Source organism: Psammomys obesus, unplaced genomic scaffold (assembly GCF_907164565.1).
Source record: "Psammomys obesus unplaced genomic scaffold, mPsaObe1.curated_primary_1811, whole genome shotgun sequence".
Lineage (NCBI taxonomy): Eukaryota > Metazoa > Chordata > Mammalia > Rodentia > Muridae > Psammomys > Psammomys obesus.
In genome coordinates this window covers 708,153-780,241 of record NW_026596091.1, presented here as the reverse complement: position 1 = coordinate 780,241, position 72,089 = coordinate 708,153, and the positions used below count along the sequence as shown (strand labels likewise).

Below are 72,089 nucleotides of genomic sequence, written 5' to 3'. Positions count from 1 at the left end.
TGCCTTTCTGCCCTGTCTGTGAGGTGTGCAAACATGTGTCTAAGAGTCAGGAGTAGGACCCTCATTGGACAGTATCTGCAACCTTGATCTAGAATTTCTTGGGTTCTAGAACCATGAGAACAAATGTTTGTTTGAGCCACCCCGTCTATCCGTCTATGGCATGTTCGGGTGTGTGTGTGTGTGTGTGTGTGTGTGTGTATGAATACCCATGGAGGCAAGAAGAGGGTAATGGTTCCCCTAGACCAGGAGTTACATGTGACTGTGAGCAGCCCAACATGGGTGCTGGGACCTGAACTTAGGTCACATGGGAAGGCAGCTAGTGACCCTAATTGTTGAGCCATTTCTCCTTCCCATACTAAGGCATCTTAAAGGAGAATTTTCAAAGGTACATTTAGAAAAGAAAATCTCAATCTGAAATTTCTTCCCCAGGAATGTCCTTTGAAAGCGTAAAATAACAAGAAATTATTTTTTATAGAATTCCTAAATTGCCAATATTTCAGCTATTTAGTTCTGCCCTACTGTCCTTATCAAGAACTGCTAGACAGTATTCAAACAGTTCGCAGTATAGAAAAAAATCCCATCACAAAGAAGCCATTTTCCTGCTTACAATGCAGCAATGTCAGTTTTCCAGAAAATTCTGGGTCATACCCCCCTATCACCGCTATACATAACCATTACCATGTGTGGCCTTTTCCAGAAAGACTTACCTCCCCAGTGGTAAGTCTTGCTATTTGTGCTGAATCAACAAGATGCCTGCCTACCTTGCAGCTTCCTGCATTTTCTCCGGAACACTGGTTCTCTAGAAAGGGCTTCTCTGACCCTAGGAGCATCTGGCACATGCACCACACAGGGCAAAGTCTCACAGCAGAGGATTAACTGATCCCAGTAGTCAGCAGCATTCTCAAAGTTCCAGTCTGCAAGGTGGGAGTAAACTCCAATCACTACAAAGAAGAGAAGAGATGGGTGCAGCCCTTTCTCCCCTGCAGGAATCTCATGGTGAATAAGCTAGGTTGTGCAACATTTCACACCTGTCTTAGGCTTGCTTTTGTTTTGTGTTGTTGTTTTCTGTTTTTTTTTATATCTAACAAGGTCTCACCGCATACCTCTGGCTATCCTGGAACTCATTATGAAAACCAGGCTGTCCTCCTCGGAGATCCACCTGCCTCTACCCCCTGAGCCATCCTGCCTGGCTCTTAGTTACACTTCTATTGATAAAACACCAGGACCAGAGTGTGATGGTGCACTTCTTTAATCATAGCAATATGGAGGTAGAGTTTGTGGCCAGCCTTCCAGGACAGCTAAAGCTACAGAAAGACCCTGGAGAGAGAGAGAGAGAGAGAGAGAGAGAGAGAGAGAGAGAGAAGGAAAGGGTTTATTTCACCATACAGCTTGCCTTCCTTTGTGAACTCAGGCAGAAACCTGAAGGCACTGCTCCCCACAGCTTGTCTTAGTTTGCTTTTTCACACCACACAGTAACACCTGCCCAGGGTGGCACCACCCACATGGCCTGCCCTTCCACAACAATCACCAATCAAAACAAATGCCCCTCAGGCTTGCCTACGGGTCAGTCTGATGGGGGCACTTTTCTCTCAGATTTTTTTTTTAAATTTTTCTCTCAGATGACTCTAACATGTCAAGTTTAAAAAAAAAAAAAAAAAAAAAAAAAAAAAAAAAAAAAAAAAAAAAAAACAAAAAAAAAAAAAAAAAAAAAAAAAAAAAAAAAAAAAAAAAAAAAAAACAATAAAACCCTGATCAACATGCTTCGCAAGGGAGTTATGAGATTTGGTCCTTGGAAGTAGATCAGGTATCCCAGGAGGTTAAGAGAAAGCCACATTTGTGTATGTATACAATCTGGGACATCTAGACATTCTAAGTGGTGGGATATGGGTGTATAGAAAAATGTTATACCAGCAATTTGCTGTCCTGATTTGCAGACAGGAAAACCAAAAACTTTAAGAGATTAAGTAATTTGCACAAAATCACATATTTCCAGTGAGTCCTTGGGTAGAACTGTGATCCACTCAGAGAGAGCACAGCTCCAGGGCACACCTTTAATCACAGCATTCTGGAGGCAGAAGCAGGTGGCTCTCTGTGAGTTCGAGGCCAGCCAGGTCTACAGAGCAAGCTAGGGCAGCCAGTCTAATACACAGAGAAAACTTGTCTTGAAAAACAAGAACAAAAACCAAAGGATATAAAATGTGTCACAGTGTAATACCAATGGCATAGTCTATCAAAGTCAGAAGGATCAGAGTTCAGACCTTGGATCCAACCCTTATTTTCACTAAAGCCTTGGGTTCCTTATTTGATCTAAAACCAGTGTCCTCTACTGTGGAATAAATATGGTGGGCCCCACAGAATTTGGGAAGTGCCCCTAGACACATGATTTGGACCATCATCATCTATGTCTCTGATCTCAGACTCAGCTTTCCCAAATAATGCAGGAGATGGGTTGCTCAAGGACACACAGTAGGCCTGCATTTCAGGACAGTAGCGGCAGTGTCTTTTGCTGCTGGTGAGCAGCTCTAAGGCAATCCATCCTGGCTATTCTACTCTGTCCTCTAAGAGCATCTTTTCTCAAATTGCCCATTTTGGCTCTCCAATTCACCTGGAAGGCTGTGCTGCCATCCTCAGTGTGTGTGAAGCACGAAGCTGAAGAAGCCACAGGAATAAAACAAGCGATGGAGGCAGAGTAATGTTCAAAGTTCAGGCATAACTATGAAGTCCACTAGGTGGCGACATACCCCTACATTCAGTGTGAACAGCCTAACTGTCTCACAAAACAGAGCTTGAGAAGTTTCTTTTACTCATTCATCTACTCAGTTACTAAATCTTTGCTAAGTGTGAATAGGAATTCTGGGAGAACCTGGAGCTGTTTGTCCTGGGCCTTAGCACATTATTTCAGCCTTTTGTTGATAATAAGTAGATAAAGGGCAAAGAAATGAATCATCTTTAGCTACTTCCTGCTGACAATGGGGCAGCAATAGGGAGGCCAAAATGTTGAAATGTTGGCCAAGTCCAGGAAGAGTAGACTGTTGTATTTGCTATACAGGATCTAAGAACATCTGTGGCTAGGAGGGAAAGTGCAAGTCTGCCTTGACTCGATCTGTGAGGTTAGACTGAGACTGGAGCGGTTATGGGTAATGAGCGGTTTTGGCAATGTCTTGGATGTAGGAAACGCGTGGCAGAATACTGGAACATAGATATGGGCAGACAAAGTTAAGTAGGTTAGGGAGAATTTTTCTTTAGGTGTACATTTGAGAGAGTAAGCAAAGACAGGTTTGGAGCATAAGAAGAGACTTGAACAAGGGAAACTCCATTTACCCGATCACTGACAGTAATTAAAAAGGGTTCATTTGGAACTGTCATCTAAGAGAAATTGAGCCTAAGTTTGGTTGCAGAAGTATGTAAGCTTAGGGGCCTTAAAGTGGGCACTAGGTGTAGACATCTGAAATTCTTCAGAAAACATCCCAGAGGAGAAACAAAGGGATGAGTGAATGGACTATTCCCATGAGGAGAATGGAAGCAGTGACCCACAAAGGCATACCAAGAGCAAGGTTTGACTCAAGGAAATTGGTGCAATCTGTTCCAGCAACTCATTAGCGCTGGTCAAGAGTACAGTTGCCCAAACAGACACAGTTTACCTAGCTAGGATTCTATAGATGTGTGAGAAGGGGAGGGAGCAAAACCGTGCTGGTAGAGAGAAAAATATCACCCACATGGAGAAGACAGTCCTAGATGAAGGTTTTGGATGAAGGTTGGTGAGGAGCGGTAAGAAGCATTTGTGCCAAACAGGAGGGAAAACTCACCAATCATCCAGTGTTGGGTACAGAAATGTAGCAATCAGGTGGCCAGAAAAAAAGGAGTCTCAATACTAGGGAAGGGCGGGGGGGGGGGGGGGGGGACCCCCCCCCGGGGGGGGGGGGGAGGGGGGGGGGGGGGGGGGGGGGGGGGGAATCCCACTCTCTGAGATAGGCAATAGGTGGGAACTTAGGCTGTTGATTGGCAGTACTCATCTGGATTCCATTTGACCTGAGAGTTGGATTCAGGTGAATTTTCTGTAGCTTATAAGAATCCTTTTTAAGTTTAGAAAGGAGATTAACTTTAGATATGTTAGCATCACCATTGTAATCTACAGTGAAATATACATTATGGAAAAAGGCAGTAGGCATATACCTTTGTGTTAACAGCATAAACACTCTTTAAGGTAAGTTCCGGAAAGGCAGAAGTCTACTTCTGTGAAGTAGAAGGGGCAAGAGCTCCCTTGACCCTTAACTTTCAGTATGAGTCCACATCATGGAAGAGAGGCTGCTTCTCTCTCTTCAGAAGACTAGATGGATATAAATGTAGCACAGTGAAAAACAACTTTTAAATTCATACTTAAAAGACAAACTAAAGGAGATTTAAAATCTTGAGCTTGGAACCGTGACAGTAGGCCATATAGTAGAATGTCTTTATCAGAGCTCTAGTTATAAGTGTCAAAGCTCTGAACAGTTAATACAACAGTAGAATAGCAACAGGAGGAAATATGAAGCAGTTTTCTCTATTTAGGATACCTTAAATCACCTTAGACAATTAATCTTAAAACACCTTCTTAGACTCTCAAATCTTTCTTAGAAGCTTTATAACTTAAACTTTTGTATGCTTAGACCTTTTATCCAATTATTTACCATAAGACATGGGTGAAATTGCTGGGAGTAAGGACTTTAAAGTAAGTTCTTTTAGCTAAAAGAATAGAAAAAAATGACATCTGAGACCTGCTTTTTAAGTCTAGTAACAAGGTAGTTGTGTCTAGGCCTCTGACAGTAGCAGCTTTAGAAGTGAGGGTAAAGGCCTGGTCTCCTGCAGATAAGAAGACTGAAAAGGCATCTGAAGCCTCTTAAGAAAGGGCAATATGATCCGGGGTCTCGAGTGTCAGGTTAAAACAGCCCTGCAGCGTTACCCTGGGCTTGGCAAGGTTGCTGAATCTAGAACCCACCTGTCTTCTGCCAGCTCAAGGAGCCTGAAGTCTGGAAGTGTCTGTGGCACTTGTGCTAGTTGAGTCTCCATGGCTGGGTACAGAGGACAAGCCTGCAGAGGAGCATTTTGACTTCTAGAGGCCAAACTTCTGGCAGGTAAGGGTATGGCTTGTTGAAGCAGCTGGGGACTGGTGTCCTTCCTGGCTGCATTTGAAATAGTCATCTGGTGGAGTTGACTTAGGCTGGACCCCTGCTGGATGGGGCATTGCAGACCTCTTGTTTCCTCTATGAGAATGCCAACAGCCTCAGGGCAGCAGCCAAGGATTGGAGCAGTTTTCTGCTGTAGCTGAGTCTGTCTGGAAGGCTCCTCTCAGGCTTTAAAAGTCATTTTTACCAACCTCTGCATAGAGGTTCAGGGACCATCCTCAGCTGTTTAATTAAGATGGTAGTGAGACCGTGTCTGCATTTGTAGGACTATAAATATATTTTTGGATATGGTAAAGGACTTGATCATCTACAAGATGACTGACTCTTTAGGTTCAGTCCCTGTTAAGTTGGAGCCTTTAAAAAACATACATAAAGAGAGAACATAACAGTTTCCCATATGATTTAGTTTATAAAAAGTCCACAGCTTATAAAAGCCTAAGGCTATACTATAGATTAATAATATTACCATATTTAGAAAACAAAACCTAATATATTTTAACTTTTTGAGAGTGAAACTATAGCATAATGACCAAGCTTTATTGTAAACAAATGAATGTCTCTAAAAGTAATAGATCTCAATTTAGAGTATCTTCGGAATCATAACATGTAGTTTAAGGTTATCTAGGCAAAAACTTTTACATAGTAATCCTGAGTTACAAGTTTTAGAAGCAGCAACACAGTAGAATAGTATAAAATAGTTTTAAAATCACATTCAAACCTATTAGCCAGACAGCCTAGTGGTGAATCTGGATCACAGGCAGCTGATGGCAAGAGAAACAGCATTCATTTATTCATTTAGGAACTGGTAAAGAAATAGGCAGTTAGATATACATTTTAAATTAGCTCGTTAATCTGCATAGACCTTTATTACCTTGAAATTTCAGTATCATATAAAAATTATTTTGAACCAATATTAAATCATATATATAGCATGTTGTAAAAATATAACTTTGAATTTATATAAAAATCCATACCAATTCAAAATGATACTTGAAGTTGAAATTTCTGGACTCAGTTTAGTCATGTGATATGTTGCTGCAAGCTGGACACATGATGATCTGTTGTGACCCCTTACATGCAAGGGGCATGACTTTGGCCAGCTAAGAGCATCCATGGGTGGATTTTGAGGAGAGGACATATATAGAGGCCCAAGCACAGTGAGACATTGCTTTTTGAATTGACATCACTGCCCTGATCTCCGTGCTTCTACACTTGGCTTCAGAGAGAGAAACATTCCAGAGAGCTTCTCTGGGCAATCCAACTGAGTCATTCGGCTTTCACTGCTTTGTATTGGCCTTTGGACTGGACTGCTGGTATCCTGATGACTGAGTCTGGTAATCCCCTAATGACCCACTGACCGTGATCAGCAGGAAATAGATAAAAGAGGACTACAGCCCTCTTCCCTACTAATCTACCTACGGTTGCAGGAGGTTTGTAGGGAGGTAAAGGTACTTAAGAACCCTAAATAAAGTAGGCTTGGTAAAAAATCTAATCCTACAGAGACTTGTTTTCTTATTCTAAAAGGAGACAAAATAAATAGTTAATTATGATTGAAAAGTTTTAAAATTGTTTCATACCATGTGGTCACCTTAAGTTTTTTAAAGTTTAATCTTAAGATTATTTTTTTTTTTGAGAGCATAAACAGAAATCAGAGAGTATTTTTATTTAGTTGGGTAGCAAGCAGAAACAGACAGGACTTTGAGAAAAGATAAATAGGGAATCACTTTTCATTTCACTGATTGCCTGTGGGGGCCATTTTCATTCAAACCACTACACCAGCATTCAAGGCCAGCTATTAATAAGTCTGATTTTGCAGTGCACTGAGCTGGAGGGTGCAACAGGGGCCTGGCATGGGCCTGGGTTCAATCCATAGGGACCCTTAACTCTAAGAATAGCCAATGTGCTACCAATATGCCTCTGGCAAAGACAGTTTTCTCAGCTACATAAGCTCATCAGTTTGCAAGAACAAAACTTAGAAATGGAGCTGCCTATGCTCAGGTGTCAGTTCTTGTTACAAAAAAAAAAAAAAAGAGTCAGCCATACTTGGGTTTTCATTTTTTCAGGCAAACTCACAACTTGGGCTGAATTGGCACACTGTTAGAAAAAAGTTCAGAAAAAGACGATAGTTTGTATAGGCCCAAAATAACCATAGAGCTAGCTCACCTTCTACTCTTTAATTTGCTCATTCATTTGACAAATATATATATATATATATATATATATACTTACTATATATACATATACTTACTAATATATGTATATATACGTATATATACGTATATATGTACATATATACGTATATATACATATATATGTGTGTGTGTATATACATATACATATACACACACACACAAATATATATGTTGGGTACAAAGAAGACAGGAGCAGCAGCTAGCTCATAATAGGGCAACTGTCACAGGAATCCAAAATCAAATCCTCAAACATGAGGAGGCAGTTTCCTGGGTCCACTCATCTCAGGAAACAAGCTCCATCTTGCTGGCAGGATCAAAACTGAGTTCATATTCCCAAGCCCCAGAACCAAACTCCTTCCCTGCTTCTTCAGGTGTTTTCCTGTTTTTCTGTTAATCAGTAAAGGCTCTAAAGAGGGAAGATGCCATTTCTGTTAACTAAGCTAAGGTACAAAAGTCATAATTATGTTGCCTGTCTTGACTTAATTAAACAAAATGCAACTGGCCCACTCCTTTGTTCTCTGAGCTATGGACCAAAGGTCTAGGACAATGAGTTAAGCACCTTGAGGCCAGGTGTCTAGGGGATGATTAAGTAAGAATTCAGTCACTCTTTTAAATGGCAGGTCTGTCCTTGAAAGAAGGACATTTTGATTTTCCTGCAATTAGAGAGCATCTAAAGACAAAGGGTGGCAGGAATATAGGGCAAAGGGCACTTGACAGATATCCCATTCTATCCCAGAGCCCCTGAGGCTCTTCAATGTCAAAATGTGATTGGCCAATGCAACACCCAGCCTGCCTCTGTTCCCATTCTTTAAAAATATTGTTGTACAATCTCCCTTTGGGGACACGGTTAGATCCTAAGTGGCCACCTGCCTGTGCACACAGAAAATAAAGCTTACATTCTAAGCTTCTGTCTCTGAAGGGAGTTTTCTTACCTGAACCCAACAGACCCGTATAACAAGCTTAGCCAGGTATTTAGAGTTAGCCTCTACTAAGTAGCCAGTTCATTACAGAAGGTGTATTTCTTGGCAATGTGTTTGCACAAGTCTCTGGGTTCAACCCCAGCGCAGGAGCACAGGAAAAAAAAAAAAAGAAGTCAATTAATGTGTGCTGTTCCAAACACAGCAAGTTCTCACCTGTTCATAATTGCTGCATTTTAAAAGACCTCAAAATGTAGTATGTTGCAATTACAAACATAAATTGCACACTCAAAATTGGTTTAAGATGGTAAATTTTTGTTATGTGTATTTTGTTATAATAAAAATTATAACAAATGGAATTAATTGTGTGGGTCTATGTTAGAGCCCTTGCCTAGTATATGCAAATGTACATGGTTAAATGGCCATTGTAATGTGGTACACTTAAAATTGTGCCTCAACTTAATAAGCACAATGTGTTTGTTACAATTAGTAACTGTGGTAACTCAGAGGTGCCAACTGTTGTGGGGAGAGTAGGGTGTGGTGGCAAGTTGATATAAGCTAGAGTCATCTCAGGCACCCCAACTGAGAAAATGTCGCAGTAAGACCAGGCTGTAAGCAAGCCTAGAGAGCATTTTTCTTAATTAGTAATTGATGTGGGAGGTCCCAGCCATTGTGGGTGGTTGCCATCCCTGGGCAGGTGATCCTGGGTTCTTCTCATAAAGCCAACTGAGCAAGCCCTCAGGTGCAAGCCAGTAAATAGCACTCCTCCATGGCCTCTGATTCAGCTCCTGCCACTAGGTTCCTGCCCTGAGTTCTTGCCTTGATGCTTTTTATGATGAACAGTGTAATGTAAGTAAGTATCCCTCCCCAGGTTACTTTTGTTCATGGTGTTTCATCACAGCAATAAAACCCCTAAGACAGAGGGCATGGGCATTTTTAGCTAAGTCTTGCTATTAAGTCCTGGGTAGCCTCTAACTGGTGGCTGTTAGGTCTCAAACCTGGTTCAAACAGCTAAGGTGCTTATTAACATATCAAAGTGGACTCTAGCATTCAGTCCCTAGCAGTTACAGAGTCCTCTAGTCTAGCATACCCTTAGTTTTCCAAACCAGGGGCTGGCCTGCCCTTCCCCCAGGGGCTCTTCCCTATATAATCCAGCAATTTTGGCTGCGTGGCCTTTCACTTCTTGACCAGTGTCTTGGCTCAGGCAGCACCTCTCAGTGGCTCTCCTCTTGCCTTCCCTTCTCTGCTTACAGGGCCTGGTTCAGTCTGGCTCAGTCCAGAGTCACTCTGAACTCTCCCAGATATCTCTGTCGGTCTCTGCCTGTATTTCCCCTTATGTTTATAATTAATAACCTCAACCCTTCAATAAAAGGAGTCATGTCCTCCTTTTATTTTTTTAATCTTTCAATGGCAAGCCTGCCTCAGCCTGTCCAGTTTTGGAATTAAAAGCATACCTGAACATGCTGATTCAGGTGCTAAATGTTTTATTGTGATAAAGTAACGTTCAGTAATGAAACTGCTGACCAAGTTGACTCAGGCCTGTTATTCTACCATTTCAGAGATAAGGCAGGAGGATCCAGAATTCCAGGTCGGCCGGGGGTACACGATGAGATACTGTGTCCAAAAATCGCAGGCGGTGGGGAGAGGGCGGTAGAGCGTTTATGTAGCATGCGGGGGTCCCTGGGTTTGATCCCATACAGTAGGGGCTTAAAAAGTAAAGAAACAAAACGGCGGAACCTCCTCGAAAAATAACTCATTTTATCGAATGCTTAAAGTAAGCATCCTACAGACGTCTCCACTTGTCATTTTTACAAGCATGGAACTACAAGCAAAACCGAGAAGTGGGATGGTGGGGGTGAGGGGATGCTCTGGCCCTCAAAGTTCCAAACATCGCCTCTGTCTCCAGGAATACACCATCACCAGAGCATGCACCGCCTAGAAAACCGTCTTCCTCTACCAGCATAGGGCTCGCCCACTTTACGCAAATTCCCCGCCCCTTCCCCTGCGGCGCCTGCGGATGACGTCACCAGGCACTCGCGTTTACGCTTTGCTCTCCCTCTCGGAGCTCAAGAGGAGTCTCTTAGAGAGACTGAGACCGCGTCTCCTGCCTGAGGCTTGTCCAAACTGGGGGTCATGAACCGCAGCCGCCAAGTGACCTGCGTGGCCTGGGTTCGCCGCGGCGTGGCCAAAGAGACGCCAGACAAGGTGAGGGCTGTTCGTAGGGGAGCCCGTAGCGACGGCCCCGCCTGGAGGACGCACGCGCCGGGCCCGAGCCTCGCCTTGAGACCGGCCTGGTTCCGGAGGACTGAAGCCACTGGAGGTGTGGCTCTATTGCCGCGGGCAAGCAGAGACTGCGCCCCTTCCCTTCCCGGAGCCGGAAGCTCGGTCCCACCCCCAGATTCTTGAGCACGTGGACTTTGTGCACCGGAAGGGGGCGGGGTGCTTGCGTGTTAGGAATTTTTTATGGTGATAGAGGTAAAAATGTTATGGGACAGAGATGACAAGGTGTCTGTGTGACACATTATGAAAGAAATCTTACAAAGCTGGAGGAGACCGTGGCAAAGGGGGTGGTTACCCAGGTGGTTTGTTCACCATACTAAGTGCTTTCTGCAAGGTGTCGGGTTCAGAGTCCCGTGCTATGTTTGATCAAGATAGGGCAAGCCCTATCTTTTTTGCACTTGATTTCAGGATGTCAGAGGGTGTAAGTGTCCTAAGAGAAGTGAAGAGGTTGCTGTGGGTGTAGTTCTCTGGGTTAGTAACAACATGTGGTAGGTATGGTAGTGGCCTGGACATGAATTTATAGCGGTGAGAATTGGAAATACTCCCCATAGGTGTAAATTCCACCAGAGTACAGGTAGTGTTTAGTCACTATTTCCTTTGGTGTTTTGCCTACAGCAGGTAACCAATATATATTTATAGAATAGGGACAACAAATTACCTCATTGAAATTTGTCCAAAGTTATTTTCATTTTTAAAAGGATATATACAGCCTTTGAAAGAGAGTCTTAAAAATCCCTAGTTCTTGCCCCACCCCCAAGCAATACAAATACCTTTGTGTGTGTGTGTATGGCTGTGTTTGTGTATTTGTTTATGTGTGTACTGTCTAACTAAACCCAGAGCTAGCCAGTTGAGACATCCTGGCTGGCCAGTGAGCACCAGAAACCCTCCTGTCTCTGTAATACCCAGTGCTGAGATTACAGGTGTGCTTGTCACTGTGCCTAACTTTGAAGTGGGCTCTGGGATGGAACATGGGTCCTTATGCTTGCTAAGCAAACACTTTATGGTCTGAGCTCCTCCTTTCCCCAGTGTGTTCTAGCCTTTAACTTCTGGATCTTTCTCAGCCAGAATAGGATAGAATGTCATTTTTCAGGAGGATGCTTGTGTTACAAGATTTTTGGTTTTGTTTTGGAGACCAGGTCTCAAATCTGTAGCCCACTGTGGCCTCAGACTTATGGCAATCCTTCTGCCTCAGCCTCCTAAATAATAGGGTTACAGGTATGAGCCACTGAATTGCTGGAAGCTCATTAGTAGAAACTGAGCAACTGATTTGCCTTCAACCTTGGAGCATTACCATTGTGGCCGGCACCACAGTGTGGGTTTATGTCTACAATACCAAACCAGTGTTGGCCTTTACAAGCTTAATGTAGTACCATTTGGTGGGTTTGTTGCTTTTGGTTTTTGGAGACAGGGTTTCTCTGTGTAGCCCTGGCTGTTCTGGAACTTACTCGGTAGACCAGGCTGACCTTGAACTCACAGAGCTCCGCCTGCCTCTGCTTCTTCTGGGATCAAAGAAGTGCACCACCACCATCCCCTGGCTGTTAGATGTCTTAAAGGTACTAAATCATTGTTTAGCTGAGGGAATGCCAGTATTTAAGAGAGTGGCCTCAGTTTTGAACTCAGAATAAAAGATAGCCAGATAGGAAATCTTACTGGAAGTTGGGAAAGTAGAGATAGAATTCAAGATGAGCCAGGAGGGATGTTGGGGGATAATTGGCTCCCAGAAAGAATCAGTTTGCATTTGGCAGGAATGATAGGGAAAGAAGCAGAGGACCACTGTATGTGGTTTGTTAGTGGATGACCACTGACAAGAGCGGGAGGTACTCCTGGAGTCTGAAATGGCTACCATAGATCCACTTTACAAAATCCAGCCTATTTGAATATTGAGGAAGGTAGAGCAGAGTGAACATGACTTCTGAACAATATTAGGTGGGAGGGGTCTTAATCATAAGGGCCTATACAAGCTTCACCTTGTTATACTTAGAGCCTTGATCAATATACAAGATATTTTTTGATGGCTCTTGATACCGTAGTTTACATTTGCTTGAAGGCTTTGTTCAAAGGCTTCTAATGATTTCTGTAAATATGCTCTAATGAAATGTTTGCTCCCTTGTAGGTGGAGCTAAGTAGAGAGGAAGTAAAGCGTCTCATTGCTGAAGCGAAAGGGAGATTACAGTAAGTCTCCAAGTTTCTCTGGTTGTGGTCAAGTCTACATGAGGTCTGTCACATGCCTGTTTCTGGGAGGTGACATCCTTTCCCTTTCTGTTTTCACTCAGAGAAGAAGGTGACAGTGAGGAAGAGGAGGCAGGCAGTCCTTCAGAAGATGGCATGCGGCATGACCGTACCCAGGCACAGCCTAGGGAGCCCCTGGATGATGGTGACCCACAGGATGACCGTATACTAGATGATGATGAGCTGGCTGAGTATGACTTGGACAATTATGACGAAGAGGACAACCCAGGTGAGAAGTGGCTCGCCTTCATGTGTCTGCCCACAGTGCTCTCAACTCTGCTGTTATCCCAATGCTTTAGTCTGTTATACTGTCCCTGGGGTCAGGTCAGGTAATTTGGACTGGTTCCTAAACCAATATGGAAGGAAGCTCTAATCCACTGGCCTACGGTGTAAATTTGAGCTCTAAAGACACCATGTATTTTATTGAATATGTCAGGAGTAACCCTCTGTAACTGACTTGTGAGTTCTCTGCTGCTACAGTACTGTTGGAGATAATGAGGAGAGGGAGCCTGGTGGCAGGAAGAAAGGAGGTACAGTTAAGACTATGAGAGACCCAGTAGGAAGCCTGGGGAAAATACAGTAGCTGAGAACACTGGCAAAGCTGATTGTTAAGCAAAAGAAGTATAAAGATAAATACAAAGAACAGGCAGAAGCTGTGTGAGCTTCTTTCACGGCCTTCTGGTATGGTCCTGGATGACATTAACCTGTAATCTTTGGTTGTTTTTTTTTTTTCTGAGAAAGGGTTTCTCTGTAGAGCCCTGGCTGTCCTGGAAGTCTGTAGACCAGGCTGGCCTCAAGCTCAGAGGTTGGCCTGCCTCAGCCTCCCAAGTGCTGGGATTCTAGGTATCCACCACCACATCCTGCTAACCTATAATCTTAAGGGGGAGAAACAGGTGACAACTTCATCACTCTAAGTAGGTTGATAAGCTCTGTATCATGTAAATCCCAACTACTCTGATTCTCTGGGAGTTAATGGAATTCTCTCAATCAGCAACTCCCAACTCATAAAATCAGAAAAACAAGTAAGCTGACATATAAAACATCAGCTTAGTATGAAAGTTGTCTGTCTACAACAAAGTGAAGTCATCACCACCATCCAGTTCTCAGGATTTCAGTAGGCAAGTGATGGTCTAGAAGCATGCTCTTCATTATGTAAAGGAGATTACATAAACACCAAAGATGGTGCTTTTTTTTGTTTGTTTAATGTACCCTCAATTTTGATATTTTTGTGTTTTTTGGTTGTTGCTGCTGCTGCAATCCTCTTTCCTCATGAGGGCATAACCTTCCTCAGCCTTGTTGGTTGATGCTGCCCTTGCAAAGGTGTGGTATAAAGGTTCCATTTTCAATTTGTGAATCACTTGAGTGTAAATCTGAAAGCACTGCCTGCAGAGTATCCTGTCCAACTGTGAAGCCTGCCATCCTAGTTTTTACCTAACAACCCTTATCTATAGGTTTGTTCATTTCAGTGTTTCATGGACACTTTCTTCTAGATGCTGAAAGCTGCTTTTCTAGGACCTTAATTTGTTGATTGATTGATTGATTGATTGATTGAGATAAAGTTTCTCTTTATAGCCTTGGCTGTCCTGGACTCACTTTGTAGACCAGGCTGTCCTCGAACTCATGTACCTTGAATTTTAATCATATGGAACAAGCTAGAGAATCTGAACAGAACTGTAATATTTTATCAGAAGGGTTAAATTCTTGATTTAATTCTTTCATTTGAAAAATGTGGCGTCTAAGACTTAGGAAATCATTCCACATGTCAAATAGAAATGACTTTGAAATTTTTGGTTGTGAGTCTAGTCTTTAGCGGCTGAGCCATCTCTCCAGCCCACCTTTGAAATTTGTATAGTTTCCTCTCCCAAATATGAATGATAAGGTTAGTGAGAAAATAGACTCAAGCCCAAACTGAATGTCTTGGGGAAAAGGTTTTGTCAAGGTGATTTTTATTTTTCCGTTTTGATGGGTGAATTTTTATTACAGATGCTGAGACTATTGGTGAATCTCTGTTGGGTCTTACAGTCTATGGCAGTAATGATCAAGATCCATATGTTACCCTGAAAGATACTGTAAGTGTTTAGCCACATTGGTTTTCAGATTGCCCCTAGTGTTGAAAAGCCTTATTAAATCTCTGCCTCTAGCCAGTGACTGTTTCCTGCCCACTTAGGAACAATATGAGCATGAAGATTTCTTGATTAAGCCCACTGACAACCTCATCGTTTGTGGCCGTGCTGAACAAGAACAATGCAATTTAGAGGTACATGGTGAGTAAAGGAAGTGCCCCACCTAAAAGCTTTCCACGTGAGGTTAAAATATTGCAGTGGCCCCTGTTGTGCAGCTTTAGAGGCCAGGTCTCACTGTACTTCATTTGAGTTGGTGACACGAATCAGTTTTACACCACAGCCTGTGCTGGTTATCTAGACATGTGCAGTCTGGAAATATGGCCCCTTAGGAAAGGGGATTTTGTTTTTATTTCTTTAATTATGTATTTGTGTATGACTGTTGTGCCTGTATGCAACTGCATGCAACTTGTGCCATATGCATGCTTGGTGCCCAAGGAAAGGAGAACAAGGTATTAGATTCCTGGAATGAGAGATACAGACAGGTGGCAGTGGTGGTGTAGGCATTTGAGAGGCTGAAACAAAAGAATCCATGCAAAAAGAATTAAATTATATTGGTCTTTTTGAGATTGGTTTTTATGAATGCACATCTGAAATCATTATATCATCGCCAGTTTAGTTTACCATGTATGCTGCAAATTTTTTTTTCAGGACCTTGCCTTTTCAGCAGAGGCTAATGTGACAACTTGACTTTAAGTTTCCAAATTCCCAGAATCTGTCCCATAATCAGAGATATGAGATTTAAAAACAAAACAATAATAAGAAAAAAAACCTTCGTTTATTTTATCACATCTTTCTTAGTAAAGAGCCTGTTAAAGGAGACTTTTGTTATCATGTCATTGTATACTACGTAGTGATTTGATTTTTAATGTAATTTTGCTCCTTAACTTTCTGTATGTGGATGTTTAAAAGCGACTTCTGCAAGTTGGCATATTTTAAAGCATGTCCTTTGGTCTACATTGTTTTCATAAACTCTTGAAATATTGAAATAATTCTGGTAGGCATTTAACCTTCTAAATACGATCATTTTCTCCAATGTTATTTTTGTTTGTTCCGACTTAAAATCAGGTGGACCTTTAGCAGATAATGTCAGTCCTCCTTGTAGAGTGTGATTTTTGTAATGAAGGAAATGACAGAACCGTTTTTCAGTCTGGCAGTGTTCATGGAAAATGCTAGGAGATGAGAATGTATTAGATTGGACAAACAAACTTTATCAATAGTGACCATAAAGTTTCCTTTCAATGTCATCACCTGTCTTGTTTTAATAGGAGACTGTTGTGAGGTACATGTGATTTCTGAAGTCTCTTATGGAAGTCTCTCTCTTCAATCTTTTTAGTTTACAATCAAGAAGAGGAGTCTTTCTATGTACACCATGACATACTCCTGTCTGCATATCCTCTGAGTGTGGAATGGCTGAGTTTTGATCCAAGTCCAGATGCATCTTCTGGTAATTGGGAAACTTGTTTATTCTTCATGGGTCAGAACTGTCGCTGACAGTTTATGAAGTGTGACTTATAGAATTCCTAGTGTAATGTCACTTAATCATTTGGGGTCTGTGTGCCCCCAGAGTTTAGATAAGCCACTACACTGTGCTGAAAGATACTATTTGAAAGTTTTTTTTACGATAAAACTACTGAATCTTGTAAAAGCCGAGTGTAAAGTGGTATCATGTTGCCAGCTGGATTCTCAGAAAACACTCAGTGAGCCAGACATGGTATGATAGTATATCATTTGGAAGCCGGGACAGACGAATCTTTAGTTCTAGGCCAGCCTGGACTATATAATGAGACCTTGTCTCAAAATATTTTTAAAAAACGAAATAAACAACAAAAAATAAAAAGCAGATAAAAGCAAAGCAAAGACCCTTGTCCCAGGTCACTGTCCTTTCAGCCGCATCTGCACACACTTGGTTGCCTGGCCAGTGCTCCTCAGTAACAGTAAATACTGTAATACTAATGACTTTGTAGTTTTTGCCAGGCTTATTTGTGCTCAGTCTTGACTTGATCCTCACCCTTGCAGTGGTCCATGGAGGAAAGGGCAAGAGTTGTTGCTTACCTGTAGTAAATTTTATAACTGAGGCCAAAGGATTGAACCTTTACTACTAGAATTACAACTACTAAGCCAGCAGCTCAGCAATGGCATGGGAGCTGTTAGAACTACAGGTTTCCAAGACGATGTAATGGGCTTGAGAAGTACTGCTCAAGTCAGTCCACAGCATGATGTGCTAGGCTGGCAGCTTTTGGTGATAATTTATAATGGAAAGGGCATTGTTTCTTTCCATAGGAAATTATATTGCTGTGGGAAACATGAGCCCTGTCATTGAGGTATGGGACCTGGATATAGTGGACTCTCTAGAGCCAGTCTTCACACTGGGAAGTAAACTTTCAAAAAAGAAGAAGAAGAAATCAAAGAAGGTAAAGAGGAGTAGATATTAAAAGACAAATTGGGCTAAGAACATATATTTTTGCAATTAGATCATCTTGGTATAGAACAGGAGTTACAAGGGTAATGTAATTTTTGTTTGTTTGTTTGTTTGTTTGTTTGTTGTTTTTCCAGACAGGATTTCTCTGTGTAGCCCTGGTTGTCCTAGAACTCTCTCTGTAAACCAAGTTGTCCTCGAACTCAGAGATCCATGTGCTTCTGTTTCCCAAGTGCTCGGGATTAAAGTCATATGCCACCACTACCACCAGCTAGTTAACATAATTTCTAATTTCAGAAAGCCCATTTATTTTCTGGTCTCATGAAACCTGTTGGAATATAATTTTACTAAGTGCTAAGTTTGAACTTCAAGGTTCCTGTTTAGCTGCTTGTGTGATAAATTCTATTATGTCTATATTTTTCTTGTAGATTTGGGGAGAGGTGAAGGACAGTGTTGATAGGTCATGAATTGCTATTTTTTTTTTCTCTAAAGAATATTTATCATAAAATCACTAGATAATAAGAAGACAGTTTGTGATGGATGACTTTTAATACAAACAAATTAAAATATATTACAGAGTTCCTCAACAGAAGGGCATACTGATGCTGTCCTTGACCTTTCCTGGAATAAGACAATCAGGTAAGAAGATGGCATTCATGATGTGTTGTCTGCTGTATGTTCTCATTCATACCTACACTGTCCACTGTGCAAGCAAGGAGCTTGCACCTTTATGCCCATCTTTCTCCCCTTTTCTGCATATGGACAGCAGCAGTACTATTAAGTTGCATCCCTCCTATCCCCTAGCCAATTTTGCCATAGGTGCCCTTTATAAACCTGGAAATCACGTACCCTCCTCCAGTGCCGGTGACTCCATAAGATGCTGCTGTTTCTCCACAAACTTTCTCACTTTATTTCATTTTCACATATTACTCATCTTCTCACCTTAAATTATGGTCAGATAGTCCCAGCATGAAATCATCACTTTGACCCCTTTGTAAGTTCTGTGATTCAGTACCTCCACATCATGCAACTGCTACCACCGCCTATCTTCAGATCTTTTCTGTAGTCCCAGACTGAACTCTGTACCAAAACCCTGCCTTCTTCCCCTTCATCCTAGCCCTGGCACCACCATTCCACTTGCTGATGAAATTTATTTAGAATGTGTTTTGGTTTTTTGTTTTCTTTTGTTGTTGTTGTTTTCTAAACATGGTCACACTGTGTAGCTCTGGGTGTCCTATTGCCCAGGTTGTTTTAAACCCTGCATTCAAGCAGTATTCCTGTGTCAGCTCCCAGTTAGCTGGAACTACATGAGTGTTTGTTTCTTAGTGATTGGTGATATTTAGCATCACAGTGCTCTTTTGCTGTTATATATACCTTCTTAGTGGGAAATACCATTTTCAAATTGAATTGTAAAAGTCTCTTCTATATTCTGAAGTAATACCTAGCTAGAAGTGTGTTTCCAAATATTTCTGTTATGCTTGTGGTTGGTTTTTTTTTCCTTTTGTAAAATCATTTTAATGCTGAAGGTGTCCCATTTATTTTTGTTATGTGTTTGCTGATACATTTAAGAAATGTTCCCTAACCCAAGATCATCAAGATTTATATTAATTAATGTGTTTTGGAATTTTTTTTAGTGTTAGCTCCCACATTTAAATCTGCTGTCCATTTTGAGGTGTGTGGATGTTGAAATGGGGGTCAAACTTTTTCACAAGGATATTCCATTGTCTTTGAATCATTTGTTGGTAATGGCATCAATGTCATTCCCCCAACTTGAACATTTAAAATTGTCTTGGCACTTTTTAAACATCAAAAATACCAATCAATCACTGAGAAATACAAACTAAAACATGGCCATAACCTGGTGGCAACAGGCATATAGTTCCAGCTCACTGGGAGCTGAGGCAGGAAGAGTGCTTGAGCACAAGGTTTGAGACAGCCTGGGCAAAATGGTGAGACTACATCCTAAAAACAAACCAAAAAAACAGGCTGGAATAGTGGCTCAGTGGTTAAGAGCACTCAATGTTCTTACAGAGGAGTGAGTTTGGTTACCAATATCCACATGCAGTGGCTCACAGCAAAATCTATTTTCTGAGATTTACTTCTGTTTGCTCAGTCAATAGGCCTGTGCATTTTGTTGGGATACCTTTAATTTTTCGATTTAATTTTGGAAGTTTTCATGATGAAAGTCTTAAGTTTGTTTTTTTTTTTAAATGCCTATTTCACTGCTTTGATGTTATAAGTGAACTCCTTATATTTAATGTTTTTTTGTTTTTAAAAACAATTTCTCTATATTTTGTTTCTTTCCATTCTTAGAAATGTGCTGGCAAGTGCATCCGCAGATAGCACTGTGATTCTCTGGGATATGTCTGTAGGGAAGCAAGCAGCCAGGCTTACTGCACACACAGACAAGGTATGGTGACTTAGGGGGTAAAGGGCTTCTAAAAAATCTGGTAGATTATTGGCTAAAATAATCCAGACATTTGTATATGGCTTTCTTCGACATACACATTGCTTTCCACAGTTATCCCACGAGGTTCACAGAGCCCTGTGCAATAAATAACAATCCTCCAGTCTTACAGAATAGTAATCAGGAACATGAATGCCCTGTGAAATGTTCCTTGAGGCTCCTGGGAGCCTGGGTGGGGTTGTCAGTCACAACAGTAGTAAGACTGTAGTAGATGTGTAATTACAGAACTCTGCTGAGGACGCTGACGTACTAAAAACAGTTGGACTTGAAGGCCTATGCGCTTGCCCAGTCCACTCTACTTCCCTTTCTTCTGAAGGGTCTAAGCATTCCACCACAGAGCCTGAGGAGTGCTACATTATTCCCGCAAGTGCTTGCTTTTATTTGAGAACATGGTTTCCCTTTTTAAGTATTTAATACCTCCTCTTTTGGCTAGGTATGGTGGCACATACCTTTAATCCCAGTGCTCAGGAGGCAGAGGAAGTTCAGGGCTATTAGGCCAGCCTGGTCCATACAGCAAGTTTCAGACCAGCCAGGCCTACCTACTGAGACCCTCTCCAAAAATCAAAACAAACAAACCCTGCAGATTATACACTATTGGAATTTTAAAGAGGTGGCATAGAAACAGTGCCAGTTCTGTTTGACTACCCCATAGCAATAATACTCAGAGTGGATAAAGACAGATCTTTTCTCGTTCCTTCCTCTAGGTCCAGACACTGCAGTTTCATCCATTTGAAGCACAAACTCTGATTTCTGGGTCATATGATAAGTAAGAAAGCACTTCTTGTACTGCAGTTGCATTATCCCTAAACTTATTTAAAAGTACCTAGCCTGTGGGTGTAGCTCAGAAGGGCTATTGCCCATAATGCACAAGACCTTGAGTTCATACCTTGACTAAGCAGATGCCATTTGATGCTTAGACAGGCTTTACTATTGAGGTGCTACACATTTAAATCATTAATGCTAGTTTTCAACCCTGATCCTACTTTCCCTCAAAAAGAAATGTGGTTTTGTTATAGTAATCTAACTATAGAAACTAGAAATGTATCTGGTTTTTAAAAGGTATATGACTTAGCCATTTTTGTGATACAAGCAATTCCAAACAGGGTGACTTAAGACAAGCATTTCTTAGGCCATTTTAGATTGTGTCCATGAAGACTGAGCTCAGCTGCTCACAGTGGCTTGGTTAGGCTAAACAAAGACAGTTGATTCTCCAAAGGCAGAGAGACTTTGGAGACTCGGTTTAGAGCTAGTACACCCTCTGTGGGTGCCTCTATGGGGAACATTCCTACATTACATGGCAGAAACCATGGGTATAGGAGAAATGAGCAGTTGGAGCTACTTCTGTCAACTGCAGGAGCCCTGGTCACATGTACTCTCCTTTTTATAGATTGCATCTGAGGGAAGGGGTGGCTAGTAGTATCAAACCAATTAGCAGTCTTTGTTTTGATTCCTTATCCTTTACAGGAGTTCCAGTTTTTCTTAGATGTGATTTGTAAAAAACTGTAAGACTGTATTTCTTAGTTCCCCAAGCACAGTAGTGACCAGAGAACAGCTGTGGTTAGAGCCTTAGTTGCATGGCTGTGAACCTTACCTGGGAAAGGGAAGTAAGAACTGCCTTGGACTTTGGGAATGGGATTCATCCGTAATTCAAGATTTTGATCTGCAGAAAAATGAGGCCCCAGTTAGAGCCATAGTTCCTTCCAGTGACAAAAAAACAGGATCCACCAGTAAAATTCAGCTTGGGGCAGTAGAGATGGCTCAGCAGTTAACACATTTTGTTCTTTCAAAGGATCTTATTTCAGTTCCCAGCACCCACATGATCTAACTCCAGTTCCAGGGGAATCAGATGCCCTCTTTGGCCTCTATGGTCACTGCACCTACATGTGATGCACAAACATTTATGCAGGCTAGAGAGATGGGCCCAGCTGCTCCTCTGCAGTTCATTCCTAGCACCTACATCAGATGGTTCACAGCCACCTGTAATTCCAACTTCAAGGGATACTATGTCTTTTTGAACCACATGGACACCTGTACACACAACAGAAATGGAATTTTTCTTTTTACTTTTTTTTTAAGTTTAGAACTTTAAAACAAGCTATAAATAATTGAATTCTCAATTCATAATGCTGCTCTGTTATTTCACTAAAGTAAGTTTAACCCTAACATGGCATACAATATGTGCAGGTCAGTGGCTCTGTATGACTGCCGAAATCCAAACCAGAACCAACGCCTGTGGCGATTCAGTGGGCAGATTGAGAGAGTGACGTGGAACCACTTTTCACCTTGTCATTTTTTGGTAAGAATATGCACATTGGTTTTTGGGTGTTTTAAGAACTTCCTTTTTTTTTCTGATTCCGTAATAGTGAGATTGTCAGAAAAGCATTTTCTCTGCTAGTATGAAGTTTCTGGACCTTAGAACTAAAAAACTGAAGTGTGTTTCTTAACAATACAATGACTTAACTACAAAGAAATTAGTAGCTTGTGAATCACTTAGCTAATTTTCAACTGTGCCAGTGTGCTACATATTGTTTTTACATTTTTAGATCATTTTACTACATACAATATTTTTGAAATACTAATCATAATATTCTATTGTTTCAAGGTTTTGAGATAGGATCTGTATGGCCCAGGCTGACCTTGATCTTGCAAATCCTGCTTCTACCTATTTTTTGGTGCTTTTTAACGGTTAAATCAGTCCAAGAGATACTCTTAAATCCTTTCATGTAGATGGAACTCTAATGGATGCCAGTGTTTGCCTACCAAATGGGAAAAGAATAAAGACTTTTTAAAAGTTCCACTAACATCAGCCAAACAGAATGCCTCAATATTACCCACTCTGTATTTTTCTTTTTGCTTTAATATTTCATGTGTTTTGTTGTCTCTTAAAAAAAAAAAAAAAAAACTTTTATTTGTTCTCAGTTTGCAAAACTTAGTTTATAGGTATATGTGCTTTGTCACAAATTCTGGCTTTCACCATAAAAACACTGGAAAGCAGAAGTTACGGTAATGTTAAAAGCCCACATTTCTAAGAAAATACAGCTTATACATACATGAATTTTAAGCATACTTTGGTTGCAGTACATTTAGACAACAGTACTATGCAGTCATGCTCTTAGGAAAATAATGAAATTTAATTTAAGTGCTTTAAAGTATACTATTCTTAGCTGTACAACATAAAACTGTGTTCTTAAATTTCTTTTGCCAATGGGTGGGGGTTGTTCCAGACAGGGTTTTCTCTATGCAGCCTTGGCACTATTTTCCTAATTTATAACCACACCAATTAAAAAAAAAAAAAAAAGTTTTTGGAAAGTTGGTAAGTAGGATTGCCATTTCCAGGTATATTGAGCCCATACTGGTTTTTCTTTTCTTCCCTTCTACTTCAGGACAGAGTGTAATTTGTATCCCAGGCTGGCCTCAGACTGCCTCAGCCTCCTGAGACCTTTTAGCAGTGTACCAGAGCTTCTTTACCTACAAACTGTAAAATGTTCCAGTTGAGCAAGAGAAGCACACTGTTCAGTTTAGGACAGCTTTTTAATAATTAAACTTTCAAAAGTGTTTCTAAAAAGGTCATTTGTTTTTTACCATGAGATGAGATTGTTTATGAATTCTAAACATTTGAGTGTTGTTTTTCTCATGGAAAGAGAACTTCACCAGTAGCAGATATACAACCTAACACCAGTGCCACTTGTGTAGTTACAAGGCAGACTTGAGTACAACTAAAACAGTTAAAACAGAATCTGCCAGTTCCTTCCTACTTAGAAGGCTCCCACTATAGGAACTGGATTGGGAATCACTGGTACTAGATGTGCAAAAATCGGTGATGTTACAACCTTCAGTAGAGATGCCTAGTCATTTCACCCCAGGTACATGAGCTTAATGTATCATAGTTACATTCACCCCAGAATTGAGCTTTTGCATAGAGCATTTTTGACGAATTTTTTTCTGGATTTATTGCATTACTGTTTATTGCATAAGTGTTTTTTGCCTCTGTGTATGCAAGTGTACCTACCATGTGATGTGATGCCAGTGGACTTCAGAAGATGGTATCTCATCCCCCAGAACTACAGTTATAAATGGTAGAGCCACATGGCCACTAGGAACCAAACCTAGGTCCAATCTTAGTTTTTGACCCTGCATCTAGCATTCATCAAGGCAGGCCTTAGTTTCTGCCCTTTCCTATTGGTGTTGCCCTACGCATGAATAGAGCTTTAGGTCTCTTTCACCTTTCTTTGCTCCCTGATTCTTGAGAGCCTAACAGCTTATCTCCAACTGTCAGTCCACTGCAAAGGCACTATTAAGACATCATCTGATTACCATCATCTTCATAATTTCCTTATTGGCTCCCAACATCCACTTTCTTTACTCCCACTGCTTCATTCTGTGCCTTCTTCAGCTCACACCTGCAGCAGCCACGCTCACCAAGATGGTGCTAACCCACTGCTCTTCAGTTAACCCCCACCTCACCCATTCCCCCTCTACCTTTGTGCAGTGACTATCTATAACCCTGCTCTCTTCTGCTTTATAGCTTATGCTAAAGTTCTTATGTCTATCTTAATTTTTAGTAAATTCTACAAATAAAATTATTTTTACTATAACTTATATACTTCTCTATTGCCAAATTTTATTGTCATATAACATGATCTTGCCTGTCTTTTACTCCGCAGGCCAGTACAGATGATGGCTTTGTATATAATCTGGATGCACGTTCAGATAAGCCAGTATTTACACTTAATGCACACAATGATGAAATCTCTGGTAAGAATGATGTTTCTTTCAAATGCATTAAGTTACGACAAAGTAAGTCTAAATTTCAGGCAGTAGTTCCTGAACTAATCTTATCTTCCAGGTCTTGATCTGAGCAGTCAGATCAAAGGCTGCCTCGTGACCGCTTCAGCAGACAAATATGTGAAGATCTGGGACATCTTAGGAGACAGGCCAAGTCTCATTCATTCGAGAGACATGAAAATGGTGAGCATCTCCCTGACATTTTTATTGTGTTTCTGACCTATTTATTTGCTTGTCTTTTCCTGGAAAACACTGCAGTTAAGGTTGTTTTGAATCCAATTTTGAACTAGTCAAGTTTAATGGGAGTGTATAACTTAGGAGAGTTTTAAAGAGTTCAGTTACTGTCTGAATTCCTTTCCAGTTTACAAGCTTACTAGTCACTTTATAGGATCAAGAAGAGTGGGCAAAGGACATAGGGAAGGGCCACAACTTAGCCTTCAAGGGAATCTTGGAGCTTCGGGCACTAGAGCTGTTGGGGGCTTTTTATTTATTTCTCATAGCCTGCTTTCTACATTGAAGTTGGTAATATATGTGTTCACAAAACATTTAGAATAAGTATTTTTAACAGTGAGTGCTTACTGGGTGAGCCACTGAGTTATATGAATAACATCAGCAGCATAGTAGAATTTCACAGCTTTTAAAACTGTGTGTAAAACTTAGCTTATTGAAAGGCAGGCAGGCCATTAAGTTTCTTAGCTCCATCCCAGGCTTATCCATAAATGACTACTTGGCTCATGTACTTATACTGAAATAACAAGTTATCTCACTGAGGGATTTTATAAGTTTTTTCATTCATACTTTCTGTAAAGTGTATTTTTAATATTTAGGAGTGTAAAAAAAAAACATTAAAAGTTTACTAATAAATTGAGGGCTAGAGTGGCACTTGCTGCTAAGCTTGATGACCATGCTGTAAAAGGAGAGCACCAACTCCTCTAAGTTGGCCTCTGTCCATACACATGCCCACCCCAACACAGAAATGTAATGTTTGCCAGCAGTTTGGGGGCTCAGTGGTAGAACACTTGCCTAGGAAAGCCCTGATCTCCAACCTGCATACATGCAGGACTATTTAAGAAAAAAGACTTCATAGTGGCCTATTATATGACTGTTACTGTTTGAAAAGATAAATAAGGTTTCTGGGTATATACAGGGAACTAGATAGGAGTTCCCTAATAAAAGAATGAGGCTGCATAGTGAAATCACGGCTGGCCTCACGATGCAGCCGTAATGCTGTGCTTATCTAGCTTTGAGTAACGAATCAAACCTGTCCTTAGAGAATAGGGGTAGGGATCTAGAGGTTAGAACTCTCTAGAAGGATAGAAATCACTGACATTTCAGTTCTTTTCTTCCTAGGGAGTTCTTTTTTGTTCTTCATGTTGTCCTGATTTGCCATTTGTATATGCCTTTGGAGGACAGAGAGAAGGACTCCGAGTTTGGGACATAAGCACTGTCTCTTCAGGTAAGAAGAGCCTTCTAGCTCCTGCTCTGTCAGAAAGTGTAAGGACTAAGCACAGGGTGAGAATTTAATGAGTTAAATAGTAATTGTTGAGGTTACTTACTATTTAGTGTACCCTATAGACAGTATGTCCCCACTAAATTATCCCTCCCATGATGAGGAAGGATCCTAAACTTTTGTCAGTTGTGTGGTCATGATATAGAGGGGAAAAAAATCTGAAGCAGAGCTCTGTTCCAAGGTAGATTAGAGAACTCTTAAGACAAGCCCAAGAGATGATTAAGAGTCACCAGGGACTGTCTCTGACATGAACTTAGTGGCTGGCTCTTTGACTGCCTCCCCTGAGGGGGGAGCAGCCTTGCCAGGCCACAGAGGAGGACAATGCAGCCAGTCCTGATAAGACCTGATAAACTAGAGTCAGATGGAAGGGGAGGAAGACCTCATCTATCAGTGGACTTGGAGAGGGGGCATGGGAGGTGATGAGGGAGGGAGGGTGGACATGGGAGATGAAGGAGGGGAGCTACAGCTGGGATACAAAGTGAATAAACTAATTAATATAAAAATAAAAAATTAATGAAATTTTAAAAAACAAAAAAAAAAGCTCCTTGAAATGTAGAGATAAAGAGACAGGACCAGACAGTTAAATTGTGTCTGCCCATGCTGTGAAATGCGATAAAGATGGATTAAGCAAAATTGAAAAAAAAGATTCACTCATTAAATTGGTCTGGCATCCCTGCTTCACATAGTATTAAATATATCTTTCATAAAGTTTTCACCTCAAAACAAGCCCTTGTATTGTTTTATAATCTAGTCTTTAGATTAACTCCTTTTCTCATGGTTCCTTTTAGTAAACGAAGCATTTGGAAGACGGGAGAGACTGATTATTGGAAGCGCAAAAGGCTTGTCTGTTAGTGGCCCTTGTGGGAGCAAGAGCCCACAGACACCAATGGAGACCTGACAACGATCAGTTTCCTGATTTGCTTACCTTAACTTGGGATTTCAAAAAGCTGGCCTAGAAATGTTCAAGTGTACCTATAGCCATAATGGTGGAAACAAAACTGAGTTCAGTTCCTGTTGTCATTCCCCTCTGCAGCTTTGGTGGCAGTCCACAGCCTTTGTATCTGCCTTCAACTGGGTATTGTACAGAGTTCTTGCATTTCTTGAAAATAAAAGATTTTCAAAAAATTATTTCTTAAACATGCTGTCTGACATAGGAACTGTAGGCTTATAAAATAAATAGTAACAGTTTTTGAGACGGGTCTTGCTGTGTTAGGCTGTTGTGGTAGTTCATGCTTGTCCTCCCAATACTGAGGAGAAGAGAGACAGGACTAAATGGCCACCCAGCCTGGCCTGCTCCAGGATCCACTTGGCTCCATCTTCCCAGGCTAGGATTACCAATATGCATGATAGATTCCAGAATTGAATTGAATTGAATTGATCGGGTCTTTTATGCTTGCAAAATGAGCATTTTTGCTGACTAAGCAGTCTCTCTGGCCCACTGATTTAAAAATGTGATTCCTAAAGGCATTTTCACCTTTTGCATATTAATCATATTTTTGACAAAGCCATTATGAACTTCATGGTTTTCAGGAATGTTTTGTCTCAATTGAAAAAAAAAAATAACGGGGGGGGGGCATTTAGTTCATACAAATTTTCTATGATCAAAACATATTGCTAAATGGACAACAAACTAAAAGCTGTCATAGTAATACAACCTTTTAAGTTCTGGCTCCAGAAGGTACCAGTAAATTCTCCCTCTAGTTACTTCATAATCTCTGTGCTTATCTTTTAAAATGAACTTGACCTTGTCAAGCTCATAAAACACTGGACTCAGAAGTATAAATTAAAGAATCTTACACTACTCCGTTTTTCACTTTGCCTCAAGAACAACTGTTCATTTATTCCTTCCATGAAATTCTCCTTTCAGACTTCACCAATTACGTAAACTGATTTCCAGGTTTTATGATGTTAATATTTAACAGGACATTCTTATTTTGAAGCAATACAGTAATGCATTCTACTTGTCGTTAATATTCACCTCACTTGTCTTTCATTTGTTCTTTTCAGAATGCCAGGGCCTTTCTCGAGTCACATCAGATTTACACGATCATTATAGACTTCCAAAATGGGACCACAAGCACCCAAGTTATATGTGTTTCCCACACAATGACTGCTGTGTAGCAGACAATGGGCAAAGCACAGGATATGTAACGAGATCTGAGTGAAGCCCAATCTCTGCACTTAAAAATTATCCTGTCAGGCTTTGGTAAGACCCTTTAAGCTCTTACTGTGAAAATAAAACTAACGTGCAGTAGGGGCTTAATATACTTTCCCTTCTTGGTAACTGCTTTGGCTTTGAGCTTGAGATTAAATTTCCTGGTTCAAGATATTTCACACATATGACTTGGTTTTCCAGATCTGGTCTGTTCATTCTCAAAGTCCAGCTCTCTTCACTGAGCCAAGCTTATGCACTTTACTCCTTATCTCTTTTCAGATAGCACCTTTTACTCCTGTTCTAGCCTTTAACACATTGTATATACAGTAGCATGCAGCAAAATAGTATGCAGTCCATGAAAGTGTCCCCATGGATTTACAATGGGGTTGGAAAATCTCCAATGAGGAAGTTACAGAGTAAGCACATTAACATTCTAGTACAAAGCATTGCTCATGGGTTTGTGGGATCTGGTTATAAACCTACCACACTGTCCCTGATGTAAAAGTATAGCACATGCAATATAGTATGTAATACTTGGTAATTTGTTACTGTAAACCACCCAGCCATGTTTCACCACAGCCTCCCAGTGTTTATTTTTTACTACACTGAGGCCATCCTGAATGATGGTCTATGCCATCTGGGTTTATATAAATATACCCTGTGCTGTTGCAAAGCAATGAATTGCCTGGAGACATGAACAGACCTTGTCTCACTATAAGCAACACAATAATAATGCTGCTCTAGCATGACTCATAGACAATGGCTCTATATTTGCAGGGCTCCTACATAAAATTGCAAGCTGCTTCAAAATTATCTGTTGTGAGGAGCCTAACAGGCTGCCTGGACATCTGGAGCTTCATAGGAAATCTGAATGTGAAACCAGATTTTGGAGGTTCAGAAAAGTACACTGTATAAAACAGATTTCTAATTCTTTTTGCATTCTTCCTACAGTGCCTCAAACTACTGGCTCTTTACATGGTTTCTTTTTTTTTTTTTTTTTTTTATTTATCGTATTTTGTTTTGTGTTTCTTATTTTTTATTTAAAACGGGCTTACAGTCTAGGCTGGCCTTGAACTTATGATGATCATTCTGCTTTAGTCTCCTAAATGCTAAGATTACCAGCTTGCATCACCACAATGCCTTACATGGTTTCTGGGGGTGAAAAAACTGTCCTTGTCTGAGGTCTATGGCCTAAGATTTTTCAAAAATATATAAAAGGAAAACTAAGGAACAAAAATACACAGTTGCCACTTATGGTAGTATTCTGCTGGTGGCAACAGGAGCCACTATATTAGCTGTCTTTCACATTGATCACAACTGATGGCTACTCTGAAAGCTACTCTTCCCATACTTTGGAGATATGGATAAATAGTTGCCAGGACACTGGCAATGTTGTCTAGTGGCTGAGTGAAGGAACTTCTTGCCTTACAGGCATCCATTATGAGTTCTTATCCAAACTTAGCTATTCTTTAAAAGATACCAATCATTGTATAGGGACCCAACTTGACGGCCACATTTTAACTTTGATTAAATGTCCAAATGGAGTTTGGTGATGGCACATGCCCCTAGTACTCAGGAGGTAGAAGCAGGCATATCTCTGAGTGTGAGGCCAGCCTGGTCTAGAGATAATTCCAGGACAGCCAGGGATACTTGGAGAAACTGTCTCAGAAAAACAAAGAATTAATTAATTAAAAATAAAGTCCATGTGGTTACATTCAGAGATACTAGAGGTTAAAGTTTAACCCCAAAAAGGAAGACACTTTAATCCATATAGACACTTAGCTGTGTATACGAAGAGAGGTTATTCATCTTTGTGCTTCCAGAAGCCAAGTTGGGGGGATAATCTAAGTTCATGTAATTGATGGACTGAAAGCTGCTGGCATATTTACGCTTTTCAGAAAACCAATAAAAGAACATTTATTGCATATTTGCACACAGGTATAAAAAGGCTGGTATAGACCCAGACTGACTTTATGCTGCTACTGTCACTCTGAACTCTGCTCAACACATATGCAAGAAATGTGAACAACTCACCTTTTAAGGAATTAGCACACATAATCAAGGCATTATAGATGTGTTCAGGTGTTAGCCCAGAAAAGGAATTATTCCTAATTTCCAAAGCTTAGGATGATTTAGGGCATCATGTATCCAGTTTATTTCAGGATCTGAACTAAGATGAAAAGAAAATGTAGGCAAATATAAAACAGTATTACTGACAGTTAAAGAGACACCCAATAGGTTGTGTAATTTGGCTAAGGTTACAAACTGTTATCCCGCAGCAAATCCCAGATGAGAACTTTCAGCTGGATCCAGAGGCCACATTTACCATATCCTGCCTGTCAGTGTGGCCACTGAACCAACAGTAATAGTGGACATGACCTCCTGCAACTAAGCAAGTAAGTTTAAATCCTGTCAAAGGTAGTTGCTAACTTATCTCTTAATAATTAAAAATATTTAAAATGTGCCACGTAACCCTAAGAGGTTAAAAGGTAGAAGCAACAATGTAAGTGGGCTGGAGTGATGGCTCAGAGGTTAAGAGCACTTGCTGTTCTTCCAAAGGTCCTGAGTTCAATTCCCAGCAACCACATAATGGCTCCACCCATCTATTATGGGATCTGGTGCCCTCTTCTGGCATGCAGGCAGAACACTGTATACATAATAAATTAATCAGTTAATTAAAAAAAAAAACCAATATAAATAGTAATATCTGCTACATTCTCATAGCAAGGATTTTCTGCCCTTCCTCTTATTTTGTGATTTTTGGTATGTAGGTATTTTGAAGAACATCTCTGTGTAGGGAAATAAAGGAGAAAAGGGAGCAGCCCCACATTTGAACAGTAATGGTAATGAGGCATCATGCTTTGGTATTAGCAGCCACACCCAGCCACCCACAACACCAGGCTTCAACTGTAGACCTACTGGTTTCCAAGGAGATAGTAAAGGCCCCACCTTAGGAAGAAGGAGGGAAGAGAGGCTACAAATCTCAGCAGTATAGTCTAAGCACCATTACACAGAAACAATTTGAACATCTCAGAGCTAAAACTAAGAAAAGCTTTCTTTTTTAACGTTTGAGTCCTTCTTCCACAAAAGATTGAAAAATTAATTTTCATTAAAAAATGATTTTAATTCTTCCTAAAGGAATACAGATTTGAATGAAATACATTCATTCCATAAACACATTAGCAGCAAAACCTTCCCAGCAGAGTCCTCCACTCAAGCCAAGGTTGTGCCCTTGAGCAGGAAGGCATGTTCCATCAATCCTGTCAACTTCAGGATCTGTCTGCTTCTTGCCAAAAGCTGGTTATACCTGCTCACAGGGACCTGAAAACAGACCCCATATGAGGACTAGTAAGCCTTCTCTTCTGCCAAATCCTTTGATATCCTCTATACTTAGCTGGTAAGGACCTTCAGCAAGGAGGATAACTGGGAAGGCCTGTGAAACCCACCAATGCATTTGGAACTACTTGCTGCTTTCAGCTAGCAACATTTTAATGGTTTTCATAAAGTAAACCTACATAAACAAACCATTCCCCTTCTTCCTTCTGTAGGCTGAAGTGCCAGTCTTGTCAGTTGAGTCCATGTGCACTTTCTGGTAGGCATTATGTGAACACTGTTAATTCCAGATCCTCTGAATGACTGAAGGCTTTCCTGAAGACAGAGACACAGCTAGAGCACAAAGTACGTGCTTGCGCACAGAGCCAGGTGGTTTCCATCAAAGGGGTTTTCTGGACCTCAGTCACTGTCTTCTGAACCATAACTACTTCTTTACCTTTGAATTCCTGCTGACACTGGGAAGCAGGCTCTAAACTTGAAGTGGCCATAAGTTAGGCAGGTGTTGCTTTTTAGGAATTAGTCATCCTAACACTTGCACTGCTGTTAAAAGTCTCTGTGAAATGCATACAATAGTGCTTAACATGTGGTCAACAGTGAGGATGGCTGGGGGTGGGGAGGAATGGAACAATGTGAAGTAACTCTGATTTGTTGGGACAAAAAGCCACTCTGACTCAGGCATAAGTGCATCTCCCAAATAAAAAAACATGTAAATAAAGAACAGATACCACAAGCTGGCCCTTTCCTTGCCACACATTACTTAAAAATAGAACAGACACATGCCTTATCTCCTATTCCATCCTAAAGAATCCATTTGGATACTCTTCTGTAAGTGCTGTAGCTATTCCCACTCAGTACACTTGGAACAGTGGGTTAGAAGGATCAGAGAGCATTTCATATCAAAACCACTGCAAGACAACACATTTACGGGCACTTAGTGTTCCCTGGGAAGTGAAGAAGTATGGATGCTAACTCACTGGTGTATGATGCTGTAGTGCTTCCTCCTCTAGATGTTGTGCTCAGTGCAGCCTTAAGCAACCTGTGTGCTCCTGAGATGACCAACTCCAAAATTCTTGGAGGAACTGTTATTACTCATTTGTTGCCTACTTGTAGTTTTTCTAGAACTATACACAACAAGAAAGACTGTTTGGGGAAATGTATGCCTTGAGCCAACCAAGAGGTCAGAGAAACACCAGCCCTGATGAACACCATATTCAAGAGTACTTGGGCTTCTCTACTATTCCATTTGGAAACCTCAACAAGCAGCTATTCAGCAGATCACAAAGTGGTTCACCACCAAGTGTTTACTCTTTTCCAAGGGTCAATCCCACCGACTTTTGAACTTGATACTGCCACTGACCTTAAGGCAGCTGCAATTAGGCTTGCTACACACAATTTAGATACTAGATTTCTTGTGAGTTTTGAGATGGAGGCAGAAGCAAACAATGCCACAAAGGCAACAATTGGAAAATTGTGTCTGGTGTCTGCATATTGCCAGTATGATATCCAACTTAACAATATGGTGTTTCATAGATGAAAAATTCTTCTATGGCTCACTTCTGCCAGGAGTTTGTGCAGAGATCTAGGCATTTATACACACTGAGGCCGACCTGAAGGAAAGACATGTTTCCGTATAAAGGCATTAAAGTTTGAGGGTCATGAGCGCCTCGGTCCAGGAAACTTTCTGAACTTTGTGCAAAGTTGCGAAACTCGCACAAGAGGAAACTAGGTGGCACATTCCAGGACTACAGATCAACCAAGGAAGGTCTATCAAGGCTGACCCTCCAAAAAGAGGAAGTGGAATCAGTGTCTACCGAGATGGCATCAAAGAAGCCTTTGGAGCAACAGATGAAGACATTAATGCTTCAAGGAGCCAGCTTTGAAGTGCGCCCTCAGAGAGAGGAAAAAAATTGACATCAACTCAATTAAGATGATTCAAAATCATAAATAAATATAAAAAAAAAACCACTGCAATAGGTTGGTTTTGTGTTTTCCCAATGCATGTTCCATCCAAAGCAGGTGCTTTTTCTTTTATTTATGTGTGGAGAGAGACTCATCTGTTGAGTAAATAGCACTGCTCATCCTACAGTCGTCTGTCCTCATGGAGTCTGTGACATCTTCTTCTTCTGAGTCATCATCCTCTTCCTCCTCCTGTGCTGAGGAACTGGAGGTGGGCCCTTTGCAGGTCTTCAGGTGGCGAGTGAGATGGTACTTGGTTAGGTAAGCCTTTGTACATTTTTCACAGACATAATCTCGTTTTCCTTCGTGAGAATTGAGATGCTTCTTCAAGTGGTTTGTTCTCAAGAACAGCTTATCACACTTTGGACACTTGATCTGGCGTTCTCTGAGAGGAACACAAGAACAATATATGCTATGGGAGTGCAAACAACAACGTAGGCACAAATACTCACTAATCTCAGGCCTTTAGGAATTTTTAGAACCAGACTGTGTTTCTCCTTCCAGAGTACTATGCAAACAGGACCACCCAGTATAGGTTTCTTTGACTGAGTATGAAACCTGTGAAGTTCACTCAAGTTGCACAAATACCTGTAGTTTGTTCCCTTCCATTAATACGAAGTATTTACAGTCTGCAACTGCCTTTCCTTGTTCTTAGTGTATATTCTGCTGGCTTTCAGTTTTATATTTTCACAAGCAAGATTCCATGAACATTTCTGTATTTGTATGTTTTTCTAATATTTTCAATATTTCTAGTATTGAGAAGATATATACAAAAGAAATACATACTTGAATCAAAAAAAGCACCCACATTCAAGGTCAAAAAGATGAGACCTCTGCTGTTTTCTATACACTAAGCAAGCACCCCACCAGAGAACTACATCTCGAACCTTGAAACAAATCATAAAATACCGTGTTCACCCCTGGGAGACCAAACTTGAAACTAACCAACAGGACAAGCTGCAGAAACTATAAAGACATGTGCTCTGATAAAAAGATCTAAGTAGAAGCATGACAGTAACCACAAACTATATAAAAAGCTGTTAGTTATAGAACTGATAGCAACTGGGGTTGTAACTCAGTGGTAGAATACTTGCCTAGCATGTGGAAAGCCTTGGTTTTGATTCATAGCACATATCATTACTGCCCACCCTCCAAAAAACATTAAACCTATATTTAAACCTTTGCAAAAGACAGATGTCAGAATGAAGGACAGACACTAATAGAGGCTGGAACAAAACTTGCCCCAAAATTACACTGATTATGTAGTATTCAGAAAGATGTAACATCCTTATCTGTCAGAGACATTTTGAACATTAGTATATCCCATGACTCCTACTGATATTAAAAGACCTCCAGGGGCTCAGGAGTCAAGAGTGTATTGTTCTTGCAGAGGACCTCACTTCAGTTCCCAGTACCCACTCTGAATGGCTTACAACTGCCTCTCAGCTCTACGAGATCTGAGGTTCTCCCTATTCTGACTACGGCACTCACGTGTACACAAACATACATATACACTTAATTTAAAATAAATCTTAAAGAATAATGAGGGTAAATTTAGCTGTGGAGGTATACTCCTATAATCCCACTTCAAGGCAGTGGGGAAAGATAAGAAAAAAGCAAGGCTGGGGCTCTAGTCCTGGCCAGTTATATTAGAATCCCTAAGGTGGGATCCTGACATCAGTTGATCTTAATATTCTCCCATGTGTGTATAACAGGCACTGTTATAGGCTGAGTCTTAAACCCCAAATTCCTATGTTGAAGTCCTAATCTCTAGAGTGAGGTGGGCTTTTTGGAACTGTGTTTAGACATAGTAGAGAATATGGAACCTGGAAATGTGTCTTAAAATAAAAGAAGAAACTGAAGCTCTTGTTCTTGCTTACATCCATCTCACCATATGTAAAAGGAACTTTTATTCAACTGTTTGAGTCATTGTCTCCAAGGATTATGGCCTCTGTGCTAACCTAAGCCTAGTCCTGGAAGCTTCTAGCCTTGGTACAATCTAACCTAGGCCTTGAATGTTTTCAGCCTCTGAGACTTACTGCTTAATAAGCTCATCCTTTATAGGTCTTTCTGAGCTCTCAGCTGTTCTGGCTCAAACTCCTCTGCCAACTGACTTATTCAAACTGGCTTTTCTCTCAGCCTCTGAATTGCTCTGCTTGGCCTCAAACTAACTCCCACACAATCTGCTCTCATCTCCTGGCTCCTTCTCACTCTCTGGCTCATTCTGTCTTCACCTATGTCTAGTTGTTCTCTCATTTAACCTCTCTCTGTAAAACTCTCCCAGTAAAGCTGCCGCCTCTTAAGTAGCTTCCCTTTCCTCTTCTCATGAGTTAGGTGTATCCTATTCTGTCAAATCTTCTCTAATTTGTCACTTTTTCTGCCACTCAATTAAGAATCATTTTCAAACATGGGTGCTTCCTTTTACAAACTAATTTTACCTTCATTTTTTGGGATTAAAGGCATGGACCACCATGTCTGGACCTGATATCTGCTCTATCAGGCAGGCCTTGAACTCAGATCTGCTTGCTCCTGTCTCCTGGATTAAAGGCATGTTTGTATTCCAGCCTAATCACACAGACCTAGAAGGTCTTTGGATGTAATCTCTTGTCAGAGAAGCCATGTTCTGAATTATAATTCCTATATACCACCTACCTTCCAACTATAAGGCTGGGGCTTAACAGTGTTATTTCCTCAAAGCTCTGGAGGAATAGGGCAGGGAGCTGGCTCATTCTGCCAACTGTCCAACTGCCAGCTTAATCACAGCTACTTCCTCCCCATGCGCTGCTGCTATTTACAGTGTTATGGGCATCTCATTCGAGCTCTCATACTGTACGACTTCTAGTAAATAATCAGATCAAATTTTCCAAAAATTGACATTATTAATGAAACTAAAAGATATGTCACCAAACATGACATCCCTTTCCTAAGTCTCTCGGCTTATACAACTAATATTGGTGAGCTGAACTCTTAAAAAATGCTAAACTGTTTCTCTATTAACCACAATTTCAACACACAGATACACCCTCAGCACAGAACTGCAGGCAGTGTATAAGGGAGCCAGATCTGTTCACAGCTCACCATTATTCTGAAAATTAAATTCAATTTTCTAGGTAGACCTTCAACAGGGACGTAGCTCAGTAGAGTACCTATCTAACATCCAGAGCCTGTGCTGGATCCCCAGTAGAGCATAAATGGTGGTGCACTAATATTATCTTATTATCATCCCTAACCACTGGTAAGTTAGTTCAAGGCCAGTCAGAGATACACATGAGATCTTATCTCAAAAAAGAGATTGTGGTACTGGGTCTGCTTCCCAGCACTCTTTCCAAAGTACTCTGTTTTCTAACAAAAAGAAACAGTGTTCTATGTTCTTTGCTTCTATGTTTCTGCCTATGGTGTCTTCACACTCTTGCCACCACCTAGAATATCATTCTAATTCCTTACCCTTCTCCATTTTCTCAATTCTAACTGATCTTAAGACTAAGCTCAAACTACGAGGAAGTGAGGACAGGACCCTGGCCTTAAGCTAGACGACTGCCCTATTATTTAGCTGTACTGCCAACCATTTATTTTGCTTTGTTTTGTTTTTTTGTTTTACAAGATGGGGTTTCTTTGTATAATATAGCCTTGGCTGTCCTAGATTTAGCTATGTAGACCAGGCTGGCCTTGAAATTTCAGAGATCCACCTGCCTCTGCCTCTGCCTCCCAAGTGCTGGAATTAAAGGAGTGCCCAGCCTGTAAGTTTGTCTTTATTTCTGTGTGCGAATGTTTTGCCTGCATGTATGTCTGTGCACTCCTTGCCTGCGTGGTGCCCAGAGTGGCCAGAGAGCATGCTGGATCCCCTGGGGCTAGAATCAGAGTTATAGACTGCTGGGACCCTTTCTGCGGGGGCTAGGAATCAAATGCAAGTCTTCTACACGAGTAATCAGTGCTCTTAACAACTGAACCACTTCTCTAGCACCCGCTTATTTTTGTTTTGACTGGCCTCTCACAATCTGTCTACCTCAGCCTCCTGAGTGGATGAGAGTATATTGCTATGTCAGGCTAAAGTTCTGATTTTCTATGATCTTCAACACCCAATGCAACACAGCATGGCAACTATTTACTTATTTGTTTCACTTCCTAAAATTGGAGCTCTTTGAAGATAATGACAGTGTCTTTCATCTCTATCTCTATCTCCTAACACAACACTGAGCATCAAAGATGTCATTTTAAAAACTTACTGATAAGTAAAATGTTTTAGAAACTTGGATAAAAATGAATACAAAGAATGTATAAAAATAAGAAAAGAAACAGAAAAGTGAAATCTTCCCACAATAAAGCCCTAGCACTGCTTGGTTTGTCTGGACACTAGACTGTACAGGCCCTAATGCAGATGCTCACTGACTACCTCAGGTTCAGGGAGGCACATACAATGGTTCACCACCAGCAGACAGCATCCTCACTGCAGGGTACTTACTGTGTGTGGATGAGCACATGCTGCTTGAGGTCCTGCCTCCGCATGAACAGCTTGTCACAGTAGTCACACTTGAGATTCTTCTCACCTGTGTGGATGACCATGTGTGACTCCAGGTGAGCCTTCTGGGTGAAAGACTTGTCACACAAAGTACACCTGTAATTCTTCTGACCTGCAAATTAAGACATCACACTGAGAATAAAATAATTACAGATTCTCAGACAAGCAAGCATGATTGGAGAAGTAGCCCAAGCAAGAATCAAGCAGAACTGAATCATGTGTGGCACTTCACTCTCTATGCTATCTAGCTAAAAACACTTTAAGCCATTCCATTTATAACCTAAACTAAAGCTGGGAAAGCCAGTAAGTCTGACCTCCTAAAACCTTAAAGTACATATATATCTGTAGCTGGCACAGCATACAAACTTTGAAGTGAACGAAACATTATGATATCAGTGCATACCTAATTTAAAAGAACTTGGGAGTCAGCCATGTAACAGAGTTGATAGAATGCTTGCCTAGCATACCTAAAGCCCTAGATTCAATTTCTAGCATCATATTAGCCAAGTATGGTGGTGTATGCTTCAGAGCCCAACACTTGGGAAGTAGACACAAGAGGGTTAAAAGTTCAAGATCATACTCAGCAAGTGTGAGGCTAGCCTGAGCTAATAAGACTCATTTCAAAAAAGAAAGTAATAACTCAAAAACTGTAGCACTTATCTACAAATCTATAACCCAACATTTCCACTGAATAATTTATATTTTTCTTTCTTTTTTTTAAAACACAATATGATCTCAGAAAGCAGAAATGAAATCAAATCCAAGTGTTTTTTTTTTTTTTAAATAGGTAAAGGCCTAGCAAATCTTTTTATTTATATATATATATAATGTATACAATGCTCTGTCTGCACACACACCTGCATACTACAGGAGGGCACTAGGTCTCATTATAGGTGGTTGTGAGCCACCATGTGGTTGCTGGGAATTGAACTCAGAACCTTTAGAAGAGCAGCCAGTGCTCTTAACCTCTGAGCCATCTCTCCAGCCCCCAAGGCCTAGCAAATCTTGTAAAAAACAAAAACAAACAAAATGAGGAGAGACGGGGAAGGGAGGAAGAAAAAAAGAAAGAAGAAAACTTTAGGGGAGTTTAGCTTCTGCAGGACAAACCGTCTCTGCTCAACTACCCATTTTTAATAAAATGGACTGAGGAAGAAACTTCCTTTTAATTATTTGTTCAACAAATGATTCAACCAAGAAAATTAAAACCTCACTGGTTATTTTGAAGCCTATCTGGGGAGGTCAGGGGAGAGCTGAACGACTGGAGAGATGGGCCAATGGTTAAAAGCAATGGCTCATTGGCTACTCTTGGCAGAGGATCTGGGTTTAGTTCCCAGCACCCTAAAGCAGCTCATAACCATCTGTAACTCAAATTCCAGCGATGGATGTCCTCTTTTGTCCTACACAGGCACTGCATACAAATGGGACACATATAGACAAAATAATCACATATAAAATACAAAAAAAAAAAAAAATCGTTTTTTAAAGAGCTTGTCTACATGGAGTTTAGAAACTACTGAAACTTCAAATACTGAAATCGGGCTCCTTCAAACTGCACAGTATGACTCCTTAAAAGTGAAATACCTTTGTAACTGGTAGTAACACCCTTAGAGGCCTTAGGTTTCCACCTCACAAAGCTTAGCACTCAATGCTATCCCACAGCTACCTAGACACTTACTACGACATATTACAACTCTACCTCCAATAATTTCTTTCTGCCCAGTCTTCAGAGCTGCAATTTCTAACTAATATAAAAACTCCATGCCAATGGTTCCATACTAATATAAAAACTCCATGCCAATGGTTCAATACTGCTTACCTGTATGTATTTTGAGGTGTGTCCGTAGGTTGCTTGGATCACTAAAAGCTTTGCTACAAAAATCACACTTGTGGGGCTTCATACCCATATGACCCATAAAATGAACGTGGAGTTTGGAAGGAGAGATAAAAGCCTGGGGGCACATTGAACACTTCCACTTCCTTTCTTTGCTGTGGCTTGGCCCATGGCTGCTGCTGTGGCCCTGGCTAGGGAGATGGTTATGGATATGGCTGGTCAGATGAGCTTTGAACTCTAAATAGGAATTGCACTCCTTGCCACAGTTACAGAGGTGAACATCTGGGTGTTCAGGAACACCTTTAAAAAATTAAATCAATATCTCCCGTTACTTTAACTTCAAAATTATTCTTGAGATTAATAACTGACAATTACAATTCCCATTTCTACCAAAATGTCTAACTTGCTCACTACCTGTCAAATTAAGATGCCTTGTTCAGTGCCATAGTCCTATCATCTAAAATCGTGCACCAGGGCACAGAAAAAGCATAGAATTGATAAGAGTTCTTTTCCTAGAGAAACCATTTACATTTTGAAGTGCACAAAAACTCTTAACAGACCTGTGTCAAAGTGACACAGTGGAAAGAAAACAAAAACACATTAAATCAAACCCAAGGGACTTTGCTAACTTCTAAGAAGTTCAAAAAGAAGATCTGGGAATTTACAAGCCCCAATGCAAAGCCCTACAACAAAAGCTTGTTTATCTGAAACAGTAACACAAACCTCGTGAAGAACTACGATTTCTGTGGCCTCACACACAGCTAGGAGCTTGCTTTCATAAAGCTGCCACTGTAAAATCATTACCAAACTGTCTTCCTGGTCACTGATGATACTGTACTAGACTCATGTAAGAAATCTGACAGACTTACCAATTTGTTGAGCATAATCCCGACTATAATAGAAAAGCAGTTCATTTTCAGGAGGGATGTCTTGTGAGGTACAGAAATAGATTTTTCCATCATGGGGATAGGCCACCAAATTCTGTTCTTCACGGTTCCTACATAATCACATTTAACAGGTGCTCATGCTGATTGCAAACTTCTGGCCTCAATTTCCCTGTTTCAGCCTCTCAAATAGCTGTGCTACAGGTATATACCACCACACTTGGCCACAGATACTTTTTATTCAGTTCTATGGGTCAAACTAACGCTTTCCACATACTAATCCTGCAATCCTATCAATAAGCTACATCTCTTGTCCCTTGAGTACAGTAATTTTGACATACATACTCATCATGCCGTACCCTCTATAGAATATCCAATAGAAAAGCTTAGAAAGAACTATTTTCTCTATCATTTCTGTAACTCTACCCTCCTTATTAGGGATTATAAAGAAACATAATTCTTGCTTTAACTAATAGGTGGTTTTTCCTTATAGTCAGAAACGTCAGTGTGTTACTAGCTGCGAAACGAGTAAGTAGCAAGACATGGTCAACTCACATCTGTAATTCCAGCACTTGAGAAGCAGAGACAGGACTGGTTATAGGAGGGTTGCTCCAAGTTCCAGGCCAGCATGAAGTACATAATGAAATCCTTTCTCAAACCAAACAAATGATAAACAAAATGAAGTGTGCCTGTTTATTTTGACACAGGGTCCCAATCTGTTTTCAGACTGACCTAGAACTTGCTATATAGGCCAGAGCAGCCTAGAACTTGCAGACATGCTATCTCAGGCTCCCAAGTGCTAGACGCTGGGTATTTTAGGCCTGAGCCACAATGTCCATGAAGTCTTAAAAATTCTTTCCCATTGAACAACTAGCTGAATGGTAACAATCCCATTATCTAAAGTACTGTTACCTGGCTTTGCGCACAAACATCATCCAATTACACTCATTTTCATCAGCTGTAATGATGTAGAACTCTAGGACACCATTGTGGTATATCTGCCAACAGAAGTCAGGCATAAATGTTAAGTGAACTGAAATCCTTTCATTTATTCATCTAGTAAATGCTTGTTATTGCCCTTTTCACAAAAGAGAGCATTAGAAGTCTTTAGGTGCTGCTCCATGTACAAAATGACTTTCCTCTTGAGTGCCTTTGGCTAAAAATACAAAATACAGTCTACTTAGCTATCCATCTTTATCAACACTACCAGGCAGGTACAGTGGGAATGACTGCCCCCTAAGGGGCATTTTTCCAGTCAGACATCAAAATTACAATCCCCTATGATGCACTGCCTCACCACTTCAATTTTGCACCTATCATTCTTCAAGATTTTATATAAATGTTACTAGTATAGCTACTGATGTCAAAACCTTATATTCCCATTAGGTAACTAGAGACATAATTGTAGCTAGTTCTAAAGCTAGTTCCTACGCCAAATGATTGAGGAATGTTTAGTTAACTAAAAATAACTTTTAATTTGTAAACAAAGTCCATAGCCTTGGCAGCCATAAGAAATCAAAATGCATAAAGTGATTCAAATTGGGGCTGAGATAGCCTGGTGGTTAAGAGCACTAGCTACTCTTGCAGAGGCTCTCGGTATGGTTCCCAGCTCCCACATGGAAGTTCACAACTGTCTTTAACTCCAGTTCCAGGAGCCCTCTGACATCCTCTTCTGGCCTCCATAGATACTACACACATGCAGTACACATACATTTAGACAAAACACCCATACATATAAAGATAAATCTTTTCTAAAGACATCTAAATCATTGCATGAATTAATCTACAAAATGAAAACTATCCATTTATCCCCTATTCATTCAACAGCTGGAACACTGTTATACAACTTTTATATCAGCAATAAGAGAGAATGTAATACAAAATAAACAATGACAATGAATGCCCTCAGTCCTAGTGGATTTTTAAACTATCACAAAATAATGAAAACAGCCCAAAAAACTGTCATGCATGGTGGTGGCCTGGCATAATCCCAACATCTGGGAGGCTGAAGAGGAGTTTGAAGACAGCTTGAGCTACAGAAAAACAGCAGCAACCAAAAGCCAGAGAAGTGTCTTCAACACTGACCTTCCAAACATGGTTAACTGCCTTGTCTGTCCACTCTGCTACTTCCATGGAGTGGCTCTGCTGACCAATTAGAGGCCCGAAGCAAGTCCGCACAGGAATGGTTTCTGCAGTCCACACACCTATCAATGGAAGGACACCAACTACACAATGATTTAAACAACTAATAAGGGTATTGAGACAGGAGTTTAACCCACACAAAGAATCTCATATTCACTAAAGCTAACACTTCTGATGTGTGAACAATTCAGAGACAGCTAAGATGTGTAAGTCCTAGCTTACAGTAACTGACAAAAGTAGCCAACAAAATGGGCCACTGGGTAAAAGCACTAGTTACAAAAGCTTGATGTACATGAGTTCCCCCTGAGGAATTCCACTCCCAAAAGTTGTTCTTTGCCCTTCACCTGTGTATCATGTATCATGGCATGTGTGCACCTGTACTCACACACACTAGATATACACACAATAATAAAATTAAATTGAAATGTGGAAGGAAAATCAAATTCCTGCTGTATACACACAAAACCTATGTCCTAGCAAACATATTTTAGAATAAGCAAAAAAGAGACCAAAAAACATTTTATCAAAAACCAGCAATTTATATATATCAAGCTTCTAAACCCCCTTATGCTTAATGTACTGAATAAGCTATTTAGTGCTTTCAAGATTCATTACCAAGTTGAAGCTGAAGAATAAACCAATCTCATATTTTCAAAGGACTGGCACAGTAAACCTGTGTTTAAATCAGATATAGGCAAATTTGCCCTGGTAGTCTTGATTCCTTCCTGAGGATTACTACACAGGTACATTTTTCTAAAAGTCTGTATATCATCAGTTTATCAGATAAATTTTCCATGTTTTAGTGGAAAACAAAGACAAGTTTTGAGCAGCACAGTGGCTTGGTAGTTTTGAGTAGATGTCACAGCTGAGAACAAAAGTTGGCAAAGGCTCGGGCCAGGATTTGTGCTTCTATTTAATTCTGACTCTAAGGGGAGGCTTCCCACCTAAGTTTTCATGGACTTTACTGTTCTCACCATCAGAGAAGTCAACTATTCTCTAACATTAAAAACTTTATTCCAAAAATTCATAATTTTAAGCCACTGAATTTAAGATCAAATAATCACTAATTACACACATATACTTTTACAACTCCACTCCATAAAGGAGACTTGAGAGTTTGTGGTTTCTTCCAATATTCTTACCAACTTCTGTTCCCACAATGGACTGGCGGAGAACAAGCTGCTTCGGAAGGGATAGTCTTGCTCTGCTCTCTATTGGTGTGTCAGGAACAAAAGTCACTGGTCCATGATCAGGGCAGTCTGAGGGATAGGCTCGGTCACAAAGAGTGCACCCTATAAATAGCACATGTGAAAGACACAAATGCAAATGGGTGTACTTCACATAAGCTAAATTACCACTTGATACCAAATGCTAATTACTAAATATTAACCAGTTTTTTTTTTAAAAAAGGCCTTAGTGTAACACATAATATAAATTTGGACTGTTTTTTGTTTTGTTTTTTTAATTTTCAAAATAGTTTTGAAAGTCATCCTGGACTTGCTCTGTAATACCAGGCTAGTCTCAAACTCACAGAGATCCTCTTGCCTCTGCCTCTTGAGTGTGTGTGCACTCAAGGTGTGCAGCGCCACCATCACCCTGTTAATTTGAGACTTTCAAGACTAATACAGAGGAGGGGCTCCTTACTGACTGGCTTCTGTACCTTTGGACCTTTTTGTTCATTTATATTCAGACACTCTTCTGTACCCTTACCAGATGGTTTCATCCCACTGCCATAGCCATGACTACTACCCCTTACTTAGGTAATCCCTCTCTGAGCTCCATTAGATATCTCTGCTGAGCACCTTACACACTGAATCGATGTCTAAAATGGATTCATCACTCCCCTCTTCCCCAAAAAAAACACCAATCTATTCTCACCTTTCATCATACTGTTTATGTAGTCTCTCATGCAGAAAATCGAGCTTTCGCCTTAGCACCACCCCTTTCCACCTTACAGGTTACTAATGTCAGTTCCACAAATGTTCTACTTTCTTCATCTTAGTTACTTCTAATATAAGGTAAGAAAATAATCACCTTTCACGTAATTTCAGCACTATCTTCCTACAATAAATGCTTCTAACAAATCTAACAGCTCACAATGCAGTAGTTCCTACTTGTCTCCCCAAGTGACTGTTCCCTCAACCCCATTTTCTACTACAGTCATCTGAACCATTTACGACTCTGTTCACTCTAGGCACTTATAGGTGCCAACAGCTGTCTTCCCATCAATTGCCTACCATATTCCCTTTCCTTAGGCCTAAATTAACACATATCCTCTGTAACTAATTTGCCCTGACCTTTCCACAGCTTAGTTAGCTGTTATTCAAGCTCCTTAAGCACCATGAACTTAACCCCAAAGTTGCATTTTTACTGTTATTCTGTACTATAGTAGTCCATGTCTTGGCCATGCTTCCTATCAGGCTAAGGTTCCTCACAGTTTGTACTATCTTGATAGACTGCCATGACCCCTGCATCTGGCAGGGCACAACAGATAGTGAGCACATGAAAGTTTATGGATTAAGCACATATTGAAATTAAGAAATCTACCATATTTATTTATGTTTTCTACCTAATAAAAAAGAACTTTTATATGCCCAACTATAGTAATTTATACACTCTAAGACAAACCACTGAATATCAACCTACATTTTCCCATAGTTATAAAAGTGATCTAGCAACCTTTTTCTTCTGGCATATGCTGAAAAAGCACAATGTGTATCACCAAGATTATCTGTGTTAAGTCTTACTCCTGTAATGCTATTTGGATAATACCTTGAATATTATAGGGCTAATTGGTAAAATATAGACATGAATATATACTCCAGGGAGTCACTGTAAGAGCCAATAAATTGTGAATGTATTACTTGACTTGAGGAAATGACACCAGATTAATATAAGGACAATATGAGGACAAAGAAAACTTCCAAAATGAAATTCCTTTCTACACTCCCTTAATCAGCATCAGACTATGACAAACACTAGCCAGGACAATGGCATTTTAAAACCAGTATTTGGGATCTGGAGAGATGGCTCAGCAATTAAGAGCACTTGCTACTCTTGCACAGGACCCACATTAGATTCCCAGATGACTCAAACCATGTGTAACTCCAGTTCCAAGGACTCCAATATTGCCCTAGCTTATATAAGCACTATGCATGCATGTGGTACGTGTGTGTGTGTGTATGTATAACCCTCAAACATATATAATTTAAGAAAACAAAACCCATTACTTCCAAAAGAGAACAGTGAAGCACACTTACAAATTGTAAACATGGCTGCCATGTTTTCCTTGTTTGAACTGGAGTCTTCCATTTGCAGTGAAGGTGGTACAAAAGACAAGCTATCTGAGGGTACATCTACATGACCTGTCCCCATAGCAACCTCCTGTGTGATGGAAGAGACAGCCACAGGCTCTAGACTAAGGCCAACTTCATGGAGGGAAACTGATTCTAGGGAGGCAAGGTTGTGTGAGGTAGAGAGTGCCACGCTTACAGAGTTGGTGCTCATGGCCACGGTGTGGATGGAGTCACTGAGGGCACTGTCAGACATCCCATTGACCCGATTTGCAATGTGGTCTGTCTCCATAACCACAGGAAGCTCCAGACCATTCCCATGAATGGGTATCACACCACCATGTCCTACAGTGTCTGCGGTAAGGTTGTTGCTCACGGAATCCACAGAGAGAGGCTCATGAGTTCTAGAGCCATTTGGGATTTGGGAATGTTCTCCTGTAACACCGTCCATGGTAAGCTCCTCTGCCATTCCATCTGTAGAGATTGGGCTGGTAACCCTAGAAACATTCTCCATAGTGATTGTTGTGTCCAATGCCACTTCGTGGCCATCATTAGGATGAAGACTTTGGGCACCATGCGTGTTCACAGAACGAGAGTCAATTGAAACAACGCCTAGTTCTAATCCAACATTTCCATTGGCCTGATAGGGATCTAGTGCCGAAGGGTTGTTGGTGATAGATAATGCTGTATTTCCATCAACATTTATAGAGTTGGGGTGGATGTACTGAGGAGGTGGTCTGTCAGCTAAATAAGATAAAATGCCTGAGAACAGAAGAGATAACAGAGATATTTAGCACATTATTAAATACAAGAAATTGCAACTGCTAGGAATCATTTTCCTCACAAAAAAACAGCTAAGTTAGATAACCTGCTATCTCTTTAATCATTATCTATTCAAGTAGTACATATACCATTCTGAGTTCCTCTATGAAATTCAAGTCCTAAACACATGAAGCTGATCTGAAGCCAACTAGAAACAACTTAAATGGGACCAACCTCTAATAGCTATGTGGTTGCAATTCTTTAGTCCTAAGATGCTAAAATTTGCTGTATTAAAAAAATATGTAAGGGGCTGGAGAGACGGCTCAGAGGTTAAGAACACTCGCTGTTCTTCCGAAGGCCCTGAGTTCAATCCCAGCAACGACATGGTGACTCAGAACCATCTATAGTAAGATCTGGTGTACAGGCAGAATGTTGTATAAATAATAAATAAATCTTTAAAAAATATGTAAATAAACAATAAAATTATTCAAGAATTTGTTGCAAAACTATCAGAACACATTAAGTTATTCAAAACAAGCATATTTTACAGAAACATTTTGGGAGACAGGGGCAGGTTGGGATCAGACCCAGGGTCTCAAAAAAAAAGTCTTGAATTACATCCCAAATCCAAAGCTGTGCTTCTAAGGATGTGGGATGTCACCTGCAGTACTGCTAATGGGAGAGTATATACTAAAACACAATATATTTATGAAACTCAAATACACACAAATACACCCCTAAAAACATCAGCTATAATGACAACAAAGTCTGGAAAAACCAAGCTGCCCAACAAATAAAAGACTGATGTAATAAGCCAGTCAATATCCATTCAGTAGATTTTTATTTTTGAGATAGACACAGGCTAATCTGAATTGCTGGTCTCCCTGCTTCAGCCTCCCAAATGTTGAATCACAGGGTATGGTACTTAAAAAGCCCATTATGGATGTCAGGCTTAGTGGCAAACCAAGGCAGGCAAATTGCTGTGAGTTCAAAGCCAGTCTGGTCTACATAGTGAGTCCTTAGGCCAGCCAGGGCAATATAGCCTATTTTAAAAACAAGGATAGGAAGGGAGTTATGAAAAAACACCGAGGGGGCTGAACAGATGGCTCAGAGGTTAAGAATCCTTGCTGCTCTTCCAGAGGCCCTAAGTTTAATTTCCAGCAACCACATGGTGGCTCACAACCATCTAAAATGAGATCCGGTGGTGCCCTCTACTGGTGTGCAGGCAGAACACTATATATGTAATAAAAAAATAAATCTTTTAAAAAAAACCAAAAATCATCCAATGGGAGGGCAAAATACTAAGTGAAAAAAGACACACAACTGTAGGAAAATCACGGTCTTAATCATGAAAAATTGTGACAACCAATACTTAAAAATAGAAGACAGAAGTATACACCAGAAACATAGTCATGGCTTCCGTTTCTCCAGGTTTGCCAAATTTTCTGAAAAGAGTATATATAATACATTAGTAATAAAAAGTATATATAATACATTAGAATAAAAAGTCAAAAAACTTTAAGCAGGGCAGGTAGCTGGTTAAATACAGAACTAAAAATTCTGAACCAATGTTTAGTGATCATAATTCTCTTTAAAAAGATTGACCATAGGGAACTGGAAGATTGCTCAGCAGGTAAAACACTACTATCTAAACCTAAGAACCTGAGTTTGGATCCACAATACCCACATGTAAATTCCAAAAGTGCGTGGTGGCCCACCTACAATCCCACAGATCACTAAAGCAAGCTAGTTAGTTATAATAGCTATTTAATCAGCAAGTTCTGAGTTCAGTGAGAGGCCCTGCTTCAATATTTAAGGTGGAAAACAATTGAGAAAGACAAGCAACAATAACCTCTAGCATCAACACATACCTGTGCACTCATATATAAGAATGCACACCACACACATATACAAAGAAAAAACTCTTATGTAAACCAGGCACAGTGGGGCTCATCTATAATCTGACATTGAGGAGGCAGAGCTAGAGAGAATAACTTCAAGTTTGAGGCCAGCCTTGTCTTCATAGCAGGTTCCAGGGCTACGAGCAAGACCCTGTCTCAATCCAACAACAAAAAACTTCATGCCTATAATCTAGCACTTTGAAGGTAGAAGGCAAGATCGGGAGCAAGGTCATTCTCTGCTGTATCTGCAGTTAGCTACCCAGTCTCAAAATAAAAATGGCTTCAGAGGTACTTCTATGGTAAAGTGCCTTTCTAGCATGTATGAGGCCCTAGGTTCAAACACCACTACTTCAAAAAAATTAAAACAGCAGCAGCAAAACTCTGCAAAAATAAAAAGAATTACCTAATCAAACTGCTTCCTTAATATTGAACTGTATGCATGTTCTAAGCAAAGCACACCAATATCAACAAACCCAGAGATTGCTATCCAATAACAGAGAAAAATATGTTAATTCCAATCTCCAGAAGCTAATTGGTTCTCCCCCCCCCCATCACCCCACATTCCCCCAGCACAAGTAACTATAAAACTTACCAGGTAGAATTGTTCTGAAGTAACTGCTCTCTAGGTGAGGGTAAGGTGGTGGAGGTAGGGTATAGTTTCTTTCAGGTAACCCACACATCACTCCTCGATCTCCAATGCCCATGGGAAGCATCAGAGACAAGGCAGAAGGCAGAGAGCTCAGAGAGGGACCCAGGTTTGGAATTGCGACTGGGAGACCTTTTAAAAAAAAAAAAAAAAGTTTTTCTTAATTAAAAGATTAGTATGTAAAAACCACTTACCAGACTCTCAGAATTTAACCCAATTCACAATTTAACTGTAACCCAAGTCAGTACTGGGAAACATCTATAATGTAATTAAACAAACAGTTCTAGTCCCCAAATTACTTCTCAAAAAAGGTCTATGTATCCCAGGCTTACCCATGGTCCTCTGGAATGCTGGATTACAGATGTGCATGACCAAACCTGGCCCTTAAATTAGTATATTTTTAAAGTGCTAAACTGATCCTCCAGTTGTGTTTCTCCTAAATAGCAAAACAAGTAACAATCTATTTAAATATCAGCTAAGCGAACAAATTACATTAAAAATAAAAACAACAAAACGGGGTCTGGAGAGATAGCTCAGTGGTTAAGAGCATGTACTGCTCCAGAGAACCGCAGTTTGATTCCCAGCAACCATATCACGGTAACTCTAGCTCCAAGACAAAACTCTGCAAGACACCTGCCCTCATGTGTATATAGTTACACATAATTAAAAATAATTTTAAAAATCCTTAAAATAAAATAATTATTAAAAACAGAACCTTCGCAGGTGTGGTCTCTTACAGTGATAACTTTTTAAAGCTTTATTTTATTTTCCCATTTTTATCATTATACATTTCACTTTAAGAACACAAGAATGCTTAGCATGGTGGTACATTACTGTAATCCCAGTATCAGGAAGGCCAAGGCAGAAGGATTTTGAATTTGAGGTGAGCGTGGGCAACATAGTGAGATCCTATCTAAAAATGTAAAAGACAAAAACCAGGTATGTATGCACTTGGAATCCACCCAGATTTAAGTTAAATGTGAATCAGTATGTGTATATTTTCAGCCCCTTCTCTACATGCTGTACTTCACAATCAAGAGTCTGAAATTTAGACTATATCCACCTTGGATTACACCCATTTGCAAAATCGCTTAAATGACTTTTCCTGTGCCTAAGCATCAAATGAATATCCACCAATTTAGTAAGCACTGATCTGCATATTTTACAAAGAGGAGTATTTTTAATATAAGCCTTTTCCTCTTAATAAGACTATCTCCTAAAAGGAATGCCTAAGAGAGAAACAGATGAGTTTCCAATTTTTTAAAAGAAAGAGTTTCAAGGCAAACCCTGGCCTTCAACTCCTGATCTTCCTGCCTATATTCCTAAATGCTAAGATTACAGTCTAGTCCACTATGGTCTTTTAGGGGTTTTGTTGTTGTTTGTTTATTTTGGGCGGGGTTGGCGAGATGGCTCAGCAGCTAAGGGCATTTGCTACACTTAGAGAGGACCCAGGTTCAGTCTTAGCACATGGTAGCTCACAACCATCTCAAATTTCAGTTCCAAGAGTTCTGACTACCTGCTCTGACCTCTGTGAGGACCAAGCACACATATGGTACACAAAAGTGATCCCAAGTCTGCTTCAGATTATCAGTGTGTAAAGAAGTTCCATGTCTTCAACAAGAATCAGACAAAATACACAGACACACATACATCACATAAATAAGAATTATTTTTTAATTTCTTTTGCTGATACTTTGAAAAATACTAATTTTAATTTTAGCTGCTGCATTTTAGTAATTCAGGATATAGTTTTCTACGAAGAATTATTTAAACATCTTTTTCATATTATTTAAAATATTAAACAATTCTAATACATATTCCAATACAATATTACGATGCTACATATCCTTAAGAATCAATAGCTTGTTTCATTTCAATAGGAAAAGAAAACACAACTGGACAGTAAAAGGCTTTCAGAACCAGGTATGGTGGCACATACCTGTAATCCTAGCACTTGGGAAGTAGAGCCAAGGGGATCAGTGCAAGGTCATCCAGGTTATATTCAGATTGAGGCCAACCCAGGCTGCATAAGACCAGTTCTCAAACAAAACAAAATCTCCCAACAACAAAAAAGGAACTTAATTTATTAAGGCATGGAATATGGAAGAACAAGCCTCCCCTCCTCTATTTCTGAGGATGTGAATGCTCACAGAGAATGCCACATAAGAGCTCCACATCTGGCACTAATTTTCCATAAAACCAATCTTATACATTTCTACAGATGCTCAGTTTCCAATCTAAAAGAAAACAAGTCTGATTTCAAATGTTTTAGGAACTTAGTGAGGAAATCTAACTGATCCTCTTCTACTAGTTAAGGACATGACGTCAAAGTGTCAACCAGATGAGTGTGAGAAGCCCCGGATAAAAAGCCAATTTTGGTTCTGGATGAAAGACACTAACCCCAAAGAGACTATTAGAAAAAACTGCTACTCTCCATCCACATGGACCCTGCAACTATACAAAATATTTTGTAAAGGGCACTCACTAGTTTCTCTGTATCATCCTAAAACACACTCAGAACTGAGCACAAGGTTGAAGTGCAGTGGTTCTCCCTCCCACTCACCTGGGGCAGGGATGGCACTGTGAGAGGGAGAGGCAGCCAAACCCAGGTGACTTCCTGAGACTGGCAGGGCATTGCTCACAGAGGATGAAAACAGCTGCTCCATCCCCACTGGGCTCAAGTTCGTGTCATTCATCCTAGGAAAAAGCATACACAACGATTATAAACACAAGAGCCAAGCATCTAAGGATGGGGAAATGGGACCTGACCAACTGATCATTATGCACATGATCCTGAAACCACAGAAACCATGATTCAATGTTAACTAATCCATGTCAATGCTGTATACTATACACAGGATTGGAATTCAATCTGCCCTGTTCCAAGCACATGGATATATTCTGCAGCATGAGTCATGGTGGATTATTTTGCTTCTTTTGTTCATGGTGGTTACAAGCTCTATTTGGCTTATCAGCTCAAACCAGCAACTTTTAGGCATTTTAAGTACTTGAATAGTTTTACTAATCCTTTTTATAGTGGGTTAAAAGTCTGGGTCTGATTCAGATGGCATAAAGAAGCACCATGTTCTCCCTAAGAATCAGTATTTTCTTAAAAATCTGTATCTATACCTTATTAAACAATAATCTTAATACAGTCACACACTGAGGTTCATCATGCAAGCTTTGCTAGAACTCTACTAAAACAATTTTGGATTCTCACACTAATTCTGCAAAGTAAAGTAGATGAGGAATTAAGTGTCAAAGATATAACATATACCTCCAATCACAAGGCAGTTCAATAAAAGGGCAAAAGCCATCCTGCAAAAGATTGTCAAAGGTGTTCCAACACATCAGACTCTATTAATACACAGACCATTTTCAGAAGGCTGAAATACAAAGGAGTCAGCTTTTCCATACAGTCCATCCTACAGTGTCACTAATCACATCTTAGAAGGTAGTGCTGATGTGAAAAGACCATTACTGGAAGTTGTTATTCAAAGGCATTAGTTTTACCTAGGTGCGGTGACACAGAAAACTAGGGAGGTGAGGCAGGAGGACTACCAGAAGTTACCAGACTACCATGGACTGCATGGTAAACTCAGGGTCAGTCTACACTACACAGGAAAGTCTTGCTTCAAAAGTATATGGAGCTGTAGAGATGGCTCAGGATTAAGAACCCTTGCTGCTCTTCCAGAGGACTTGAATTTAGTCCCCAGTAACCATGTTCAGCTCCCAGCATTTACAACAGGTTGCTTCACAATCCTCCTGTACTCCAGGGGGTTCCACAACCTCCTAAAGCCTCAGCGGGCACCTTCACAGACAACATTGGCATAGACACATATGACTAAAACTAAATATTTTAAAATACATACATATGTATTAGTTTCTAATCAGAATTTAAAAATCATCACATTATCACTTACAGAAGCTAGACAGCAAGTTATTCAAAGGAGATCTCCAATGACTTCTCATCCTTACTCTGAATTCACTGCAACATATTCTTGCTGTGAGCCATTGATAATCATGAGCCATAATTTACTCCAGCCTCTCCTAAACCTCATACTTTTATGACAGTAATTCTTCAGAGGTACATAACTCTGAGTGTGCCTATGAGGGTGTTTACAGAGAGGTTTTCTTGTAAAAGTAAGAGGCACACTGAGTATGGTTGGGGACACCCACATTCAATGGGGTAGGACCTTACCTATAATAAGTAAAAATGAGAAAGCAAGCCCATCACCAGCATTTCTCTTTGCTTTCAGATTACAGGCTACCATGTAACTAGCCTCCCCCACCATAATAGATTGTGTCCCCTTGAACTAAAGTCAAATAAACCATCTTTCCTCAAATTGCTTCTTGTAATGTATTTTGTTATAGCAGCAATATAGTGTTAGCTAATCCAGTCTGTCATCTTCTTTTTTTTAATTAACATACATGTATGTGTATGAAGAAGAGTGTTATATGGTGGTCAGGAGGTAGTTTTTTTCAACTTTCATGCGGTTGAGGCATGGTCTTTCTTTTTGCTGTGCTATATATACTAACTGATCTACCAGCTCCTGGGTACCTCCCATCTCCCCTCGGCTGCTAGCATTAAATGAACACCACTGAATACAGCTTTTTATTTGGGTTCCAAGGACCTAACTGTCAGCCTCTCTACACAGCTAGTGCTTTTATTCACTGGGCCATTTCCCCAGCCCTAAAAGTTATCCTATTTTAATAATAAAGAGGAGATTTTAAGGTTAAAAAGACAACCTAAAATCATGTAACTAGACCTGATAAGCTAGGGTCAGATGGAAGTGGAGGAGGTCCTCCCCTATCAGTGGACTCGGAAAGGGGCAGGGAGGAGATGAGGGAGGGATGGTGGGATTGGGAGGGAATGAGAGATGGGGCTATGGCTGGGATACAAAGTAAATAACCTGTGATTAATATAAAAAAATAAAAATTATTATTAAAAAAATCATGTAACTAGTCAGATGTACAACTGAGTTTTAAAGTCAGACCTAATTTAAGATTTCCAATCTTAAATTTTGTTACTAAGCCTAGTAACAAACTACAAACAAAACTGTTTTTGCCTTTTACAGAGTCCTATTTACGTAAGAACCTAGCTAAACTGTGGGGTATAAAGTCCTATATAGGCCTGTTTCTTGAATTACAAATATATCTGTATGGACATCATCTAAGTATGAAAGACCTTAAAGCAATGCTCATTCATCACCCTGATGAGAGAACTAGAACCACATGGCAATTGAGGTACACTATCTGAAGGACCATACACCAACAAAAGTATGTTATTTCTCACAGAGTAAAGGAAACACCTTATAGCCTAAAAAAAAGCCATTGGTATTTTAACTGGAAAAGTTTCCAGGCTCCAGCTAGTTTAAAACAGACTTCTCTAAATTTTCCCAGCTGCAACCATACATAAAGCACAATCATCACTGAAACCACAAAGCCTACAATACAACATACCGATTACAATAAATTATTAGAGTTAAGTTGTAGCTTATCTCCCATTCCGAAAGCTCCCGAATGTTAAACTGTATGTCAGAATTTTAAAAAATAAAAATAAGGGGGGGCGGAGCCAAGATGGCGACTAGCACACACAGTTTCCAAGCTGTGGAAGAGAAAAAGTTCTGAGTTGATGAGTGGAAGAACTTCTGAAGCCAGGGAAACAACGGAGAGACTTTCTAAACAACAGGGAACATCGCCGGAGGTGAAAACCTTGGTCTCGGGTCACCCAGGGACTTGTTTGGGGAAGGTGAGAAACGATCCTTTGATCTCTTGGCACTCCCCTCCCCCAGACCTCCCTCCTCCTCGGCACAGCGGACTCGCCTTTCTCAGCGCAGACCTAACTGCCTGGGGCCTGCAGCCACTGAGGCTGAGCCCCAAGTCCTTTATCGGCAAAGGCCAGCAGTACTGTGTCTCGGAGCCCCAGATTCACGCGCGGCAGCTGCACCATCCTCCCAGGGCCCGAGTCTGCTAGACGCCATACTAGCTCCGCACTGACAGTACGGCCCGCCCAATCCCACAGTGACAGAGAATACGCTATATACTCACCAAAACCAGACAGAAACGCCATACAAGCTAGACACACCAGGCGCTGGGCCTCCGAAGCTTGGAGAGCACAGTAAAGAGACCCCAGGACTTCCCAGAAAGCATCTGGACTAGCAACCCAGTCTCCAGTTACAGCGGGACTTTCTAACCTGGCGGCGGAGCAGCACTGAGCTGGCGGGGCACATCAGCCCTCCAGTTTAAGACTAACCAGGGCCAAACCAGAGAATAGAAAGGCTGGTTACCCCGATTCCCACTGACGTGACCACCCTGAAATCTCCAGCTGCAGCAAGACCTCATAACCTGGCAGTGACAGCAGCACGGAACTGGCGGAGCACATCAAAGAAGCAGGGCCAAACCAGAGAGCAGACAGCCCAGATACGCCGATCTCTGCCAAGTGTCCTGCCTGTAAGTGAGTGCACCCTTGAGAATCTGCAGCTCCACTGATCCTGGCTTCTTCTAAAACAGAAGCCAGGCATCGAACCCCCTCCCACCCATATACCCACTTTGGGAAACAGAGGGGCACTTGGAACATTGAAGTTCCTGCTCGGTGGGTCTAATTGAGGAGTTAAGGCAGTTAATGCCAGAAATTGCGCTGCGATCATCACTAGCGCCTGCGACATATACATTGCAGAGCCCCTCCCACACACTCAAGGGTTCAACATTAGCCATCACTCTGTCCCTCTAGACACACGCCCACACCCACTTACACACACACACACACATACGCTTGCATTTGCCTCTGTTTGCGCCTGCGTACTTTCCTCCCATAGGTACAGCTAGTCCTCAGCATACGCTAAGGACACGGGACCTCTCTCAACTTCCTGAAGAATTCTCCAGACTCGAGAGAGAGACAGTACCAGTCTGATCGGCTGAATCCAAAAACAAACAGGGAAGGTCTCAGATAAGCCAATGGCCAGGGGTAGGCGAAAGAACATTTCCAACATAAATCAGGACATCATGACTTCACCAGCAAACCCCAAAATCGATGGATATTCCAATTCATCAGAAGCACAGGAAAATGACCTTAAAGCCATGCTTGCTCAATTATTTGAGGCTCATAAGGAGGAAATGAACAAATCTTTCAAAGAGATGGCCAGTCAATTGGAGGTAAAGAAAGAAGAAATAGACAAAACCCTTAAAGAAACACAGGCAAACATAGCCAAACAAATAGAGGCACAAGTAGAGAAGAAATTAGTGGCATACAAAAAGGAAATGAACAAAGAAAGAGAGTCCATCGTAGAGAGACAGGAATCCAAATTCAAACACATAAAAGAAATGGTGCAAGGCATGAAAACAGAATTAGAATCAATAAAGAAAACACAAAGTGAGAAAACTCTTGAGCTGGAGAACTTGGAGAAAAGATCAGGAACCACAAAAGTAAGCATCACCAACAGAATACAAGAGATGGAAGAGAGAATCTCTGGAGCTGAAGACACACTTGCAGAAATTGATACTTCTCTCAAAGAAAAAGTAAAATCAGAAAAATTCCAATCACAAAATATCCAAGAAATCAAGGATGCTATGAAAAGACAAAATCTAAGAATAATAGGAATTGATGAAAAAGAAGACTCCAGGCTCCAAGGTCAAGAAAATATTTTCAAAAAAATCATAGAAGAAAATTTTCCCAACTTAAAGAAAGAGATGTCCATAAATATACAAGAGGCCTACAGAACACCAAATAGACTAGACCAGAAAAGAAACACATCACGTCACATCATAGTCAAAACACTAAATCTACAGAACAAAGAAAAGATATTAAAAGCAGCAAGGGAAAAAGGCCAAGTAACATATGAAGGTAGACCTATCAGAATCACACCAGACTTCTCATCAGAAACTATGAAAGCCAGAAGGGCCTGGGCAAGCATCATGGAGACTCTAAGAGATCACAAATGTCAACCCAGACTACTATACCCTGCAAAGCTTTCAATCAACATAGATGGAGAAAACAAAATATTCCATGACAAAACTAAATTTACGCAATATCTATACAGCAAACCAACCCTACAGAAGATACTAGAAGGAAAACTCCAATCCAACGAAAACGAATTCACCCAAGAAAACAGGGCATACAGATAATGTCCCAACAAAAATGAAAAGAAAACAAGCAATGAAACTAGGTAAGATCATCGACTCCATTACACAAGGAACTAACATGCATTGGTCAATATTATCTATCAATATTAATGGACTCAACTCACCAATAAAAAGACACAGGCTAACAGAATGGTTACGGAAACAGGACCCAACATTCTGTTGCATCCAAGAAACACACCTATGCAACAAAGATAAACACTACCTCAGAGTAAAGGGCTAGAAAAATGTTTTTCAAGCAAATGGTTCCAGAAAACAAGCTGGAGTAGCCATCCTAATATCTAATAAAATAGACTTTCAACCCAAGTTAATCAAAAAAGATAAGGAGGGCCACTATATTCTCATCAAAGGAAAAATCCAACAAGAGGACATCACAATTTTGAATATCTATGCCCCAAATACAAGAGCACCTACATTCGTAAATGAAACAATATTAAAGCTTAAATCATACATTGATCCTAATACCTTAATAGTGGGAGACTTCAACACCCCACTCTCATCAAGGGACAGATCAACCAGACAGACACCAAATAGGGAAATGAAAGCACTCACAGAATCCCTAAATCAAATGGACCTAATAGATGTCTACAGATCTTTTCACCCAAACTCAAAAGAGTACACCTTCTTTTCAGCACCGCATGGAACCTTCTCCAAAATAGACCATATAGTTGGTCACAAAGCAAGCCTCAACAGATACAAAAGGATTGAAATAATCCCTTGTATACTATCTGACCACCATGGACTAAAGCTGGACATCAACAACAACAGAAACAACAAAAAGCCAACACGCACATGGAAACTGAACAACTTACTACTCAATGACAGCTGGGTCAAGGAAGAAATAAAGAAAGAAATTAAAGACTTTCTAGAATTCAATGAAAATGAAGGCACAACATACCCAAATTTATGGGACACATTGAAAGCAGTGCTCAGAGGAAAATTTATAGCACTAAGTGCCTACAAGAAGAAATCCGTAACATCACATACAAACAACTTAATGGCCCAACTGAAAAACCTAGAAAAAAAAGAAGCAGATACACCCAAGAGGAGCAGACGGCTGGAAATAATCAAAGTAAGGGCAGAAATCAATCAATTAGAAACAAATAAAATTATCCAAAGAATCAATGAAACAAAAAGCTGGTTCTTTGAGAAAATCAACAAGATAGACAAACCCTTAGCCAAACTAACTAAAAAGCAGAGAGAAACCATACAAATCAGCAAAATCAGAAAGGAAAATGGGGACATAACTACAGACACTGAGGAAATCCAAACGATTATTAGGTCATACTACAAAAGCCTATATGGCACAAAATTTGAAAATCTAAATGAAATGGATAACTTTCTTGACAGATTCCATCTACCAAAATTAAGTCAAGATCAGGTAGAAAGACTGAATAGTCCTATATCTCCCAAGGAAATAGAAGCAGTCATTAACAGTCTCCCCTCCAAAAAAAGCCCTGGACCAGATGGCTTCAGCGCAGAATTCTACAAGACCTTCAAAGAAGTACTAACACCAATTCTCCACAAACTATTCCATAAAATAGAAACAGAAGGAACACTACCAAACTCATTCTATGAAGCCACAGTCACTTTGATACCTAAACCACACAAAGATCCAACAAAAAAAGAGAACTTCAGACCTATCTCTCTTATGAACATTGATGCAAAAATACTCAATAAAATACTTGCAAATCAAATCCAAGAACACATCAAAGATATCATCCACCATGACCAAGTAGGCTTCATCCCAGGAATGCAAGGGTGGTTCAACATACGGAAATCCATCAATGTAATCCACCACATAAACAAAATGAAGGAGAAAAACCACATGATCATCTCCTTAGATGCTGAAAAAGCATTTGACAAAGTCCAGCACCCATTTATGTTTAAAGTCTTGGAGAGATCAGGGATACAAGGCACATACCTAAAGATAGTAAAGGCAATATACAGCAAGCCTATAGCCAACATCAAACTCAATGGAGAGAAACTTAAATCAATCCCACTGAAATCAGGGACAAGACAAGGCTGCCCACTCTCTCCATATCTCTTTAACATTGTACTTGAAGTCCTAGCCAGAGCAATAAGACAACTAAAGGAGATCAAGGGGATACAAATCGGAAAGGAAGAGGTCAAAGTGTCACTATTTGCAGATGATATGATAGTATACATGAGCGACCCCAAAGATTCAACCAGAGAACTTCTTCAGCTGATAAACACCTTCAGCAAAGTGGCAGGATACAAAATCAACTCAAAAAAATCAGAGGCCCTCTTGTATACCAAAGACAAAAAGGCTGAGAAAGAAATTAGGGAAACAACACCCTTCACAATAGCCACTAACAACATAAAGTACCTTGGTGTGACTCTAACCAAGCAAGTGAAAGACCTATTTGAGAAAAACTTCAAGTCTTTGAAGAAAGAAATTGAAGATCTCAGAAGATGGAAAGATCTCCCGTGCTCATGGATTGGTAGGATTAACATTGTGAAAATGGCCATCCTGCCAAAAGCAATCTACAGATTCAATGCAATTCCCATCAAAATACCAACTCAATTCTTTACAGACCTTGAAAAAAAGATTCTCAGCTTCATATGGAGAAACAAAAAACCCAGAATCTCCAAAACGATCCTGTACAACAACAGATCATCTGGAGGTATCTCCATTCCCGATCTCAAGCTGTACTACAGGGCAACAGTAATAAAAACTGCATGGTATTGGCATAGAAACAGAAAGGAGGATCAATGGAATCGCATAGAAGACCCAGAAATAAACCCACACACCTATGAATTCTCAATATTTGACAAAGAAGCCAAATCCATTCAATGGAAAAAAGACAGCATCTTCAACAAATGGTGCTGGACCAACTGGATGTCTACATGCAGAAAAATGAAAATAGATCCATATCTATCACCCTGCACAAAACTAAAGTCCAAGTGGATCAAGGACCTCACCATAAAACCAGATACTCTAAATCAGCTGGAAAAAAAAGTGGGAAACAGCCTAGAATTCATTGGCACAGGAGACAACTTCCTGAACAGAACACCAACAGCACAGGCTCTAAGAGCAACAATCAATAAATGGGACCTCATGAAACTGAAAAGCTTCTGTAAAGCAAAAGACACTGTCATCAAAACAAATAGACAGCCTACAGATTGGGAAAGAATCTTCACCAACCCTTTATCTGACAGAGGGCTAATATCAAGTATATATAAAGAACTAAAGAAGCAGAAAAGCAACAAACCAAGTAATCTACTTAAAAAATGGGGAACAGAGCTAAACAGAGAATTCTCGAAAGAGGAACGTCGAATGGCAGAGAAACACTTAAAGAAATGCTCAACCTCATTAGCCATTAGGGAAATGCAAATCAAAACGACCCTGAGATATCACCTTACACCCATCAGAATGGCCAAGATGAAAAACTCAAGTGATAGCACATGCTGGAGAGGTTGTGGAGAAAAGGGAACCCTCCTCCATTGCTGGTGGGAATGTAAACTGGTTCAACCACTCTGGAAGTCAATCTGGCGCTTTCTCAGACAACTAGGAGTAGTGCTACCTCAAGACCCAGCTATACCACTCCTAGGTATATACCCAAAATTTGCTCAAGTACACAACAAGGACATTTGTTCAACCATGTTCATAGCAGCTTTATTTGTAATAGCCAGAACTTGGAAACAACCCAGATGTCCATCAACGGAGGAATGGATACAGAAACTGTGGTATTTTTACACAATGGAATACTACTCAGCAATCAAAAAGGAAGAAATCATGAAATTTGCAGGCAAGTGGTGGGATCTAGAAAAGATCATTCTGAGTGAAGTATCCCAGAAGGAGAAAGACAAACTTGGTATATACTCGCTTATATAGACCTACAAGACATGATAAACATAATGAAATCTACACACCTAAAGAAGATAATCAAGAAAGTGGACACAGGCGAAGGTGATTAATCCTCATTTAGAAAGACAAATGGGATGTGCATTGAACTTATGACAGGAGTCCATCACAAAAGGCATCTGAAAGACTCTACCTAGCAGTGTTTCAAAGCAGACACTAAGACTCATAACCAAACCCTCGGCAGAGTGCAGGGAATCATATGAAAGAAGGGAAGTTAGTATGATATGGAAAGGATAGGAGCTCCACAAGGACCAAATATATCTGGGCACAGGGTCTTTTCTGAGACTGACACTCAACCAAGGACCATCTATGGATATAACCTAGAACTTCTGCTCGGATGTGGCCTGTGGTAGCTCAGTAACCAAGTAGTTTTCCAAAGTAAGGGGAACACGGACTATTTCTAATAGGATCTCAAGGGCAGGCTGTTTGACCCCCACCCCAGGGGAGGAGCAGTCTGTTAGGCCACAGAGGAGGACTTTGCAGCCAGCCCTGAAGATACCTGATAAAACAGGGTCAGATGAAAGGGGAGGAGGTCCTCCCCTATCAGGGGACTTGGAAAGGGGCAGGGAGGAGACCAGGGAGGGAGTGTGGGGTTGGGGAGGGAATGAGGGAGCGGGATACAGCTGGGACACAGAGTTAACAAAATGTAACTAAAAAGAAAAATAAAATAAAAATAAAAAAATTAAAAAAAATAAAATAAAATAAAAATAAAAATCGGTGTGAAATCCCAGACCCTCTCAAATCAGACTTTAATACCAGATGCAAAGCATTTGTGCTTTGTTGTGAGTCCCCAACAGCCATAAACCTAAGGTAACAAGTACTCAAAGACAGAAGACATGAATAAGGCATGCATACCGTGATTCTCAAAGGGCTTTCTCACTCAACAAGGCAATTCCATTCTAACTGCCTGCCTCACATCACATCCTGAGAAGGCCTAAAGTCAGGGTACTGAGTTCTATCTTCTACACTACATCTTTGGCAAATCGTTCTTAACCATTTTTATGTTTCTAACACAATCATTTGGCAGTTCCGGACCTCACACTGTTTCCTAGAAATGACATGTTAGAAACTAACAGAAACATAGCCACTTTGCAAAAATGCATCGACCAGTACCAATAATTTCAGTCACTACATTTTTTCTCTTCCTCACTCTAAAAAGCCTTTTAAAGAATTCTAGACGTAGCAGCTAAATACAACTCTGGTTTGTTTCTGTGCTGTGCACCTTCTAATTCAAGAGGCTTACACATTTAATAACTTAATCTCCACACTCCACCATCTCCGTCTACGGTAACCTGCAAACCCAAAGGTGTAAGGGTAGTGATACTACGGTAACAGACAACTAAACACCAAATTAAAATAGCAAAATCTACATTGCTTTTAAATAGCTTGGCAGGAAAAAGGTGCCAAGCAAACAATGTGTGGCTACTCCCGAGCAAGCACACAGGGAATCAACCAGTACTCTGGATTTGGGGGATGAGGGTAGGGAGGTGGGAGTGTTCCGCTGTTCAAATGTACATGCTATACTTGCCTAAAGGCACCCAAACAAAGACTCCGGCGGTGTCCGCCCTCACCTGCGCATACAGTGCAGGGGACCGGCGTCCGTCAGGAGCGCGCCGGGGCCGGTGTCACGTGCTACCACATCCCGCCGGTGACCGCGCCGCCCCGGACCGCCTGACGTCTCCAAGGGCCGGCGGCTGCACTCCGCGCCGAGTGCCCAACATGCTGGGCGGCGCCCAGCGTTGTTTTTCCGGAAGCGCTGGCAGCCGAACCGGCTGACCTGGAAGAGGAGAAAAGCTATCAGCAATGGCCTTCCCCCGCCCCGGCCGCTCTAGCCCGCCCGGCCGCGTCACCAACCTGAGGCCCGCGCTGAGGAGCACCGGCCCAGCCGCCTGGCTCTTCATCGGGCCAGAAGCCGGCCCGGGCACCCTTGCCCTCCCGGGACCCAGGGTCTTGCTTGTGGCTCCTCTACCGTTTCCCTCCCGGCCCCCGCCCAGGCAGGCCCGCGGCCTCCTCTGAGCCTCACCCTCTGGGGCGCGTTTCCGGCTTCTCAGCCACTCGGCTTACGTGCAACCTGTCCACTGCCTGCGCTCTGACCCTCCCTTCCGTATATGCGCACGCCCACCACCCCTCTACGCGTGCGCAGCACAGAGCTCCGGGAATGGGCGGGCTTCCAGACCTCCACCCAGAGCGTTGGGCTCAGGTGTGTCCCAATCCGATAGAGCACCAAGTAATCGATCGCCGTTGCTAAGAGACCAAAACAAGTACAAGAGCAAGAGGTGCTTTCTGAAGGCCAAGGTTCATCTGCTTTTCGGTCCAAATAGCATGTCCTCACGTAGGGAAACATAAGTCTGCATAGCACATTATGAAATATAGGATTAGGCCAGACAGTGGTAGTGTGGCCCAGAAAGAATTGGGTTTCGACTCTGAAACTTGTAGGCTTGTGAAGTTTCCCCGCTTCCATGTCATAAAGAATGGTATTGGGATTTGTGCAGCTTTTCGTCTTCTCTCCTTGCCTTTCCATCCCTACAGCACGGACAACCTTACATTATGTTTATTCATATGGGCAGGTCGGTGGATGAGTACGCGGTTACTAGAACAAATGTGCATGTGAGGTTAGAGAACAACTGACAAGAATTAGTTCTAGAGCTGGAGAGATGGCTCAGAGGTTAAAAGCACTGACTGCTCTTCCAAAGGTTCTGAGTTCAATTCCCAGCAACCACCTGGTGGCTCACAACCATCTATAATGAGATCTGGTGCTCTCTTCTAGTGTACAAGTGTACATGCTGGCAGAATAATGTATACATAATAAATAAATCTTTAAAAAAAGAATTAGTTCTAATGCAAATCAAAATGACCCTGAGATTTTTACCTTACAACCATCAGAATGGCTAAGATCAAAAACTCATGTAACAACACATGCTAGAGTGGATGTGGACAAAGGTTGCTGGTAGGAATGTAAACTTGTACAACCACTTTGGAAATCAATCTGGCACTTTCTCAGACAATTAGGAATAGTGCTACCTCAAGATCCACTCCTAGACATATATCCAAAAGATGGTCAAGTATACAACAAGGACATGTTTGTAGCAGCTTTATTTGTAATAACCAGAACCTGGAAACAGCCCAGATGTCCATCAGCTGAGGAATGGATACAGAAACTATGGTAAATTTACACAATGGAATACTACTCAGCAATTAAAAACAAGGAAATCATGAAATTTGCAGGCAAATGGTGGGAACTAGAGAAGATCATCCTGAGCAGAAAGACATACAGTGTATATACTTACTCATAAGTGGATATTAGATATATAAAACAGGATAATCATACTAAAATACTGAAGAAGCTAATCAAGAAAGAGGACCCTGGATAAGATGCTCAATCTTCATTCAAAAAGGCAAATGGGATGGATATCAGAAGAGGGAGAAAAACAAGGAACAGGACAGGAGCCTCCCACAGAGGGCCTCTGAAAGACTCTACCCTGCAGGGCATCAAAGCAGATGCTGAGACTTATAGTCAAACTTTGGGCAGAGTGCAGGGAATCTTATGAGAGAAGGGGGAAACAGAAAGACCTGGAGGGGACAGGAGTTCCACAAGGAGAGCAACAGAACAAAAAAAATCTGGGCACAGATGTCTTTCTGAGACTGATACTCCAACCAAGTACCATTCATGGAGATAACCTAGAACCCCTGCACAGATGTAGCCCATAGCAGTTCAGTGTCCAAGTGGGTTCCATAGTAATGGGAACAGGGACTGTCTCTGACTTGATCTCAGGGGCTGGCTCTTTGATCACCACCCCTGAGAAGTGAGCAGCCTTACCAGGCCACAGAGGAAGACAATGCAGCCTGATAGACTAGGGTCAGATGGAAGGGGAGAAGGACCTCTTCTATCTGTGGACTGAGGGAAAGGCATAGGAGAAGAAGAGAGAGGGATGATAGGACTAGGAGGGAATGTGGGAGGGGGCTACAACTGGGATACAAAGTGAATAAACTGTAATTAATAAAAAGAAAATGAAGTATTAAAAAATTCTTGTGGGTGAAGGAGTAGAAGGCAAAATAATTAAAATACAGTCCAGCTTACTTTTTTTCTGTCAGAGAAAGTTCTCTCTCATCCTCAGTTGATAATTTTCTTGGACTATGTAATTCCTTATTACCTTGTAAGGTTTGAAATAAATTACTTAGCTCTTGAGTATTTATTCCAATTGTGGACCTTAGCCAATTAATATCTCCCAATAATTATTGAAAATTTTTAAGAGTTTTAAATTGGTCTCTTCTGGTTGAACCTTCTGTACTACAATTTTCTGTAGACATATCTTTTTCCCTAGATAATTAACAGAATCTCTTTGCCCCGGCCAGCGGAGCTTGTTATTAGCGGGGATAGAAGAGAATCCGAACCTGTAAAAGATGGGTGAGAAAGAGAAACCAGTCCAAGCAAACAGGTGCTTGTCAAAGACTAACTTTACTGAGCAGAATCAGCTTTTATAAAGGGTTCAGGATAAGGAAGTAGGGTGGGTGAAAAATTACAGATTCTTCTCGGCCAGGGGCCTGAAACATCTTGTGATAAGCCATGGTTCTGTGAGCACATCTCTGCTGTTGCCAAGCAGTATGTTTACCGCAGGTAAGGAAACGGGCAAGTTGAGGCAGGTTGGTGAGTTTCTACAGGTGGTCTCTGACATCTCCAAGCAGTATGTTTACTGCAGGTAAGGGAACGGGCATCTCCAAGCAGTATGTTTACTGCAGGTAAGGGAACAGGCATCTCCAAGCAGTATGTTTACTGCAGGTAAGGGAACAGGCAAATTGAGGCAAGTTGGTAAGCTTCCACAGGTGGTCTCTGAAGTTGGCGAGTTCCCTCAGGTGGTCCCTGACATCTCTTCACTGGATTTTTTCAGGAGCACTTTGTAATCCCCAGCAAGGCAAAATTCTCATTTACCTCATCATTTTTCCCCTAAGGTATCTCCATCTGAAGTAGCCAGCAAAATATCATCTATATAATGGTAAATTATGAATTGAGAATGTTGCTTAGAATTATTTCTAATGGCTGTTGTACAAAATATTGACATAAAGTAGGACTATTCAACATTCCTTTTGGAAGTGCTTTCCATTTTTATTGACCACTTATTATTATAAATATGTATTGAGAAAGCAAACATTTCTGTATCATGTGCATGCAAAGGGATTATGAAAAAGCAATTTTTTAAGTAAGACCTAATAATTCTTTGTATTTCCTCAGTATGTGTTATGTCTTCCTTTCCATTTCTGATTTTGTTAATTTGGATACTGTTTCTTTGCCTTTTAGTTAGTTTGGCTAAGAGTTTGCCTATCTTGTTGATTTTCTCAAAGAACCAGATCGTGGGTTGTTTGTTTTTTTTTTTTTTGGTTGTTTGTTTTTGTTTTGTTCTGTTTTTGATTCTTTGTCTTGTTCTCTTTGTTTCTAATTCATTGATTTCAGTCCTGAGTTTGATTATTTCCTGCTGTCTGCACCTCTTTGCTTCTTTTTGTTCTAGCACTTTCAGGTGTCCTTTTAAGTTGCTAGTATGAGATCTCTCGAATTTTTTTTTTTTTATGAACTTTCCTCTTAGCACTTTAATTGTGTCTCATAAGTTTGGGCATGTTGTACCTTCATTTTCCTTAAATTCTAGAAAGTTTTTTGTTGTTGTTGTTTGTTTTTCAAGACAAGGTTTCTATGAGTAAGTCCTGGACTTGCTTTGTAGGCCAGGCTGTGCTCAAACTCACAGAGATCTATCTCCCTCTGCCACACCACCCCCCGAAGTGCTGGGATTAAAAGTTATCATTTGGAAGTCTAAAAAGATGTTCCAAAAGTTACAAAAGATAGAATCATGAGGACTGTGTTACAGATCCCAGAATTCAACTTAACATGCAAGGCCTATACCTAATGCCTATACCTAATGCCCAGCTCCAGCAAAAGCAAAGGAAGGAGATCTGTTGGACTTGATGGCTTTTATCCTGTATAAGAAAACATGAGCTGCAGATTCAGGGAGAAACCCTGCCTGAAAGGAATAAATGGATAGTAACAGAGACAAATAGCTAAAGGATACATGTTAAACCAAGGCATGGTAATATACAGTTGTAATCCACACACTGGAGAAGAAGGGACTCACTAGACAGGCAATCTAACCTATTGGTGCAGTCCAGGCTAATGAGCAATCTTGTATCAAGAAACAAAATGAGTGAAGCCTGAAGAACTGAAACCAATGTTGTCACTTTGAACTCCATGGACAGGCACACGTAGTGTACACATCCCCACCACCACACACACACAGAAGAGAGAAAAAAAGAGAGAAAGAGAAAAGAAAGATTAGGAGAATCAAACATTCTGTCTTTAAATATGATTATTTTCTTTATCCAATGTAAGCATACATTTATTTATATGAAGGAAAAAGAATCCTCAATTGTATAATAGATGCTAAGTGAGAAAAATATATTTACATATTCCAAAAAAAAAGATGAGCACCACTATACCCACTTTTCTAGAAAGTTTAATTTATTTCTTTATTTCTTCTCTGACCTATTGGTCATTAAGTAGAGAGTTGTTCAGATTCCATGAATTTGTAGACTTTCTGTTGTTAAAGTCCAGCTTTAATCCATGGTGGTCTGATAAGATTCAAGGAGTTATTTCAATTTTCTTGAATCTGTCGAGGCTTGCTTTGCGATCAACTATATGGACAATTTGGAAAAGGTTCTATAAGGTTCTAAGAAGGTATATTTTTTTGTGTTTGGTTGAAATGTTCTGTTGATACATTTGATTCTGTTAGGTCCATTTCAATCATTACATCATTTAGTTTCTTTGTTTACAGTAATATCTTTCTTTAGGTTGGGGAAGTTTTTCTGGTTTTGTTTGTTTGGTTCGGTTTAGTTTTTTGAGACAGGGTTTCTCTGTGTAGCCTTGGCTGTCATGAACTCTCTTTGTAGACCAGGCTGTCCTCAAACTCACAGTGATCCACCTGCCTCTGCCTCCCTGATGCTGGATTACAGGTGTAGGCCACCGTGCCCAGATGGAAGTTTTTTTCTGTGATTTTGTTGAAAATATTTTTTGGGCCTTGGAGCTGGGAATTTTCTCCTTCTTCTGTTCCTATTATTCTTACATTTAGTCTTTTCATGTTGTCTCAGATTTCTTGGATGTTTTGTGTCAGGTACCTTTTAGATTTAATATTTTATTTGGCTGATGTATTGATTTCTTCAGTTGGATCTTCTATGCCTGAGATTCTCTTTCATCTCTTACATTCTGTTGGTGATTTCTGTCTGTAGTTTCTGTTCTCTTCCTTAGGTTTTCTATCTCCAGTATTCCCTCAGCTTGTGTTTTAATTATTGCTTCTATTTCTATTTTCAGGTCTTAAACAGTTTTATTTTTTTTCCTTCACCTGTTTGATTGTATTTTCCTGCATAAAAAGGATTTATTTATTTCCCTTTTAAAGGCTTCTATCATATTAATAAGACTGGATTTAAGGTAATCTTCTTGTGATTTCAGCTGTGTTACATATCCAGGGCTTCTTGTAGTAGAATTACTGTGCTCTGGTGATGCCATATTACCCTGGCTGTTGTTGACTGTGTTCTTACACTGGCCATCTGGTTGCCCCTGGTGTTGGCTGGATGTCCCTGATGCCAGCAGGACTCCTTGGGGAGTCCGTCAGAGCCTTGGCCCGAGAGTGGAGCTCAGGGAACAGCTTGCTGCTCACCTCTGCTGGCTGTGCTCCAAGTGAACTTGAATGTTCCTGGTCCCATAGACCTCCTCTGAAAGGGATGCAGAACTGTGGGCCTGATAATAGAGCTCAGGGGACAACATGCAGCTCACCTCTGCTGGCTGTACCCAGGTGGACCTGGAAGGCCAGGGTAAAAGTTCTATATCTTGATCCACAGGCAGAACAGGGAGACTGTGTGCCACACTGGGTGTTCTAGCCTAAGAATACCACACAAACCACTCAGACTCTCCGATATGGATGGGGAATGCCTTTTCTAAGCTGATCAATCAGGGTGACAGTAAGGACTGGGGAGCCTATCTGTGACATCTACAAGTTCTCACAGCAGGGTTTTTATAGAAAGACCCAAATGCGAAAGACATGAGGAGGGCAGTAACACATTTTGGCAAACAGTACAAAGTAATATTACAGTTTTGGCTAACTAAACGAAGTATTATCAGCTAACCTTTAAGATGATTGTTCCTAAGCGAGGTAAGGGAGGCAGGGCTTAGGGTCTTCTAGAGCACATCCAAAGTGTAGCCAGGTGTATAAAAAGAAGGGTGCAACCAGAGTGTAGCCAAGTGAATAAATAACAAAGTATGAGTTATGACACTTATTGAATCATAGTAAAATATAAGGTCAGCTATGAACAACCGCTTCCAGGAAGCAAAGTTGAAAGTTTAAAATTTTGAACTTAATTCCACCTTAGAAACAAAATGGAAGCTGAATACAAAATGGCTACAGCCTTGTTTCAATTAGTAGGCTACAACACTGGGCACAGCTTGAGCTTAGGAGACCTCAAAGCCTGCCTTCCCAGGGTGTGCCTTCAACAAGGCCACACTTCCTAATATTGCCAGCTCCTGTGGGCCAAGCATTCAAATACATGAGTCTATGGGGGGCTGTTCCTGTTCAAACCACCACAGTTGTCCTTGGAAGATGCAGCATATAGAGATATAGATACTTAATACTTAAGTTGTATAGAGAAGGGATAATTGAATATGCCCATGTAGATAATCAATTTAAGACTGAGTTAATTATACCTAGTAGAATTCTAGCATGAGATTATAATATATGGATACTTGTTACCTCTTGTGATGCATGATGCAAATTCCGGGCTCAGGACCAGAAGCACATATATAGCTCTATGTCACAACCCCAGGAAACAAAAATCTGTAATGAAACATGAAATATTTTGCAAGAAGAGCCAATGCAAATCCTCTTCCCTTCTCTTGTTTCAAGCAGGTGATAAGAGAGCTGTCAGGATGGAAATTTTCCTCTTCCCTAGGAATATCCTGAAACCTAATGAGTTTGACTTTAGTGAGTTCCCTGTGATTAACAGATCCAACTGAGGTGACCCAGTTCCAAGTGTTCTTAGTGCTGTAGTAAATGTCTCCATCTAGCCAGCCTTATGTGAGACATTTAGGTTGGAGAGAAACTTTAGCTCAAAGAAATGGTAAACTTAACACTTGGCTGTTTTGCTACAGTTTTATAAATTCTATACACATTTGTTCCTGCATTGTAACTTTCCTGACAAGAACTAAGAGAACATCTACTCACCTCAAATAGGGAAGGAGCAAACAGACCAAGGAAAGATTGCATGAAACCCAACTTAGAAAAGTTTATTGGTGTTATTTACAGGAGCATGGGGCAACTTGTGAGCAACTATACAACAGAAAAGTCTTACCACAACCTTCAGGCATTTTTAAACCTCTTTTCTTTCATACAAGATCCTATGTAGCCAAAGCTAGCCTTGAAGTTGCTATAGAGCCAAGGTTGGCTTTGAACTACTGGTCCTCCTATATCTTCCTTCCAAGTACTATGACTACAGGTATGTGCTATTATGCCTACCTACCTTTTTACAGCAGTAATGAAATCTAAAAGGATAATTTTATGAATCTCCTTCTCTGAGAAGGAATGTTTTTTTTTTTCCATTACCATATGTTTGGCTCTGATGGATAAGGTTGAAGTTAATTGGAATAGCCAGTTCTTTGCACTTGACCTATGGTAATAGATTGCCAAAGCCCACCGGCAGAGTCGAACAGTACCTGAGTGGGAAGTGAGAATTTAAAATAATTAAAACAAAACACACTATACAAGGAATGGCTTGAGAGGGCTGTCAGTATGACTGAAGCAGCATGAGTTTATTCCCGGGTCCATTTTAAAAGCTAAGACAAGTCACATCAATTCAAAAAGAAAAGGTTTGTGGAAACACCCAGCTTACATTTCAAAAACTATCTCTCTATAGTGGATAAAGTCCTATTCTAAAACTAATTCCCTAAAGCATTTATGGTCCAAGGTCACACAGACAAGCTTTTAAGGAATTTGGAACATTCTTTTAAGGAATTTGGTGAAACTTCCTCCTTTCTTTGTCAAGGTAAAGGCCAAGATAAAAACTTAACAATGCAGTTTAAAGAGCAGCTCTCCACAATAGATTCCCTTTTTTTCAGCAGGGGTTTTAAAAGTCTCCCTTGATCTGGGTGATTCCAGGTCTTGTAAGGAGGTCGGGGCAGATTACAGGCCGGCCAGTCCCTTCCCCTGATAAGGAAACTGCTCTAGCAACCATCTAGCAATTTCTAGAAACTCTCCACCAAGCTAAGGATTTTAGTCCAGCAGTGATCTCTAATTGTACTTGGAGTTCCTCCTGCCACACCCCCAGGATAATTAAGTATTGTATTTTCTTTCTTATGATAGTACCATTTAAGTATTCTTGACTCCCTGACCCCAGCCAATCAAACACATTCACCCTTGAAATCCCTCCCTCTGCCCAATGTTTATATTGCCCTTGATTTCACATGAACAAAGATTCACACTTTCTCAATTCAAGACTACCTGAGATTCATCATTTATTCTCCACTGGGTCCCATCTCACT

General features: G+C 40.6%; 2 protein-coding genes across 12 annotated transcripts; one reads left to right on the top strand and one right to left on the bottom strand.

Moving 5' to 3' along the window:
* Positions 1-10,267: 10,267 nt before the first annotated feature.
* Pwp1 (PWP1 homolog, endonuclein) lies at positions 10,268-27,894 on the top strand. Of its 2 annotated transcripts, none has more exons than XM_055627993.1 (15): positions 10,268-10,476; positions 12,665-12,723; positions 12,825-13,009; positions 14,764-14,849; positions 14,948-15,044; positions 16,237-16,347; positions 17,184-17,314; positions 17,897-17,958; positions 19,633-19,729; positions 20,491-20,552; positions 21,971-22,082; positions 24,451-24,541; positions 24,633-24,754; positions 25,922-26,027; positions 26,870-27,894. In XM_055627993.1, exons 1-15 carry the CDS (start codon positions 10,405-10,407, stop codon positions 26,977-26,979), a joined length of 1,503 nt encoding a protein of 500 aa, XP_055483968.1. In that variant the 5' UTR covers positions 10,268-10,404; the 3' UTR covers positions 26,980-27,894. The 2 variants fall into 2 exon arrangements, with proteins under 2 accessions (XP_055483968.1, XP_055483969.1); XM_055627994.1 differs by lacking the exon at positions 10,268-10,476 and adding an exon at positions 11,604-12,104.
* Positions 27,895-31,339: 3,445 nt separating this feature from the next.
* Positions 31,340-63,615, bottom strand: Prdm4 (PR/SET domain 4). 10 transcript variants are annotated; one of them, XM_055627984.1, is made up of 13 exons: positions 63,552-63,615; positions 63,100-63,305; positions 52,064-52,197; positions 49,447-49,632; positions 46,159-46,953; positions 44,041-44,190; positions 42,842-42,981; positions 41,669-41,754; positions 41,312-41,404; positions 40,742-40,869; positions 39,858-40,172; positions 37,985-38,153; positions 31,340-33,910 (listed from the first exon to the last, which is right to left on the bottom strand). In XM_055627984.1, exons 2-13 carry the CDS (start codon positions 63,105-63,107, stop codon positions 33,598-33,600), a joined length of 2,517 nt encoding a protein of 838 aa, XP_055483959.1. In that variant the 5' UTR covers positions 63,108-63,305; positions 63,552-63,615; the 3' UTR covers positions 31,340-33,597. The 10 variants fall into 10 exon arrangements, with proteins under 10 accessions (XP_055483959.1, XP_055483960.1, XP_055483958.1 ...); XM_055627985.1 differs by lacking the exon at positions 63,552-63,615 and adding an exon at positions 63,383-63,533 and having other exon boundaries at positions 63,057-63,305; XM_055627983.1 differs by lacking the exon at positions 63,552-63,615 and adding an exon at positions 63,383-63,533.
* Between the last annotated feature and the right edge of the window lie 8,474 nt (positions 63,616-72,089).

What these genes read in the sequence shown, in the direction of transcription:
- Pwp1 (XM_055627993.1), top strand. Translation starts at nt 10,405, where the DNA reads ATGAACCGCAGCCGCCAAGTGACCTGCGTGGCCTGGGTTCGCCGCGGC. An exon ending in ATGTTACCCTGAAAGATACT is followed by an intron (nt 14,850 to 14,947) that starts GTAAGTGTTTAG and finishes CTGCCCACTTAG; the next exon opens with GAACAATATGAGCATGAAGA. An exon ending in CATAAGCACTGTCTCTTCAG is followed by an intron (nt 26,028 to 26,869) that starts GTAAGAAGAGCC and finishes GGTTCCTTTTAG; the next exon opens with TAAACGAAGCATTTGGAAGA.
- Prdm4 (XM_055627984.1), bottom strand. An exon ending in CAGTTAACCATGTTTGGAAG is followed by an intron (nt 41,755 to 42,841) that starts GTCAGTGTTGAA and finishes TTCTGTTGGCAG; the next exon opens with ATATACCACAATGGTGTCCT. An exon ending in CATGTGCTCATCCACACACA is followed by an intron (nt 33,911 to 37,984) that starts GTAAGTACCCTG and finishes TGTTCCTCTCAG; the next exon opens with AGAACGCCAGATCAAGTGTC.